Below are 72,089 nucleotides of genomic sequence, written 5' to 3' on the forward strand. Positions count from 1 at the left end.
GCCAGAGACAGTGGGGATCCTCACGGGTTTCCATCCCCATCTCACAATATTCGTTGCGGTGCAGAAACAACGTTGTCGTTAAGGCACGGCCGAACAACTTCACGATCTTAGATGGAAGCTGTCGAGACAAGAAATAAAGCATATCTTGCACCGGCTCTCTCGTGAAAAGTGACTCAAAGTGCACCACACTTGCTAGGTGGTAGCCTTTAAATCGGCCGCGGTCCGTTAGTATACGTCGGACCCGCGTGTCACCACTATCAGTGATTGCAGACCGAGAGCCGCCACACGGCAGGCCTAGAGAGACTTCCTAGCACTCGCCCCAGTTGTACAACCAACTTTGCTAGCGATGGTTCACTGACAAAATACGCTCTCATTTGCCGAGACGATAGTTAGCATAGCCTTCAGCTACGTCATTTGCTACGACCTAGCAAGGCGCCATTACCAGTTACTATTGATACTGAATCATGTACCGTCAAGAGCGACGTTCACCATTAATGGATTAAAGTTAAGTATTCCACCAGCTACGTCCTTTTTTTTCTAAATTCTGATTTCCTTGTCCTGTTCCAGACCTCACGCCAGTCTGCGTGAGCTAAAACGCGTGCCTTTCGGCTTCCTCTAGTAACACGGTGTTGGCTCTCCTGCCAACCACAACAACGTCCATACTAACCATCACCTGATTTTGGCCTATCTTTATTTTCTTGAGGGCCTCAGCGAATGACTGCGAGTTAACAACGAGCTAATAACCCTGCCAGATGTTTTGCCAATCTGTAGGTGGATGAACTGATTACACTGACTATAGGCTTCAGAGAAACGTTTTCCTTGTGTGTCGCAGGTAATCCATAAAGCCGGCGCGTCCGGTGGCACGTGGCATTAATTTCTTCGTCACTTCTTCTGGCATATCTGAGTCTTTCTTTAACTGTCTTATGATTCTGACGGTGGTCTGTGTGGGATGGAGACTAAGCTTCCGATATGTATGTACCATCCTCTAATAAATGCAGCACCTTCATCTGGCAGTCTTCGATGTCCAGACCATAGTGGAATTTCCTTTATCGCAGGGCTTAACAACTGGCCGGTTTTGAGCGCGAGTCCTCGCGTCTGCTCAGGCACGTGCTCGCGAGCAGGTGCAAGGTCGCGGAGTAGGGAGGGAGGGGAAATGCGCGCGCACGTTTGAATGTGATCTCGCGTTCTTAGCAGATTTAACTAGCCATCTGAATGCTTTGAACATTTCACTACAAGGTAAAGATCTGCTAATTACTCATTTCATAGATCGAATACGAGCTTTTAAAATGAAATTTACACTTTGGGTGAGTCAGCTGGAAACAGGAAACCTAGCTCATTTTCCTAAATTATCATCCATGCAAGATGTTCACAAAGACTGTGAACGTTATTCACATAGTTTAATTGATCAGCGCTTTCAAGATCTGACAGCACTAGACAGTGATTTTGATCTGTTCTCTCCATATTCAGCGAATATTTAAGAGATTCGTCCCGAGCTGCAGCAAGAAATTATTGACCTGCAGTGTGACAGAGAATACAGAGACAAATTTCAGAACAAGAAAAACATTTTGGAATTCTACAGACACTTCCCTCAGGATAGATTTCCTCGTTTGCACAAACTGGCGGCTACAATAATATCAATGTTCCGTTCCACGTATGTTTGTGAACAACTGTTCTCTGCAATGAAATGTAACAAGACGCGCCTGAGAAACGCATTGTCTGATCGAAATTTAAACTGCACGCTGCGCCTAAAATACACAAGAACAATTACTCTGAACATAGACGCAATTGTAAAGGGCAAAAAGTACAAGATAACCGAGAATCCCACACTTCAGTGACACCTTTTATTGTCTAACAGTTCACAAATTAATGCGAATGTAGAGGCATACACTAAGCTAATAAAATTATGTGGCATGTGTACATTCTCCTTTATTTGTTTCATTTGTCGCAGTAATAATTCGTGAGTGATATCCCTGCAGGTGGCCGCGGATTTACATTGACTGGCGGCAGCTGTTGTGTGCCCCACTTGACTTTGCCCACTCTCCGCTCTGGTCCGGTAGTGGGGGTAGCGTGCTCGCGCTGCTCCGTGCTCGCACCTTGCTGCTCACAGCTTGCTCCGCGAGCACGTATGTTGTGAAGCCCTGCTTTATCGGCTTCATTCTCACGTATTTTCAGCATGTCTTATGTGGTTTCTCCTGGCGACAGTCACGTTGGTATGTTACGGCAGCTTGGGGCGTTTCCAAACACGTCTTTGGCCTGGAATGTCATTCACTAGAGTGGAGTTATCTTAAGTGATGAGTCCCTCTTCGAACTGGGATCAGATGCCCAGTGGAGACGTATCTGGAGACGCTCCAATCAGCGATGAGATACCAACCTGAATGTCGCCCCCCACCATCATCATAAACTAAAGGCTATGCCTTGTTGATTCAGCCACGTCCGTCTCTCCATTGTCATCCTCTTCAATTCTTCATACGATTTTATCCCCATATCTTCTTTGATGTTAGTAAAATACGTTGCTCTTAGCCTGCCTCTTGATTTTTTTCTCTAAAACTTTTGCTTCAAATACATTCTTTAGTAACTGGTTGTGTCTCATTATGTGCCCAATCATTTTTGATTTTCTTCTTCCTATATAATTTAGCAGCGTTCTGTTCTCATTTTGTTCTCTTAAGACCTGTTCATTACTTTTTCTATCTACCCAGCTTGTTTTCGTCATTCTTATCCATATCCACACTTCCATTGCTTCCAGTCTCTTTTTCTCTGCCTTTCCCAGAATACACGCTTCGCACCGTATGTTAAGACACTCCAGACAAAAGTTTTGACAAACTTTTTCCTACTTCATAGGCTTATATGATTGTCTGTTAGTAAATTCCTTTTATTTTGGAAAGCTTGCTTTGCCAAGGCTATTCTTCTCTTTATATCTGTGATACATTTATTGTCGTCAGTGATTGTGCTCTCCAAATAACAGAAGTTCTCAACCTGCTCTAGAACATCATCTTCTAGTTTAATATTAACTTTAACATTTTCTTTTGTCTTCCCTACTACCATATTTTTTGTTTTATTCTTATTTATTTTTAGATTAAATTCTCGTAGGATTTTGGCAAATTTTCCTTTACTGAGTCAGCAAGTACTACTATATCATCTGCAAAACGGATACAGTGTATTCGTTCCCCGTTAATTTTAATTCCTATGGCTATACTTTTCAGTTTTTCAATGGTTTTTTCAATAAATAAGTTGAACAAATATGGTGATAATCAGCATCCTTGCCTTACTCCCCTCCTTATTTTTGCTTTCTTCTTCACACCATTCACTTCCATCTCTGCTTCCTGCCTTTTATACAGGTTCCACATTAATTTTCTGTCTCTCCAATCAAGATTTATTTCCTTCATTGTTCGGAATAAGAATTTCCAATTAACCATGTCAAATGATTTTTGTACATCTATAAAGGTCAAATAGGTTTTCTTATTAACTCCGATTCATCTTTCTAATACCATCCTCAGAGCTAGTATTGCCTCTAGTTCCTTTTCCGGATCTGAAACCAAATTGGTCTTCTCCTAGGTTTGCCTCAATTTCCTTTTTTTCGATTTTTTATTATGTTTAATATTATTTTGGACGTGTGGGATAGTAAGGAGATAGTTCTATAGTTCTTACAGTCCAGAGCATTTCCTTTTTTTTTTTGGATTATTACTGTTTTGCTGTTAAGCAAATCTGTAGGTGGTTCTTTTCCATCTTCATAGTACTCTTTAATAAGTTTATACAAGTACTCTTTTGCTGATTCTCCAATTTCCTTCAGTATTTCTGGTGGGATGTTATCTGTGCCCATCGCTTTGCCATTACTTAGATCATTCAAGGCACTGTTGAATTTCCCTTTAGATATAGGTGGCCCTATCATGTCGATATCTTCCAGAATTTCACCCTCATTGGCAATGTCTTCTCCTTCATATAGTTCCTCAATATACTCTTTCCATCTTTCGAATACATCCTCTAATTCGCCAGGTAGGTCACCGTTTTTATTCTTGACCGTATCTGTTTTTGTTTTTTGCTTTATCTGCATTGATTTAGTTTTAGAGTTGGCTCTCTCAATTTGCCGCTCCCCCTCCCCCCCCCCTACGGCCCTAAAACCAGGAGTTATGGTCTGGGTCGCCATTTCTTCTCGTAGCAGGACGCCTTTGGTTATCACATGCGACACTTTCACAGCACATCGCAACGTCGACGATATTCTATGGCCCGTTTTGTTGCCCTTCGTGCTAAGTCGTCCTGGGCTTCCACTCCAGCAAGATAATGTCCGCCCACACACGGCAGGTGTTTCCACTACTTGTCGTCGTGCTTGACAAAGCCTACCTCTGCCAGCAAGGTGCCGAATCCCTCCCCAATTGATGAAGTTCGGAGCATTATGGGCAGGGCCCTCCAACTATATCGCGAGTTTGACGATCTGGAGATAGTCTGGCATGATATCCCTTAGGATGACATCCAACGTGTCTGTCAATCAGTGTCAAGACGAATATCTTCTTGCATAAGGGCCAGAGACGGACAAATGTGTTATTAACTCGCTCCATTTCTGCAGCTCTTTCTCTTGAATAAATCATCCAATTTTCCTGAAATTGTAATCATTTGTTTGCAGCGACATGTACTTCACCTTCATATCTATCAATTTTTTTTTTTGAGTGTGCAAAAGGGCCATCCATGAGATAAAAATCAATTACTCTTATGCTGCAGTCTGATTGTTATATCGTATTTGCTAAATTTGTACTAACTGAGAACCTACAGTAATTGTACACTGATGAGCCAAAACAATATGGCCACTTGCTTAATAATTTTTTCATAATGCGGTGCCACAGTCATAACATATTTCTTTAAAGTCAGTACCGCCATTAGACTGTTTTTTATTTGCAGTGTTACATTTACACGATCATGATTTCGGCTTCAAAGTGCCATTATCAAGTGTTTTTTCAAGTGTTATACAGTGCCTAAGATGGCATACTGTCGTATTTAAATGTAACACCACAAATAAAAAACTGTCCAATGGTGGTACTGACTTTAAAGAGACTTGCTTAACACCTTGTTTGTCCCTCTTTGAAACTACATACATCCCTGATTCTGCGTATCAGGGATCCGACAGTTTGTAGTTGCGTTTGTGTAGGTAAGTGGTATTAGATGTCTATTCACAGATCATGTAATTGGTGTAAATAACGGGCCGCTGATTTGGCTACGCGGTGATGGCGCCCGATACCGACCCAGATGGGTTCTATAGGAATTACATCAGGCGAATCTGGTAGACGAGACATCAACACGATTTCACTATAATTCTCCTCAAACCACTGTAGCATGGTTCTGGCTCAGAGATACGGCCAGTTATACTGCGGAAAGATGACCTAACCGTCGGGAAAGACATTAAGCATGAGGAGATGCACGTGGCTCGCAGCTGTCAGCGTGTCTTCGATTACTACCACAGGTCCCAAGCGAGCACAGGAGAATATCTCCCATAACACAGTGCTGCTCCCACCAGACTGCTGCACATCTCGAGACGCCGTTCACCTCTATGATAGCTTTTGTGGAGACGACTATTGACCTAGTACAGCAAAAATGTAATTCACCCGAAGAGCCGACACGTTTGCATACATCGGCGGTCGAATCCCGATGGTCCCGTGCCCAATGTAATCGTAGTTGACAATGTCTTTGGATGAACACTTAGCGGTGGTCCGCTGCGGAACTCCATGTTCAACACTGTACGATGAACGGTGTGCTCCGAAACATTTGTGCGTGCTCCAGTGTTGTACCCTTTCGGCAGAGATGACACATATCACAATGTGGCCTACTTTACCGAGCAGACAAGCCTCCAAACCATACGTTCTGTGAAGATTCTTCGAAGTCCAACCACTGAGCGCATAGTGGCAGTTACACTGTCCTTCTACCTCTTTACCTTTGCCATTTTCGTTGACTTCCTGAAGGCGTTCGATACAGTTCCGCACTGCCGCCTGATAAACAAAGTAAGAGCCTACGGAATATCAGACCAGCTGCGTGGCTGGATTGAAGAGTTTTTAGCACACAGAACACAGCATGTTGTTCTCAATGGAGAGACGTCTACAGACGTTAAATTAACCTCTGGCGTGCCACAGGGGAGTGTTATGGGACCATTGCTTTTCACAATATATATAAATGACCTAGTAGATAGTGTCGGAAGTTCCGTGCGGCTTTTCGCGGATGATGCTGTAGTATACAGAGAAGTTGCAGCATTAGAAAACTGCAGCGAAATGCAGGAAGATCTGCAGCGGATAGGCACTTGGTGCAGGGAGTGGCAACTGACCCTTAGCATAGACAAATGTAATGTATTGCGAATACATAGAAAGAAGGCTCCTTTATTGTATGATTATATGATAGCGGAACAAACACTAGTAGCAGTTACTTCTGTAAAATATCTGGGAGTATGCGTACGGAACGATTTGAACTGGAATGATCACATAAAATTAATTGTTGGTAAGGCGGGTGCCAGGTTGAGATTCGTTGGGACAGTCCTTAGAAAATTATAGTCCATCAACAAAGGAGGTGGCTTACAAAACACTCGTTCGACCTATACTTGAGTATTGCTCATCAGTGTGGGATCCGTACCAGGTCGGGTTGACAGAGGAGATAGAGAAGATCCAAAGAAGAGCGGCGCGTTTCGTCACAGGGTTATTTGGTAAGCGTGATAGCGTTACGGAGATGTTTAGCAAACTCAAGTGGCAGACTCTGCAAGAGAGGCGCTCTGCACCGCGGTGTAGATTGCTGTCCAGGTTTCGAGAGGGTGCGTTTCTGGATGAGGTATCGAATATATTGCTTTCCCCTACTTATACCTCCCGAGGAGATCACGAATGTAAAATTAGAGAGATTCGAGCGCGCACGGAGGCTTTCCGGCAGTCGTTCTTCCCGCGAACCATATGCGACTGGAACAGGAAAGGGACGTAAAGTGCCCTCCGCCACACACCTTTGGGTGGCTTGCCGAGTATAAATGTAGATGAAATGTAGATGTACCTCGATGCTCACGACAGTAGCACGTGAACATTCCAACATTTTCGCTGTTTTCGAGATACTCGTTCACAGGCTTTGCATAATAATTACCTGCCCTTTGTCAAAGTCGCTTACTTCAATGGATTTCCCCATCTGCAGCCAATATCTTTGCTAAGGTGATCCCCCTTCCGTGTCTGCTCCGCTTATATTCTTTTGCTAGCACGTCACGTGCCCGCAACGCCACTACGCGGCATCCAACGTAGCCGTGGGCAGTGGTCATATGTTTTGGCTTGCAATGCATATTTACCTGTTGGAATGTGTTAGGTGTGTAGATGGTTGAATGGTGTCACCCAAAAGCTAATTTAAAAAAAAAAAAGTGTTGTTTCGCTGTTAGTCTGGGCTTGGAAAATACGCTGCTGACAGGCAGACAAGTGAGGTAGGGGTGCGTGTCTTGCCACGTACTAAAGCTCTGTCTGATTCAGTCCTTTGGCTTGTTCTCAAGCAACAACAGCAGGAGTATCAAGAGACCTTTCTTTCTGGTAGGCATATCCCCACAGGAATGCTAAGTACCTCCAGCATCTGCCCGAACTATGCACTGTGCCATGCACCCTTTGTAATCCCTGTGTAGTGTGACGTACGAGTCGGCAAGTGGCTACTAAATTAAGTAACAATATTCATATCACGTTTTCCTGATCTCTCTCTGTCGGCCCACGGAGCTCGTTTACTAACGTCACACATCAAACATTTTCTTGCAATTCACTGCTCCGCCTCAGGAGTTAGTAGCAGTAATCCAGGAATTATATTCAGAAAGCTCTTTTGTGTAATATCTCTCGCTATTGTTAGTGAAAACTTGAGTTAATCACGCACAGACGCGTTATTTCTGTACGCTATTTACATTTATTACTTTTTCATCTTTGTGTAGTTTTTGCTAATCATGTTCACATGACAGATATTCTGGTATCACACAGATAATGATTTGTTGAACACTCACAAATTTCCACGCTATAGAAAAAGTTGCTACTATTGCACCTATGAAGCGATCATCGGCGGTAAATCAGGCTCTTGATGGGAAGAAGTTCCGCACTGGTGAGGTAACAGACAGACCTAGAATTGTACTGCTTAGCCAGTAGTCGGTGCCTTGCAGTAGGTACACCAACTAAACCCTTGAGCTACGGGTGTACTGGAGCTTGTTACCATCTCTCATCACTTTGAAACAATCCAGAAACTGCTTCCAACTCGTGCAGCAATGCAACAAAGAGGACTAACAGAGACAAATGCGCGGAGGACAAGCATTAAATGAAAGTAAATAAGTCATAACATTTACCTATGTGGAAGTAGCATTAAGAGCCATAAAAATAGCAACACTTCTATTCTTACACGCATTCTACTAAGACAATCAAGTAAAAGAAATAAAAACTGAAATTTTTGTGAGAGCAGTGAAAATCGTATATGCGAGGAGTCAGATAGGAAAAACTGCAACCATTATAAAGGAGCTGTGTCATCCACTCAGCTGGGAATCTGTATTACCTCAGTTTAAAGCCGAGAATTAAGACTGAATGGCAATATGTAGAACAATAGGCTGGCTTTAGAGCTGACAAGTCTTGTACAGGTACTACAGTTTGCTTAAAATACCTTGTAGGAGAAGCGCACCCAAAAAATATAAAACTTCATCTAATGTTTATATACATAAGCAAGGGTTCTGAAACCACATAGGAATGATGTTCAACTTGAAGTAGACCGCTGCAAACAACTTTTACTTAATCTCTGAAAAAGCATCTCTGTTATGTCTTTGGTAAAAATTTAAAATTTTATTTTGGGTTAGTTCGAAATAGCGATAGCCCGGTCGTGGCAACTGCATTTAAGATATTTGTATCAGTCACTCTTAGTAACGGGGCAAGAGGATGCCTTTGAATGGCGTTACAGATTTTTAGTTCATTTCACTATACACTGCTGCTTGCAAACGTCCGAGCGGCAGTTACCACTTCTAAGCTTCTCGTCTTCAGTTAAATTCATCGAGGACGTAGTATTTTCTTGGAGAATCTGATGAAAAAGACTTCAGTGTTGTGACATGGGGAGACTTGAGATATCTTGTATCTGCGTCTAATAACCATCCCGAATGGGAAAAGAAATACGAGGCTAAAAAATGCCACCCCATATTCTTGAAGGAGACATTACTGGTTAAAACCAGGGAGAAGCTGTTACTGTACGTACATGAACAGAAGCGAATACTTTTTGAGATATGAGCCATACATACTACATATGCCGAGCACGGCCAGCGTTCAGTGAGTACTGAGTTTGACAATAAATTATGATAATAAGCATGTGTGGATAGGACGAAATTCTCAAACGGTCATGGAAACAACGCATCAGGCTTGCTTTATTATCAATGAGCGGCAGGTATTGTTGGTGACAGACTTAAAGTGTTGTAACCATATGGATAAGCTTCTTTTTATATATTGAAATATTATTAAGAACTTATTTTTATTGCCAAATTATATGTTTGTAATTAACAATTCCAGTCGCGAGGACAAAAATGTTGCGTCTCTGATACTAGCCCACGTCCCGGCACCAGTTTTAAGGGGAGCCGGAGGTGCCTATGCTGCCCATGTTAAAATCACTAAGTTTGAGGAACATTTATGAATAAACCACCAAATAGAAAAATTTGAATTTATTTTACATATAGAGTGGTTTAGTATTGCAGATATGACAGAGGGATTTTGGAGTATCTTTTCTAGTTTCCTTCCAATTATTTTTTTTATTAATGACCCAATTTTTTTACAAATAATTGCTTTATAATTAAACTGAAATGAAACTACTGAACATATTGCCAAATGGCTGTGTTACAATGTAAGTTTGACCACTAGGAGTGCAGTATAAAAATTTCATCTCTCTAGCTTGAGTGGATTTTGAGAAAATGTTCCTTATATTCGAAAAATTCTAATTTACGGGAAATGGCTATCAAAGTTTCTCAATACATTCCTGCACTATAGGATGGATTATCAGGGTCTTCTTCTTCATCCTCCAAAACCTTCCTCTTCTGTCTTCTTTTTTGGCCTGTTGTTCCATCATACTCCATATGCCTCTCTCTTCTTTCTGTTCCCATTATCCTTTCTCTGTCAATATTTCTTAGTGCTCGTACAGTGTTCACCCCAGCTGTAAATCCTAATGCCTTCAGAACTTCACACTTCACACTGTTCCCTTGGTTGTAGGTTGCTATTGCATCATAAATGCCAAAGTGCAGTGTTTCTATGCTTACAAACACCCTTTTAGGAATCACTTTCCAAATCAAATTGTTTACGCTCTCATTAGGATTCTGCGTCTTTCCGTGTAGACATTTGTGTAACAATTCTGGCTGTGCTAAGTCATGAGAAATTGGTTTTATTGCATATATTTCTTAGTGCTCGTACAGTGTCACTAACATATTCACGAAATCTGTCACTTCCACCAGTCAGCTTCTTGCTAGATGATATCACAGGGCTATGGCTGGCCATGAGTTGCTTAGCAGAAGAACGCACTGTTTTAGTAATTGTAGTATCGCAACTTGGTATTAGTGTTAATTTTCTTTTCCCTACGTTCTTCCTCTTCTTATATACACGGTTACTAAAACGTGGCATCGTAACAAGAAGTATAATACTACCATCAATAGGCGCAACACTGAACTAATTCGAAACGGTAAAGAGCAAAGAGACGATGTTCCGCGCTCTTAGCGCTTCATTTGTCACAGAAAACAATGTAGCCAACCCTTGCACACTCGCTGTATGCGTAACATAAGGCGCTGTATGAGTAACAGGCCGAGAAAATCCCAAGCAGTTCGCCAGGAAGTCACGAGACGGTGTTAGATGCATTCAGCGGCCGCCCATTTCCTCTGCAGGCGTGGGGGAAAATGGTAATCACTCCACTTCTAGGGCGAGTAGAACAATAATTCAAAGTTTACATTAAAGAGGAATGTTACAATTAATTTTCGGTAGCATAAAAAACAAAATCGTAATTTTTTGGATTTGACCACCTCCGGCTCCCCTTAAAATCATTATTCAGTTACCAATCTGACTGCTAAGTCTCAAACTGCTGTTTCATTACAAGGAAGAGTTTCATACAGGGTGATTTTTCCCACTAATATACAATCTTTAGGGAATGATCGGTGAGAGGACTCGGAACAAAAACGGTCTAATGAACTTATGTCCGGAAATGCATGGTTCACATGCTAGAGACGATTTATTCATTCATACTTTGTTACAGAGACTCCGGTGTAATACGAGCTGTATCGTGCGGCCACACCTTCAGTACGCATGGTTTCCTCCTAGAGGGTGGTACTGTTCCTCGTACGTCATGCCCACGCGCCCGCTCCTGCCATAGTAATTGGTAATGTTGTGTTCGATTCACTTGTCTTACTGACTCACCTTGTAGTGGCTGAGATACGGCGTTGCACACAATGGTTCCGTATTCGAGTCGAGAGATTGCTGACATGGTGTTTACTTACAGAAAGGCAAGTGACAGCAGACGGCGGGCAGAAAGATTGTATGAAGAGAACCGTCCCCGCCGACAAAAACCGCAGCATTAATGTTAGCAACAGTGTATCGCCGTTTGCCTGAGACAGGATCATTTGGAAGCAGGGAATCATGAAGGATGTACCAGACCTGGAGGACTGTGGAAGGCGACCGCCATGTCAGTACGAGGCAGTTGGCACGCAGTAAGCCAGACACATTGTGGAACATTCTCCATGACAACTGTTACTACCTCTATCACTTACGGCATGTGCAAACTTCCTAGCGACAGACTTTCCACATTGGGTGCAGGTTTGTCACTCCTTTCTTCGCCAGGCAAATACAATGCCGGTTTTTATGTCATCCATCCTATTCATAGATGAGGCCATCTTTACGTGTTCCCGCCATCATCTTCAGTTTTCATAACAATCATTTGTGGGATAGTACGCAGAACCCCCATGGTATGGCGACAGCGAATTATCAGCATCGCTGCAGCCGAAGTGTGTGTAGCGGAATAATTGTCGACCGTATTTTAGGACCATCTTTCTTCCACGTCGCCTAACAGGACGCAACTATCGGCGTTTCTTGCGGGAGACTTTGCCTGCCCTGCTGGAAGAAGTGGCATTGACGAATCGAAGGGTTATGTGGCTGCTACATGATGGTGCTCCAGCCCACTTTGCCGTTAACGTCCGGGCGCATCTCAAACGTTTCTTCCCTGGACAATGGATCGGACGAGGGTGTCAAGTTGCATGGTCTGCTCGTTCACGGATCTCAACCCGTGCAATTTGTGGTTATGGGGTCATCTCAGAAGTATCGTGCATGAGGAGCACATTCCAGATGTGGAGACACTGGAGCAGTGTATTCATGCTGCCTTTGTTCAGATGCAGCCTGGCTGATATGAACTTGTGAGACAGAACGTGATACGACGGGCACACGCATGCGTTGAGGCACATGCAAAGCACTTTCAACTCATACACTAACCGTCACTGCATGACACAGCGCATATTAGACCGCAGTCTCTGTAACACCGCATGATTGAATAAATGGTCTCCAGCATGCGAACGATGCATTTTCGTACATAAGAGCATTATACCTATTTTTTTCAGTAGCTTCTCATCGATCAGTCCATAGAGTTTTTATACGGTGGAAAAAAATTACCCTGTATATTGGGTCATTGGCTCAGCACATGAGCTCTCAAACATACACTCCTGGAAATGGAAAAAAGAACACATTGACACCGGTGTGTCAGACCCACCATACTTGCTCCGGACACTGCGAGAGGGCTGTACAAGCAATGATCACACGCACGGCACAGCGGACACACCAGGAACCGCGGTGTTGGCCGTCGAATGGCGCTAGCTGCGCAGCATTTGTGCACCGCCGCCGTCAGTGTCAGCCAGTTTGCCGTGGCATACGGAGCTCCATCGCAGTCTTTAACACTGGTAGCATGCCGCGACAGCGTGGACGTGAACCGTATGTGCAGTTGACGGACTTTGAGCGAGGGCGTATAGTGGGCATGCGGGAGGCCGGGTGGACGTACCGCCGAATTGCTCAACACGTGGGGCGTGAGGTCTCCACAGTACATCGATGTTGTCGCCAGTGGTCGGCGGAAGGTGCACGTGCCCGTCGACCCGGGACCGGACCGCAGCGACGCACGGATGCACGCCAAGACCGTAGGATCCTACGCAGTGCCGTAGGGGACCGCACCGCCACTTCCCAGCAAATTAGGGACACTGTTGCTCCTGGGGTATCGGCGAGGACCATTCGCAACCGTCTCCATGAAGCTGGGCTACGGTCCCGCACACCGTTAGGCCGTCTTCCGCTCACGCCCCAACATCGTGCAGCCCGCCTCCAGTGGTGTCGCGACAGGCGTGAATGGAGGGACGAATGGAGACGTGTCGTCTTCAGCGATGAGAGTCGCTTCTGCCTTGGTGCCAATGATGGTCGTATGCGTGTTTGGCGCCGTGCAGGTGAGCGCCACAATCAGGACTGCATACGACCGAGGCACACAGGGCCAACACCCGGCATCATGGTGTGGGGAGCGATCTCCTACACTGGCCGTACACCACTGGTGATCGTCGAGGGGACACTGAATAGTGCACGGTACATCCAAACCGTCATCGAACCCATCGTTCTACCATTCCTAGAGCGGCAAGGGAACTTGCTGTTCCAACAGGACAATGCACGTCCGCATGTATCCCGTGCCACCCAACGTGCTCTAGAAGGTGTAAGTCAACTACCCTGGCCAGCAAGATCTCCGGATCTGTCCACCATTGAGCATGTTTGGGACTGGATGAAGCGTCGTCTCACGCGGTCTGCACGTCCAGCACGAACGCTGGTCCAACTGAGGCGCCAGGTGGAAATGGCATGGCAAGCCGTTCCACAGGACTACATCCAGCATCTCTACGATCGTCTCCATGGGAGAATAGCAGCCTGCATTGCTGCGAAAGGTGGATATACACTGTACTAGTGCCGACATTGTGCTTGCTCTGTTGCCTGTGTCTATGTGCCTGTGGTTCTGTCAGTGAGATCTTGTGATGTATCTGACCTCAGGGATGTGTCAATAAAGTTTCCCCTTCCTGGGACAACGAATTCACGGTGTTCTTATTTCAATTTCCAGGAGTATATATATATATATAGGGTGTCCCAGCTATCCTATCTTGAGGCTCAGGCGTGAACCCCATGCTGCCCGTAATCGCGATATGATTGACATGCGTAATCATACTTCCACACTTATCAAGAGGTCCGAAACGAATAATACGGTCTGCTGCGCGATTACGGGCAGCATGGGGTTCACGCCTGAGCCTCAGGACGTGCGCTAGCAGCGCATGTCGGGTGTTTCAAGCGTCAACTTCGCGTCTTAATATCTCGGGATGTAATGGGAATATTACGATGCAACCAAAGCCATTGTGTATGTGCTTTGTCATGCTATGGATTGCTGAAGAAAAAATATAGGAGGTCCATTTAAAAAAACATAAGTTTGTGTTAAAAACACATATGCTTTCGTTTTAGAATGTTTCCAAATATGTGCCTTCATGGGCCCCAGCCCTACAAGGGGTGGACAAGATAGCTGGGACACCCTATATATATATATATATATATATATATATATATATATATATATATATATATATATTACAATAGAGAGTTAAAGATTAATATTTCTATTATTTCTCCAGTCCCTTAAATGGCACAAAATGCATTTGCTATATTTATAGAGTTATTTATTGCTATTCAAGAATTCATATGTGGTTTAGAAGGAGTAGTCAAGGAGATATGATTTCAGTTTATTTTTGGAGCTATTACTGCTTTCTGTCAGACATTTTATTTCATTTGGTAATTTGACGAAAATTTTTATAGCAGCATATTCTACCCCTTTCTGTGCCAAATATAGGTTGAGTAAAGGATAGTGTAAGTCTTTCTTTTTTCTGGTATTATAATCATGAGTGTCTTTGTTGTTTTTAAACTGGTCCATCTTGTTGAGAACAAATTTCGTTAGTGAGTAAATGTACTGTGAGGCTGTTGTAAGAACTCCCAATCTTTTAAAAAGATGCCGACAAGATGTGCGACTATGAACCCCAAAAATTATTCTAACCACTTTATTTGAACAGTAAATACTTTTCGTCTAAATGTTGTGTTACCCCATAATATTATTCCATATGACATCAGAGAGTGAAAGTATGCAAAGTATGTCAGCTTACTAATTTCTGTATCCTCGAAATTGGCAGTTATTCTTATTCCAAAAGTTGCTGAACCTAGTCGCTTTAGAAGATCCAAAATATGAATTTTCCAATTAAGATTCTCATCTATATGTACACCTAAAAACTTAGTATGCTCTACCGTGTCTACTGCCTTCTGTTGATGTGTTTATTGAAGGAACTGTACTTTTTGCAGCAGAAAATCGGATGTACTGTGTTTTCAAAGTTTAGACCAAGCCCATTTGCAGAAAACCAATAAATGACTTTTCCAAAGACCTTATTTGTATTATTTTCAATTGGAATTGTTGTGGAGCACAGAGCATAGTTCGGGCAGGTGCTGGGGGCATTCTTGTGTGGAAATGCCTAGCAGGAAAAAAAAATTGGCTGAAAAGAACTATGACTCAGTAACGGGCTGGATGTAGAACAGCCCTTCTGCTCATCGGTGTGGAGAAATAAAACTGTAGAAAAAAATAGACAAATAAAACATGGAACAATGGGGAATGATGAAATGAAAACAGGATTAGAGTTTTACCTTTGTTTAAGTTAAGCACCTAGAAGGGAACGAGAAAAAGAAATGACACTTCACTGGTTGAGAAGGTACGTGATCTCGTTTCTGCGATTACAAAGTAGTGATAAATTTTGCAAACAACTTGGCAGTATGAAGCCATTTATCAGTACGACCTTGCACCCCTTCTGGTCTGGATGCATGCACTAATTCTATTGAGAAGGGTGCCATAAAGCCTTGCATCCTCTCCCGAGGAAGGTTGGTCGACAACTGTTTTACCTGGTTCTCGTTATCCCGGATACCAGCACTGCTACGGGGTTGACGTCTGCAGCTGGTCCTACACGTGTTCCTCTGGGAACCCATCTGGGGAATTTTGCTGGACGTGGGAGTACTTCACCATCACGCAGACAGTTGAGAGAAACATGTACCATCTGTGGGCGAGCATTGTCCTGCTGAAATATGGCACCATGATATTCTACATCTACATCCATACCCCGTAAGCCAACTGATGGTGTGTGGCGGAGGGTACCTTGCGTACCTCTATCGGTTCTCCCTTCTACTCCAGTCACGTATTGTTCGGGGAAAGAAAGATTGTCGGTATGCGTCTGTGTGGGCTCTAATCTCTCCGATTTTATCCTCATGGTCTCTTCGCAAGATATACGTAGGAGGGAGCAACATTCTGCTTGACTCCTCGGTGAGGGTATGTTCTCGAAACTTCAACAAAAGCCCGTACCGAGATACTAAGCGTCTCTATTGCAGAGTCTTCCACTGGAGTTCAACTATCACCCGCGTAACGCTTTCGCGATTACTAAACGATCCTGTAACGAAGCGCGCTGCTCCCCGTTGGATCTTCTCTATCTCTTCTATCAACCCTATCTAGTATCGATCCCACATCGGTGAGAAGTATTCGAGCAGTGGGCTAACAAATGTACTGTAACCTACTTCCTTTATTTCGGATTGCATTTCCTCAGGATTCTTCCAGTGAGTCTCAGTCTGGCATGTGCTTTACCGACGATTAATTTTATATGGTCATTCAATTTCAAATCACTCCTAATGCCTACTCCCAGATAATTTATGGAATTAACTGCTTCCAGTTGATGACCTGCTATATTGTATCTAAATGATAAAGGATCTTTCTTTCCATGTATTCGCAGCACATTACACTTGTCTACATTGAGATTCAGTTGCCATTACCTGCACCATGCGTCAATTCGCTGCAGATCCTCCTGCATTTCAGTACAATTTTCCATTGTTACAACCTCTCGATACACCACAGCATCATCCGCAAAAATCCTCAGTGAACTACCGATGTTATCCACCAGGTCATTTATATATGTTGTCAATAGAAACGGTCCTACGACACTCCCCTGCGGCACACCTGAAATCACTCTTACTTCGGAAGACTTCTCTCCACTGAGAATGACATGCTGCGTTCTGTTATCTAGGAACTCTTCAATGCATTCACACAATTGGTCTGATAGTCCACATGTTCTTACTTTGCTCATTAATCGACTGTGGGGAACTGTATCAAACGCCTTGCGGAAGTCAAGAAACACGGCATCTACCTGGGAACCCTCTGAGTCTCGTGGACGAATAGCGCCAGCTGGGTTTCACACGACCGTCTTTTTCGAAACTCATTCTGATTCCTACAGAATAGATTTCTAGTGTCTATAAAATTCATTATACTCGAACATAATACGTGTTCCAAATTCTACAACTGATCGACGTTAGACATATAGGTCTATAGTTCTGCACATCTGTTCGACGTCCCTTGTTGAAAATGCGGATGACCTGTGCCCTTTTCCAATGTTTTGGAACGCTACGCTCTTCTAGAGACCTACGGTACGCCGCTGCAAGAAGGGGGGTAAGTTCCTTCGCGTACTCTGTGTAAAATCGAACTGGTATCCCATCAGGTCCAGCGGCCTTCCCTCTTTTGAGCGATTTTAATTGTTTTTCTATCCCTTTGTCATCTATTACGATATCTACCATGTTGTCATCAGTACGACAATCTATGCTATTGTTGCATGAGAGGCAACTCATTAGGACGCTGAATGTCCACGATATACCGTTATGCAGTCAGAGATCCCTCAGTCACTACCAGCCGTGACCTCAAGCTATATACTCTGCATCTACAATGACTTTCGCTTTTCCTCGCACAAAATCGTTTGTATGAACACCTGGGGCGCAAGGATTTCTTCCACCGTCTTTACATCCTGGGCGTCTTGCTCTCCCGTTCGCTGAAACTACGATATTCCTGCGACTCATGCTCGATAGGAAACTTTCTTGGTCCTTCCACGTGTTGCCCAGCTTCATGGAGACGGTTGCGAATGGTCCTCGCCGATACCCCAGGAGCAACAGTGTCCCTAATTTGCTGGGAAGTGGCGGTGCGGTCCCCTACGGCACTGCGTAGGATCCTACGGTCTTGGCGTGCATCCGTGCGTCGCTGCGGTCCGGTCCCAGGTCGACGGGCACGTGCACCTTCCGCCGACCACTGGCGACAACATCGATGTACTGTGGAGACCTCACGCCCCACGTGTTGAGCAATTCGGCGGTATGTCCACCCGGCCTCCCGCATGCCCACTATACGCCCTCGCTCAAAGTCCGTCAACTGCACATACGGTTCACGTCCACGCTGTCGCGGCATGCTACCAGTGTTAAAGACTGCGATGGAGCTCCGTATGCCACGGCAAACTGGCTGACACTGACGGCGGCGGTGCACAAATGCTGCGCAGCTAGCGCCATTCGACGACCAACACCGCGGTTCCTGGTGTGTCCGCTGTGCCGTGCGTGTGATCATTGCTTGTACAGCCCTCTCGCAGTGTCCGGAGCAAGTATGGTGGGTCTGACACACCGGTGTCAATGTGTTCTTTTTTCCATTTCCATATATATATATATATATATATATATATATATATATATATATATATATATATATATATATATATATATATATATATTAAAAAAATCTTGTTTCATACATGCATTTCTTGTGCACTTGACACGTTTCACGTAATAACGTCTACCGTACCGCACGACTGGTCAATGGAACACGCAACTAACTAACTAACTAACTAATGCCTGTGTAGTGGGACGTATGAGCTGGCAGGCGGCTACTACATCCTACACCTGTTATACCATTTTCTGCTGCTGTTGATATTACCCGATACTCATCTGACCAGAAATCCTTGTCTTCCTTCCACTTCACTTCACTAACCCTTACTATATCTAGATTGAGCCTTTGCATTTCCCTTTTCAGATTTTCTAGTTTCCCTACCACGTTCAAGCTTCTGACATTAAACGCCCCGACTCGTAGAACGTTATCCTTTCGTTGATTATTCAATCTTTTTCTCATGGTAACCTCCCCCTTGGCAGTCCCCTCCCGGAGATCCGAATGGGGGACTATTCCGGAATCTTTTGCCAATGGAGAGATCATCATGACACTTCTTCAATTACAGACCACATGTCCTGCGGATACACGTTACGTGTCTTTAATGCAGTGGTTTCCATTGCCTTCTGCATCCTCATGTCGTTGATCATTGCTGATTCTTCCGCCTTTAGGGGCAATTTCCCATCCCTAGGGCGTCTATAAACGATAAAACCGTCGGCAAATTTAGCAAATGGTCCGCTATAACTGAAGAAACCCGCACCTCGATATATTTCTTCATTCTGGGTATATTTAAGGTAGACTGTCTAAGCTGCATCATCTTGTATATAAATTATTTCTGAGAGTTCAAAGAAATTCAACAAGAAAATTTTTGCTAGAAAGAGTGAATTGGCGGCTTTCATAAGACGGTGGAGTCAAGATATCTACGACTCAAGACCAGCACGAAAGGTACGAAAGGGACGGACCGAAAAGCTTCAGATGGCAAAAAATCGACGAATACATTCTACTACGGACCATATTCAGCAGTGATATGGTCTAGCAATTAGACAGAATGCAACAATACAGAGTTTATGAGAAAATCAGTGTGGGCTCTGTTTTTCCACCCTGCTTCAAGCAACGAATGAGGTCCAAAATTAGAACATTCTGAGACCTTGAAGGGTGTATAGAAATACGACGTTGGTTTGAAATGTTCTCGGAACAGAACAGAAAAAAGTACTTACATCACTTAAACGTTTTTATTTTCCATTGTAGTCTCCTTGTGGATTAATGCACTTGGTCTAACGATGTTCCAGTGCTTTGATCTCATCTCGAAAATGGGTTTCCTCCAGGCCGGCAAAATAGTTGTCGACTCCCGCTATCAATTCTTCGTTTCGCGTGAATCTTCGTCCATCAAGAAAATTTATCAGTTTTGGGAAGAGATGGAAGTCTGACGGAGACATATCAGGTGAATAAGGCGGGTGTGGCAACAATTCATACCTTAGTTCGTGTAATTTTGCCATGGCGACGGCACATGTGTGCGGGTGCGCATTGTCTTCATGGAAGATCATTTTGTTCCTTGCTAAAGCTGGCCTTTTTTCATGTATCTTTTGTTGCAATTTGTCCAGGAGGCTAGCATAGTATTCTACAGTAATTGTTTGCCCAGTGGGGAGGTAATCTACAAACAGAATCCCCTTCGCATCCCAGAACACTGATGCCATGATCTTTCCCGCCGAAGAAATTGTTTTTGCTTACTTTGGTGGCGAAGAATCAGCATGTTTCCACTGCTTTGACTGTTATTTTGTCTCTGGGGTATAGTAGTGCACCCACGTTTCATCTGTGGTCACAAACCGGCTCAAAAAAAAATGTTCAAATGTGTGTGAAATCTTATAGGACTTAACCGCTAAGGTCATCAGTCCCTAAGCTTACACACTACTTAATCTAAATTATCCCAAGGACAAACACACACACCCATGCCGGATGGTGGACTCGAACCTCCGCCGGGACCAGCCGCACAGTCAATGACTGCAGCGCCTTAGACCGCTCGGCTAATCCCGCGCGGCAAACCGGCTCAAAAAATCTTGTTCGTTTCTCCTAAAACGGGCCAAACATTGTTCCAACACGTCCATTCTCATACGTTTTTGATCTAGCGTCAAGAGTCGCGGCATCCATGTTGCAGATAATTTTTTCATTTCTAATTCTTCACTTAAAATGTGATGTACCCTTTCAGATGACATCTGGCAAGCGTGAGCAATTTCACGCACTTTGCATGGGGGCTTTATTATAATAAAGATATAAGAATGCAATGCAAATACTTTTTAATTTTCTGTCGCTGTATGTCCGATTACGCTGTTTCGTAAACGGCTGGCCCTGTCTAGTTTTAGTACGCAATCTGACTGCTTAGAATGACAACAAAGAATGTAAGGAAATTTCTGTTAGCACAATTAATTAATTAAGTCCCCAGCAATTATAAAACCTACGAAACAACAAACACAAGTGTAGCTGTTCTGTATGTGGTAGTATGACTCAACGCACATCTGGCACGGTTCTTCTTCAACAAGACAAGAATTTTTAAATACCAATTATACTGACGTAATAAAAGAAAATTAGAAATACTATAATTGCGCAAGAAAATCAGAATTACACTCTAATACAAGAACACACTCCAGATGCTTTGTTGACTGAACCTGTAATGACACATTATTCAGGTCACTGAAAGACTAAAAGAATAAAAGAAAATACCTCCATATATATTGACGAAATGCACTCTGACCATTACAATATCTCCATTAGAACAACATCTGCTATCTCTCCCATCAAACCACTGCATAAAACATGGAACAACACTCTCCACTACCACATCTCACTCTGTCTTCACGACAAGCAGTGTCCACCACAACTTCTCGGTAAGAACTGCCTGCCGCTACGTCTCAATAAGCACTGCCAGTGGAGGCGGCGGAACAATACTCTCTGGCGCGATCTTTGGCGCTGTGGCTCAGTGTAGCCACCTTTCAACTTTCAATCGGAGATCCTCCATGATCATTTTGTGCACTTTTGCAATGATTTCTGGAGAAGTGACAGATCTTGGCTGACCACTGCGCAGATCATCATCTAAGCTGTCCCGACCAAATTTTAATTCATTTGTCCACTTGGAAACAGTTGAATATAGAGGAGCAGAGTCCCCCCATTATATTCTGGAAATCGGAATGAATGTACTTTGTTTCACACCTTTCTTTACGAAGTACTTAATCACTGCTCGAACCACGATTTTTTTCATAATCGCAAATCACTACGCGGGAACAAAAGAGCCACGTCAGCGTCACAGCTCTCTTCCAAGAGCACTGACGTGGCACGTGTTTATAGGCAAGAGTCCAATGAATGTCACGAGAACAACTCGTTGCGCTAGCGCTGATCTCTCGTGGTGATTCCGAGAACTTTTCAAACCACCGACGGATATTTACAGCCGGACTCAAAATCCAAACGAGTGAGGGAAACACGTGATATGGAACAGACTGTATAAAACTGTGTGTGTGCGTGCGTGTGTGTGTGTGTGTGTGTGTGTGTGTGTGTGTGGATACAAAAATTCTTCACATTGAAGTTTATGCTGCTGTTTACCCATTCAATCAGGACAGTATGAAACAATGCGAAGTTTTGGAGAAAGTAGAGATGTTTGGCTGTTTGCATTATCATAAACTGCAGAAGCTATGATTTGTTTCTGACAACGTGTGCCTCAGGTCTTCGGCGCATGCAGTACAAATCTGTTCAAAGATGGCTAGACACATATACAGAGAGCCATCAAGAGGAAGCTGCTGAACAATTCTGATGGTGCTATTCGTGGTGCAGGCAAGCATTGAGTTATACACTTCAATGGTTATTTCCGACAACGTCCCTTTTTAAGTATGAAGGGTACGGCTCACAGTCTATTCATAGTTGACCAGTTGTCTAAAACCGTATTTTTCTTTTTCTTTTTTCTTTTTTTTTGTAACACTTAACGTAGCATACCATAGTGCTTGCCACAAAATCGGGTGTAAATTCCAAAAGGCAGACATTTCATTGATATCTCTCGTTGTAAAGACATGCGACATTTTATTCTCTGTTTTATATGTGAATTTTTCGCTATATACCTGTAAGATTCAACTTTGCTGTACGTAACTTGTGATTTATTTTTGTGCTACCTTACTTGACGTATTAGTAACCCGTCTGTCGTTAATATTGGTTTGCCGTTTTTTTACTGCGCGCATGTTAGATGTGACACTACTGATTTTTCTGTCTAGTTTACTGAATATGTATATCTTTCTGTTTTTTTTCAGTTGCGCTTTGTGCTTTGATAATTATCGTTGCCACAACAGTGTCATGATCATTGCTATTAGTTTTGATATGGACATACTCAAATATGTCAGGTATATTTGTTGCCATTAGAGCCAACATATTTCCATTATGAGTGGGTTTCCGAACTATCTGTGGTTTCAGAGAAGGCACTTAGTAATGGTTCACAAGCAATCTTATCACGTCGATCACTAACAAAACTGTACATGATTGAGCCGTGGCTGGCTCATGCTATGCGCCGGATTAAACCTTCGTTGCGAATCTGTGTTTTGTCTCCTGCAGTTATCGCGATTATGCTGCTATCCTCTCCTTCCGCGGGTGACAGCAGCGGTGTGTATCGATCATGGAGGTAAGAATAAGGGGAGATGGCGCTACATATCCCAGCCGTACTACGTTTTGAAGCCATGGGGGCGTGGCTCGCTGCCATGACACTCTGACCAAAACATTGCCAGTGTGCTATAGCGCTGCGTGTATTACAGTCGCTAATTGCACCATATAAGCATGTAACGTCATCAGATTGGTTGTTTCAAAGTTTTTGTTTACAATAAAATCTCGTAAAGGCGAAATTCCGCATTTCTTATGATTAAAAGTAGTTTTTAATGTAATATTACGAATAGCTAGCCTTCAATGTAAACGATACAATTTTGTTAATTCAGTAATAAACGTGTATCACAAATTAAATAATAGAAACTGAAAACTAAGTTAGCTGTACCCTCCCTGCAAAGCCCCATAAATACATCTTGTTTGTAATACGTACTGGGACATTTCAGTTACGTTACACTACTGGGAAACACTGTTCATTACCACCAATATTTACTGAAATACGGTACATAGGATGGCAAATCTACACAGTGTCCTGTTTAGGCCTATACTTTACGCCAGTTAATGTAGTGTTAGCTTTTAATTTGGTACATGATGAAGACAAAGTGAGTTACTCAACACTTCGATTATCGTCGATACGTACGTATTATACTGAAACGTGAACTTGAAAACTAAGAATTTAACTCTTTGAATTAACATACCTTTTGCAAATGTTTTGGGTGTGTAGGGAAAACTGATGGTACAGCATTTTCTCGGAGCCTTACTGTTGAAAGGGAAGTTCGGTCTATGTCCTCTTCTCGGAAATGCTGATAACATATAGTGCTCCATTTAGACGCACGCCAATTTTTCCTCCTCACGGCATTCTCCCACAGAGCTTTCCGACTTTCATTTTTAGGAAATCTAAAATCATACAGGAGAAAAGCACGCTATAGTACAAGTACCGATGTAGCACACGTTCATTCACAATGAAGTTGTAAAATCACACTTAACGAGACAACTTACACATGAAATGTTATTCCCTTCGATTTCGCATCACAATCAGAACGATTCGTACATCCGAACACCACACAAGTCACCATAATAGCGCAAAATCCTTCCAAAAGCGAGCGACAAGCCTATGCACACAAGCTTACAGCAGCAATGTTTTGGTCGGATTGAGATGGCTACCCTCGGCTTCACATAGCTTCACAGCTGTGACGTCACGGCGTCTTCCTCTATTCTTACCTCCATGGTATCGATATTCGCACCTTGGACTATATTTGACCTGGCGCTTATACACTCCTGGAAATTGAAATAAGAACACCGTGAATTCATTGTCCCAGAAAGGGGAAACTTTATTGACACATTCCTGGGGTCAGATACATCACATGATCACACTGACAGAACCACAGGCACATAGATACAGGCAACAGAGCATGCACAATGTCGGCACTAGTACAGTGTATATCCACCTTTCGCAGCAATGCAGGCTGCTATTCTCCCATGGAGACGATCGTAGAGATGCTGGATGTAGTCCTGTGGAACGACTTGCCATGCCATTTCCACCTGGCGCCTCAGTTGGACCAGCGTTCGTGCTGGACGTGCAGACCGCGTGAGACGACGCTTCATCCAGTCCCAAACATGCTCAATGGGGGACAGATCCGGAGATCTTGCTGGCCAGGGTAGTTGACTTACACCTTCTAGAGCACGTTGGGTGGCACGGGATACATGCGGACGTGCATTGTCCTGTTGGAACAGCAAGTTCCCTTGCCGGTCTAAGAATGGTAGAACGATGGGTTCGATGACGGTTTGGATGTACCGTGCACTATTCAGTGTCCCCTCGACGATCACCAGTGGTGTACGGCCAGTGTAGGAGATCGCTCCCCACACCATGATGCCGGGTGTTGGCCCTGTGTGCCTCGGTCGTATGCAGTCCTGGTTGTGGCGCTCACCTGCACGGCGCCAAACACGCATACGACCATCATTGGCACCAAGGCAGAAGCGACTCTCATCGCTGAAGACGACACGTCTCCATTCGTCCCTCCATTCACGCCTGTCCCGACACCACTGGAGGCGGGCTGCACGATGTTGGGGCGTGAGCGGAAGACGGCCTAACGGTGTGCGGGACCGTAGCCCAGCTTCATGGAGACGGTTGCGAATGGTCCTCGCCGATACCCCAGGAGCAACAGTGTCCCTAATTTGCTGGGACGTGGCGGTGCGGTCCCCTACGGCACTGCGTAGGATCCTACGGTCTTGGCGTGCATCCGTGCGTCGCTGCGGTCCGGTCCCAGGTCGACGGGCACGTGCACCTTCCGCCGATCACTGGCGACAACATAGATGTACTGTGGAGACCTCACGCCCCACGTGTTGAGCAATTCGGCGGTACGTCCACCCGGCCTCCCGCATGCCCACTATACGCCCTCGCTCAAAGTCCGTCAACTGCACATACGTTTCACGTCCACGCTGTCGCGGCATGCTAACAGTGTTAAAACTGCGATGGAGCTCCGTATGCCACGGCAAACTGGCTGACACTGACGGCGGCGGTGCACAAATGCTGCGCAGCTAGCGCCATTCGACGGCCAACACCGCGGTTCCTGGTGTGTCCGCTGTGCCGTGCGTGTGATCATTGCTTGTACAGCCCTCTCGCAGTGTCCGGAGCAAGTATGGTGGGTCTGACACACCGGTGTCACTGTGTTCTTTTTTCCATTTCCAGGAGTGTAGTTTCCGGCTGGGCGGTTTGCGACGAGTCGGTCGGTTGGCGTGGAACAGCGAGGAATTATCTGCAGGACGTAGTTTGGCCGGGACCGCTGGCGGCCCCTACGCAGTGTCGGAGTGTGTGGCGCCGTTCCCCCTGCTACGAGGTCCGTGGCTCACCGACCCTGGACACGAAAGTTGTGTTTTGATTTAACCTACCTGCAAGTCGAAACTGTTCACATTGTGTCGTTTGGAGTTCGTTGTCGGCTGTTGGGATATTCCCGCGAGCAACAACATGGTTTTCAAGTTGGAAAATTCTAGCCGCACTCCAGTGCAGTTTCACTGTATTTGGTTATTTGAACTGAAGTGCACCAGCGGAATTTTCTGCCTTGTGGCCGTTGACGTTCCGGTTACCTGCCCTGGTCGTTGACATAAATTTCAGGCAGTGTGGTTTCCTCATCGTGTTGTTGCTGTCCAGCACGGTGTGTAGTTTGACAGCTAAGTATATGATTGATTGTGGGCGCCAATATCTTCTACGTTGTTCCGTTATCCGTGGGTCCGTTGACTGTTGGTCGGTTGGGTTGTCGTCGGATCGTAAATGGTTGGCCGGATTGTCTGTCCACAACTAAGCGAGCGTTAGTGTTTGAATTCCAGGCCAATCTTCGAACATCTGAGCGCCCTTGGGTGTAATGCCTGCTTTTTTTGTTTTTTTAATTTGTTCTTGTTGTTTGTACTTGTATGGCTTCTATCCGACTTTTTTAATTAGCACTGTTTTGCTCTTAGGGCCTTCAGCCTAGTTTAAAGAACTGTTTCACGTAAGACCTTGCCTTTTTAAAGGTTTTAATGTTGTTGAATTTTAAGAGTTGGCCTTCAGACGATTATGAGTTTGAGTTGTTTTGCTCTTAAGGCCTGCAGCCTAGTTTAAAGAACTGTTTCACGTAAGGTGTTTCGCATTTTAAGATATTTTAACGTTGTTGAATTTTAAGCCTTGGGCCATCAGCCGATTTTGAGTTTGAGTTGTTTCTAAGGCCTTCAGCGTAAATTACAGAACTGTTTCACGTAGGGCCTTTGGTATTTAAAAAAAAATTATGGAGTTTTAAGTGTTAAGCCTTCAGCCGATTTGAATGGTTCAAATGGCTCTGAGCACTGTGGGACTCAACATCTTAGGTCATAAGTCCCCTAGAACTTAGAACTACTTAAACCTAACTAATCTAAGGACATCACACACACCCATGCCCGAGGCAGGATTCGAACCTGCGACCGTAGCAGTCCCGCGGTTCCGGACTGCAGCGCCAGAACCGCACGGCCACCGCGGCCGGCTCAGCCGATTTGAATTTAATTTGTTACTTTAGCCTAACTAAAGAACTGTTTTAAGATAAGGCTTGCTTTTTAAATTTCTGATTATGCTTGCGTTTTAAGTAATTGGCCTTCAGCCGTTTTTAAATTAAATCTGCTTTCAGCCGGTAATTAAGTCCCAAAGATTAAAGCTGTATATTTAAATTTTTTTTTGGGATCTTGTAAGTTTTGATCAAATAATAAAATTGTATGTACGAATGTAATTGACAGCCCCTTTTTTTGGCCCCTTGCCACAATTTATACTACCTGTCCTGTCCTGCGGGTTAAGCAGGGCGCATCAATGATTACAGTGTAAATGGGGAAATTACGCACAAGTGAACTGAGGTTTCCTCTACAGTTTTCGGTTGTATTAGGAGATAACTCTGGTGGGCGATAGGAGGCTGCAATTACGATTTTATTCCTGCCTCTAATACGTAGTTTTGTAGCTTCAGTTTCTACCTCGGTGGATTTGAGTTTCTAGTCTACTGCGAAAAATGCACCACCTCCATTTCCCATTAGCTTATCCTTTCGATATACTCTTAAATTTTCTCCAAAGACCTCACTGTTGTCAGTTTCAGGTTTCAACCAGCTTTCTGTACCTGGTATTACGTGCACTTCGCTGTCTTTCAGGAACACTTCGAACTCTGCCATTTTGTTGCGAATGTTTCGGCAGTTAACAAGTAGAAGTGAGAAGCATTTGGTTCGATTTTACGCTAATACTCCTGCGTTTTCTACTGCTATCGTTATCTGAATTGGATTCAGATTCACCTAATCTAAAAAAAAAAAGCTTTGCGTCCACCCCATACACAGTCATCTACCTGGGTATCAGCCTCTGCTTTGCAGTGTACAACTCTACGGTTCTCCATGCTGTGGCGCAAGTCCAGGAAGTTGCAGCCTACCGTCTCACTGAAATTCCAAAGTCCATGGATCAGTCCTTCCACTAGACTCAGTACCAAGGCCCACGGTCTGTTCTGGGGACAATGCTGCACATTGCAAGCTTCGTTGAAACTCTTTGCACAAAGCAAGTCTCAACATTATCTGCAATGAGCCAAGTATGACCTCGGAGCTAACACGACAGGCATCATTTGTTCCTACGTCATCCACGATCTGCTGTTGCTTGCACCCTGTTGCGCCAGTGACTGCCGAAATAGCCTCTCCGACGTGTTGGACGAGACTCCCAGGCGTACGTACTGAGTGGACCTGAAGTCCTTTCCTGTCCCTTGCTGCCATTTTCCTAAGGGGTACTATTATTCGCTGTACTTTTTAATTACCAACGATTAATAGACACTTACTCTTTCGTGTTTGGTTCAAATGGCTCTAAGCACTGTGGGACTTAACATCTGAGGTCATCAGTCCCCTAGACTTAGAACTATTTAAACCTAACTAACCCAATGACATCACACACATCTATGCCCGAGGCAGGATTCTAACCTGCGACCGTAGCAGCAGCGCGGTTCCTTTTCGTGTTTGCCCCCACCTGACACCGGTCAAAGCAGGTTTTCCAAAACGCGAGAAATGAGCACCTCTGTTTCTGTTTGAGTTTATGTGAAAGGCAGCACGTCGGACTTGTTGGTTAGAGGGATCGGTACCACACCCTGAGACCTCCCTGGTCCGCGACCACGCTGTACAGGACGCCTAGATTTACCACTGGTACGCCACTCGCAGTCAAGTGGACGAGTTACGACAAATCCTGTAGTTTCTGCAGAGAAGACAGGATCCACCGGACAGAACAGTACTTGAGGTAGCTTTGATACAGCTACCAGAGGTACACGAGTCTCCGGAACTCTTTGAAGAAACCGATTCGCAGCAGTTGCCACTCGTTTGGCAAAAGTCAGGGCAATTTCCTCCTGCTTACGAACGTCGATCGTCTCATACCGTGTTCGAGAACTGCATTCACAATGGGGCTGTATTGTGGCCGGTACAGTATATTACTGGACAGTGAATAAATATCTTTAAACTAAGCCTGCTGTTTATCTTTTAAAATTTTTGAGCTAAAAATTACTAATTCCTTATAAGAATTGTAGCAAATACACAAAACGAGTTTTCTGTTGAGGCAACAGAAAAACCTATGGTAAAAATTACTAGTTTTCTAAAACTTTTTTAGTTTCATTATGGTTATAAACAAACTCGAAAATAGAGTTCTTTTACGATATGTGTAGATAATATATACTCCAACTTAAGGGAAAACTAGATGTAATACAATGTGTTAGTTAAAAATCTGATACAGAAGCTAAACCACAAACGCCGATTTACAACAAATTACTCTATGGACAAAACAATGGTAACTTCCAAAAATTCTCAAAACTGCACGTTTATTTGTGTTGATACATAAAGAAATTCGGGGTGATGTATTTTTGGCAGTAACTGTGAATCACAAACTCTGATTAACTACGAAATATGATACCGAAAAGCACTCGTGCCAGTAATTTAGAAAATATGGTCTTGCAAGCGTCAGAAAATTCTCAGAAAAAACCTATTTCTCATGTAATTTAGCAGTGAAACTAAAGAGCGACTGTTTCGAACGATGATGGGCCTACTGTTCCCAAAACTTTTAATGGAGCATTTCTAAATGTAAGCCTACAATCCACGATAACAGTAGGAATTTATCGCGTCACTCGCGAATGTTCGAAATTTCACATTTCATGACACTGTAAACAAGTATTGATACAATAAATGAAGGATTATGCCGAAGCGGCGCGAACAGTAAAATTTTGGAATCTAAAATTTCAAATTCACGCTAATCTTGCAAACGCTGTCTCAGAAAAAGGAAAATTAGGAATTCGGCTTTTACGTGTAAGTGAAAATGCGAATTGCTCGGAATTCTTGCTAAACTGTTTCTGTACTAGTTACGCAGCACGTCTCTGCCTGTTGCAGTTGGTCTAATCGAAAAGGTTACCAGCGATTTCGTTGAAATGTGTCAAATGCTTTTTGATTAACAGCGCTAGGAAATCTATTCTTCTTAGAAGGCTTACTTTCGAGTTTGTTCCAGAACTGTGTCGTACTGCTCTAGGAAGTGGATGTCCGAGCAATGGTGTCGAAATCCTGTAAGTCTGAAGGAAGCAGAAAAGGGGAAGAAGTCCGTGACGTCCGCTGCTGAGACCGAGACCTGTTGTAATAAAGTATATACACAAGCGTACATCGTACAATCGTTGTTTATATACTTTGTTACAGCAGGTTTCGGTCTCAGAAACTGACGTCACGGACTGCTTGCACTTTCTTGCTTCCTTCAGATTTACAGGATTTCGACACCACTGCCTGGACATCCACTTCCTAGAGCAGCAACACTTGGCAGGAATGTAGCCACTGCACATGATAGCTGTCAGCGATGTTCACGAGAATGTACGGTGATAAGAAGACCGCGCTCCGGACGGCCACGTGGCGTTGCCGAGAGGGAAGACCTTCGTCTTCGGCAGATGTCTCTGGCCAATCGCACTGTATCTGCAACAGCAGTCTGAGTAGCAGTTAGCTGCAAAGTAGCGCAAAGAACTTTTACAAGTCGGTTACTACAAGGACAGCTCGGAGCCAGGCGCCCTGTAGCGTGCATTCCACTGACCCCTTTGCGACTTTTTTGGTCTCAGGCGAGAGCTCATTGGAGGACAGGGCGGAAGTCTGTTATGTTTTTGTAACGAAAACTGGATTTGCCTTGGTGCCAGTGATGGCCGTTTGTTGGTTATAAGAAGGCCAGTCGAGAGTCTGCAACCAACCTGTCTGCGTGTTAGACACACTGACCTTACACCTGGAGTTATGGCCAGGGACAGAGATTTCGTACGGCAGCAGGAGCATTTTCGTGGTTACCTTACTGAAAATTTATACGTCAGTCTGGTGATGCGACCTGTTGTGCTACCATTCATGTACAGCAATCTAGGGGGTATTTTCCAACAGGATAACGCTCGCCCATGTACTGCTGTTGTAACGCAACATGCTATACAGAGTGTAGGCATTGGCTCTTGACCTGATAGATCACCAGAAATGTCTGCAATAGACCACGTATGGACGACAGAACTACAACGTCATCCACAATCAGCATTAAACGTCTCTGTGTTGACCGATCAACTGTAACAGGTACGAAAGTTCATCCCATAAACTGACATCTGGCACCTGTGCAACACAAAGCAAGTACGTTTACATGCTCGCATTCAACATTCTAGCGGTTACACTTGTTATTAACGTACCACCATGTCTCATTTGCAATAGCTTATCTAGCGTTTACATTGTTAACTTGTGATATGTCAATATTAATCAGTTACATAAGGTACCTAAACAAATGTATTCCCGAAATTTCATTACCTTACATTAAATTTTTTTGGGTTGTTATTATTTTGTCAGTGTATTTCTATGAACACCAAACATACATGATCTCTCGCGTCCTTGCACTGGCCGGCTACCTTGCAAAGAGGCGTGGCACTAGAAGTGCTGAAACGCAGTTGGAAATGTCCTGTCTACAGACAGCAGCCACACCGCGACATCTTCGACTGACAGTGTGCCCTGAATGAAGAATGGGCCAACAATATGAGAAATGTTTTGAAAAGATTAACAGTCTCAGTTGCAAAAATAGCTTTATTATTTTATATTTTGCCAAAAAAATTGCCGGCCGCTGTGACCGAGTGGTTCTACTCGCTTCAGTCCGGAACCGCGCTGCTGCAAGTGTCGCAGGTTCGAATCCTGCCTCGGGCATTGGCGTGTGTGATGTCATTAGGATAGTTTGGTTTAGGTATTTCTAAGTCTAGGGGACTGATGACCCGAGCTATTAAGAGCCATAGTCCTTAGAGCCATTTGAACCAATTGAACCAAAAAAGTGTTCCTCATTGTTTAAGGCGTCTTCAGATTGTCCTACAAAGAAATTACAAAATTTTCTTAAAAATGGCATGGCCCCGACTTAGTAAAGCTTTGGAATATCAAGGACAACATTAAAACTAACTTACTGTCCCGACAGGTGTTAAACACATAGGCTCCTGTCCATGCCCATGTCATAGTAGGCAAGCACCGTTGTCAATATTTTAAGAACATTGCGTGCCGCTCCTTTAATCTCTTCAAAACAGTTATTACTAGTTTCTGTGTCACCCCGTCATGAATTGGAACAAGTTCTAATAGGAGGAATCGCTATTCCACCGTACAGCAAGACGTTCGATGCGACAGCAATCTTCGGTGGATCCGTCCACTGACGGTTCACATCTGACCAGTAATTGTAGTAATTTTTTTTACCTGTCCGCACACACAGTAATTAGTTTTGCCCATAAATAGTATATCATATGAGAAACGACGCTTTTCGTCCTGTTTGCGTCTCACCCATTCTGACAATTGAATCCGACAATCTGGGTAGTCGTCGGTGAGAAGTTGTAACATTTCCAGCGGCGTCGTTTTACGTACAGTTAAAAATTCTCACTGTTGATGTACATCTGAGCACAGTTTCCTATAATATGCGGCGAATACAGCTCTCGCAACTCGTACTGATCGATGCCAGAACAGCTGCCGACGCTGCTTCATCTGTAGCCATTTTCGGTGGTCCAGCTTCCGGTTTGTCTGCGACATCTACATCTACATCCATACTCCGTAAGCCACCTGACGGTGTGGCGGAGGGTACCTTGAGTACCTCTATCGGTTCTCCCTTCTATTCCAGTCTCGTATTGTTCGTGGAAAGAAAGATTGTCGGTATGCCCCTGTGTGGGCTCTAATCTCTCTGATTTTATCTTCGTGGTCTCTTCGCGAGGTATACGTAGGAGGGAGCTATATACTGCTTGACTCCTCGGTGAAGGTATGTTCTCGGAACTTCAACAAAAGCCCGTACCGAGATACTGAGCGTCTCCCTTGCAGAGTCTTCCATTGGAGTTTATGTATCATCTCCGTAACGCTTTCTCGATTGCTAAATGATCCTGTAACGAAGCGCGCTGCTCTCCGTTGGATCTTCTCTATCTCTTCTATCAACCCTATCTGGTACGGATCCCACACTGCTGAGCAGTATTCAAGCAGTGGGCGAACAGGCGTACTATAACATACTTCCTTTGTTTTCGAATTGCATTTCCTTAGGATTCTTCCAATGAATCTGTCTGTGCATCTGCTTTACCGACGATTAATTTTATACGGTCGTTCCATTTTAAATCACTCCTAATGCCTACTCCCAGATAATTTATGGAATTAACTGCTTACAGTTGATGACCTGCTATATTGTAGCTCAATGATAAACTATCTTTTTTTCTATATATTCGCAGCGCATTACACTTGTCTACATTGAAATTCAATTGCCATTCCCTGCACCATGCGTCAATTCGTTGCAGGTCCTCCTGCATTTCAGTACAATCTACCATTGTTACAACCTCTCGATAAACTGCAGCATTATCCGCAAAAAGCCTCAGTGAACTTTCGATGATATCCACAAAGTCATTTATATATATCGTGAATAGCAACGGTCCTACGACACTCCCTTGTGGCACACTTGGAATCACTCTTACTTCGGAATACTTCTCTCCATTGAGAATTATATCCCGCGTTCTGTTATCTAGGAACTATTCAATCCAATCACACAATTGATCACATAGTCCATATGCTCTTACTTTGTTCATTAAGCGACTGTGGGTAACTGTATCAAACGCCTTGCGGAAGTCAAGAAACACGGCATCTTCGGGGAACTCGTGCCTGTGGCCCTCTGAGTCTCGTGGACGAATAGCGCGAGCTGGGTTTCACGCGATCGTCTTTTTCGAAACCCATGCTGATTCCTACAGAGTAGATGTCTCCAGAAAAGTCATTATACTCGAATATAATACGTGTTCCAAAATTCTACAGTTGATCGACGTTATAGATATAGATCTATAGTTCTGCACATCTGTTCGACGTCACTTCTTGAAAACGGGAATGACCTGTGACCTTTCCCAATCTTTTGGAACGCTACGCTCTTCTAGAGACCTACGGCACTCCGGTGCAAGAAGGGGGGCAAGTTCCTTCGCGTACTCTGTGGAAAATCGAACTGGTATCCCATCAGGTCCAGCGGCCTTCCCTCTTTTGAGCGATTTTAATTGTTTTTCTATCCCTCTGTCATCTATTTCGATATCGACTATTTTGTCATCTGTGCGAAAATCTGCAGAAGGAACTATAGTGCAGTCTTCCTCTGTGAAACAGCTTTGGAAAAAGACATTTAGTATTTCGGCATTTAGTCTGTCTCCTCTGTTTCAGTACCATTTTGGTCACAGAGTGTCTGGACATTTTGTTTTGATTCACCTACCGCTTTGACATAAGACCAAAATTGCGTGTAATTTTTGTTTGTCTGCAAGGCTTTGGCTACGTTTACGTTTGCTGTGAAGTTCCCTTTGCTTCCGCAGCAGTTTTCTAACACAGAACCAGTTTAACGGAATTTCGTGAGATGTTTCTCAAGGGTAATGGGTGGTCTGTTTCAGTGGGTTGGCTGAAATCGTCTCCGATAACACGTGTCCTCCTCTCACCTTGACACCAATACGATTTCTATGCACTCAACAAGTTTTCACGCAGTTAGCTTTCATGGTCTCTATAAGGGAGAAACATCAGTCATAACTTGTGAATGAATAAAGCTATGCTAAAAAAAAGACACTATTGTTTTCCTCGTATAGTTCCGTTTCTACTTATGTCATGTGAACCCCTTTTCATCTGAAAATTACGAGCTGCATCCGATATGGCGCCGTATCGGTAACACCCTCATAGGTTTACCCCGTCTCCCAGTTCATACCACTTGACTTTGAGTTTCTGTTCACCCACCTGTTTAGATGGGTGGTCCACGTCGTTGTACCACCCTGTTAGTTGCAAGTATTGGCATATATTTCGATATCGGCGTGAGAGCATGAGAGAGATTAAAACACACGTCGCCAGCAAGTTGCCTGTGTCATGGCAGGTCACAGTAGTGCAGCGTCATTTGGACAGCCCTGTCAGAAGATTAGACAGGAACTTGATACACCACCGTTCTATCGGGAAGGACGGATAAGGCGCATGCAATAAATCTCGGATTACTGCCCGGCGATAAGGCAGAGGTGAAGTTTACACAGCGCCGCTGTCGAGGAATGTAACGCCCTCTTATCTGGAACTGGCAGAGAAGGAAAGAAACGTCAGAGGGGGCCAGAGAGAGCTGCGCACCCAAATGTTGGCGATGTCCGGATCCTCTCATCGATCATCGCCATCTGCCATCCGACTGGCATCGCCGCAAGCAAGCAACAGTCGCACAGAACCAGCAAAGTCCTGAGATTACGCCACACGGCTAATAGTGTATAATGCGAATTGCTTTGTTCACTGTATTACATGTACTCTTAAATAAAGGCCTCATGAGATAGCAAGTTTTTTACTGTCCAGCCGGAGATTTTCTCACAATATTTCGACGCATTGTCTAGATGGTTTCATCACGAGTTTCAATCAATCGCCCTGTGTGTTCTCGTTGCATATGTTCCAACCGCCTACATTTCGATACTTATCACCTATTAGTCGCGAATAGATACTCTGAAAAATCTCAGATGTGAAGTTGTTACTTGAGCACCTCTTCTTTGCATGTTCTATGTGTCCTTCACTTCACTCCCTGCCGAATACATATCATTTGCAGTTGTAATTCTTCCCCACAACGAAACTATTCCAAATACAGAATTCGCATCGCACTCCAAATACAGACTTATGTATTCAGTATCGGCCTGGAAGTAGGCCGGCACATGTGATGGATACTGACTGACTGTATCTGGGTCAGAATAACAAGGTGACTGATGGTTGAGAATGGGAGTGGGTGATGTTCTCGATTGTCCTTTTACGCCCAAGCACAACATGATTCTGCTTTCAGCAGGTGCTCAGTTCTATACTACGTTCGTATCTCTTCTGCTAACGCGGAATATCGAGTTCGCTTCGGAGGGTGTTAACGCTCTTATCAGTTTCTTCAGCCAATTCTCAGTTAGCTTAACACATACTGGCAGAGAGGAGCAAAGCATGTAAGAGGAAACCACAACAATTATGTTACATGCCACAACTGTCATCTACAGCTGATTGGTGAAAGTCACCTGAGGTATGTAACTTTTCTAAATATAACTCTGCTTATTTTTTGTGAGCTAAACCTGGACAGGACTGGTTTCGCATCTTTAACTTCGTATATCTATGCTGATGTCCTGAACAATGCAAGTGGTATAATTACGGAACGCTATCTGATAAAGATGAGTTGCCAGATTATTTGAAATTGTACAACTGTATTTTAATCAATCTCTAGGAAAACGTAAAACTGTGTAATAAAAAGTCTGTCCTGTGAAATTCTGTATGGTAGTGCAGATGACTGTGCTAGAATGCGTGACGTCGAATACGTGATTTGCAGATTCAACGCACAAAATTTTACAGAATAAAAAAATGTTATATAAAATCACCAAGCAAACTTTGAAATAATGACTGAAAAGGAACCAACTTTCAAAAAAACTATATTTTGAATACTGAAACTCTTTCTTCGCCATCTACACTCCTGGAAATGGAAAAAAGAACACATTGACACCGGTGTGTCAGACCCACCATACTTGCTCCGGACACTGCGAGAGGGCTGTACAAGCAATGATCACACGCACGGCACAGCGGACACACCAGGAACCGCGGTGTTGGCCGTCGAACGGCGCTAGCTGCGCAGCATTTGTGCACCGCCGCCTTCAGTGTCAGCCAGTTTGCCGTGGCATACGGAGCTCCATCGCAGTCTTTAACACTGGTAGCATGCCGCGACAGCGTGGACGTGAACCGTATGTGCAGTTGACGGACTTTGAGCGAGGGCGTATAGTGGGCATGCGGGAGGCCGGGTGGACGTACCGCCGAATTGCTCAACACGTGGGGCGTGAGGTCTCCACAGTACATCGATGTTGTCGCCAGTGGTCGGCGGAAGGTGCACGTGCCCGTCGACCTGGGACCGGACTGCAGCGACGCACGGATGCACGCCAAGACCGTAGGATCCTACGCACCGCCACTTCGCAGCAAATTAGGGACACTGTTGCTCCTGGGGTATCGGCGAGGACCATTCGCAACCGTCTCCATGAAGCAGGGATACGGTCCCGCACACCGTTAGGCCGTCTTCCGCTCACGCCCCAACATCGTGCAGCCCGCCTCCAGTGGTGTCGCGACAGGCGTGAATGGAGGGACGAATGGAGACGTGTCGTCTTTAGCGACGAGAGTCGCTTCTGCCTTGGTGCCAATGATGGTCGTATGCGTGTTTGGCGCCGTGCAGGACTGCATACGACCGAGGCACACAGGGCCAACACCCGGCATCATGGTGTGGGGAGCGATCTCCTACACTGGCCGTACACCAGTGGTGATCGTCGAGGGGACACTGAATAGTGCACGGTACATCCAAACCGTCATCGAACCCATCGTTCTACCATTCCTAGACTGGCAAGGGAACTTGCTGTTCCAACAGGACAATGCACGTTCGCATGTATCCCGTGCCACCCAACGTGCTCTAGAAGGTGTAAGTCAACTACCCTGGCCAGCAAGATCTCCGGATCTGTTCCCCATTGAGCATGTTTGGGACTGGATGAAGCGTCGTCTCACGCGGTCTGCACGTCCAGCACGAACGCTGGTCCAACTGAGGCGCCAGGTGGAAATGGATGGCAAGCCGTTCCAGCATCTCTACGATCGTCTCCATGGGAGAATAGCAGCCTGCATTGCTGCGAAAGGTGGATATACACTGTACTAGTGCCGACATTGTGCATGGTCTGTTGCCTGTGTCTATGTGCCTGTGGTTCTGTCAGTGTGATCATGTGATGTATCTGACCCCAGGAATGTGTCAATAAAGTTTCCCCTTCCTGGGACAATGAATTCACGGTGTTCTTATTTCAATTTCCAGGAGTGTATATGCCTCCGTGTGAGCCCTAATTTCTCGTATCTTATCTTCATGGTCATTACGCACAATGTACGTTCGCGGCTGTAGAATCGTTCGGCAGTCAGCTTCAAATGCCGGTTCTCTAAATTCTCTCAATAGCGTTTCTCGAAAAGAACGTTGCCTTCCTCCCAGGGATTACCATTTGGGTTCCCGGAGCATCTACGTAAGATTTACCTATCGGTAACTAATCTAGCAGCTCGACTCTGAACTGCTTTGATGTCATTCTTCAATCCGACCTGGTAAAACAGAGCTTACATAACTTTTATTGAATACCTAAAATAAGTTAGAAACCCTACAGGTAGCACATCGATATGAAAACTATGTACGGAACATGAGGTGCCGCCAAACTCATGCTATGATTGGTTGCTGCTGTGGTAGCTGTCCATTCACTTTGCTTTCTGATCCATGTACTATAGGATGTGCACCGAGAGCCATTTATCGTGAATAGTCACAACTATTCAGTTTACGATGTTTTAATTTGCTTTACCAACCAGTTTCAGAAACAACTAAAAATGAAAAGCATGTATCTGAAAGTAGCAAGCATGACACCACGTGTAAACTGTTCTATCCCTCTTAAAAGTACACGGAAGGTAGTGGGTTCCTACTATGAAGTGGTAGCATTCGTCTGTCTGATGATTAATAAATACACCATTCAAAAAGTTTAGAGTTTATTTTATAGGAAACTGAGCTTCGTTTCCTCCAACCCTCGCACACCCATTTAATTAATATGAGCTTCTCCACCCTCACACCAGCTTACATCTTGTATAAGCTGTTGGGGACTTTCCCACAGTATACGAATGACGTAAACCTGTCGTGCTAAGTGTTTCATATCAGCTCCAGATGATAAGAGACTAAGAACTTTTTAAGCACCTTACTCCATTCAGTAATGGAAAATCATTACAAAAGTTAACTTAAAGTGTACAGTGGGAATAATTGAGCTGTGCAATGCGCTCAACTTCTAATCCTACGCTCTAATGTTTGTGGTAGAGAATCAAAAGATGAAAAAAAAGCAGTGAAAAATTAATATGAAATGTGCATGTATAGTTTCAAGCTACGCTTCAGCACGTGTCGAGAAAAGTACCGTGTTTAAACAAAAATACACATGAACAACTCCACCCACGCACAGTTTGCCAACATCATTTTGACACATCTTCCCCTCTCCCTCCCCCCCTCTCACTCCTTTTTTTCTCTCTCTCTCTCCCCATTCTCTCTCTCCTCTCTCTCTCTCTCTCTCTCTCTCTCTCTCTCTCTCTCTCTCTCTCTCCCTCTCCCTCTCCCTCTCCCTCTCTCTCTAGTCCAAAGTGCAGCAGCGATTCTCCTTGGCAAGGATTCGTCAAGCTCTTGCTAGTTTTCCGAAGATACAAGGTACCAAATGCCTTCGCTCAGGGCACGCAATTCTCGTTAATTACGGGCAGGTGATTTGTGAACGTGAACCTACGCCCAAGATGTGTTTCATCGAGTTCATATCAGGTGAATTTGGTGGATAACACATCAACTTGGATTCCCAGTCATCGACCTCAAGCTACTCTGCTACTATAGTAAGCACACGTATTTAACAGACGAACTAACAGATATTGTCATCACCTGCCCTACCTGGTAGCACACGGCAAACACGCAAAACAGTTCTTTCGTAAATTCTTGCCAAAATAGATAATATATGAATCGAATAACAAGGTTGCAGGTTCGTCTTTATACCGTGCTTAATCTGAGTATACAGGGTGGTCCATCGATAGTGACCGGGCCAAATATCTCACGAAATAAGCATCAAACGAAAAAAACTACAAAGAACGAAGCTTCTCTAGCTTGAAAGGGGAAACCAGATGGCGCTATGGTTGGCCCGCTAGATGGCGCTGCCATAGGTCAAACGGATATCAACTGCTTTTTTAAAAATAGGAACCCACAATTTTTATTACATATTCGTGTAGTACGTAAAGAAATATGAATGTTTTAGTTGGACCACTTTTTTCGCTTTGTGATAGATGGCGCTGTAATAGTCAAAAACATATAAGTACCTGGTATCACGTAACATTCCGCCATTGCGGACGGTATTTGTTTCGTGAAACGTTACCCGTGTTAAAATAGACCGTTTACCAATTGCGGAAAAGGTCGATATCATGTTGATGTATGGCTATTGTGATCAAAATGCCAAAGGAGCATGTGGTGTGTATGTTGCTCGGTATCCTGGACGACATCATCCAAGTGTCCGGACCGTACGACAGATAGTTACGGTATTTAAGGAAACAGGAAGTGTTCAGCCACATGTGAAACGTCAACCACGACCTGCAACAAGTGATGATGCCAAAGTAGGTGTTTTAGCTTCTGTCGCGCCTAATCCGCACATCAATAGCAGACAAATTGCGCGAGAATCGTGAATCTCAAAAGCGTCGGTGTTGAGAATGCTACATCAACATCAATTGCACCCGTACCATATTTATATGCACCAGGAATTGCATGGCGACGACTTTGAACGTCGTGTACAGTTCTGCCACCGGGCACAAGAGAAATTACGGGACGATGACAGAGTTTCTGCATGCGTTCTACTTAGCGATGAAGCGTCATTCACCAACAACGGTAACGTAAACCGACATAATATGCACTATTGGTCAACAGAAAATCCACGATGGCTGCGACAAGTGGAACATCAGCGACCTTGGCGGGTTAATGATGGTGCGCCATTATGGGAGGAAGGATAATTGGCCCCATTTTATCGATGGCAATCTAAATGGTGCAATGTATGCTATTTTCCTACGTAATATTCCACGGATGTTACTACAAAACGTTTCACTGCATGAGAGAATGGCGATGTACTTCCAATATGATGGATGTCCGGCACATAGCTAGCGTACGGTTGTAGCGGTATTGAACAGCATATTTCATGACAGGTGGATTGGTCGTCGAAGCACCATACCACGGCCCACACGTTCACCGGATCTGTCGTGCCCGGATTTCTTTCTGTGGGGAAAGTTGAAGGATATTTGCTATCGTGATCCACCGACAACGCCTGACAACATGCGTCAGCGCATTGTCAATGCATGTGCGAACATTACGGAAGGCGAACTACTCGCTGTTGAGAGGAATGTCTTTACACGTATTGCCAAATGCGTTGCGGTTGACGGACATTATTTTGAGCATTCATTGCATTAATGCGCTATTTACAGGTAATCACGCTGTAACAGCATGCGTTCTCAGAACTGATAAGTTCACAAAGGTACACACGTCTCACAATGGAACAATCGAAATAAAATGTTCAAACGCACCTACGTTCCGTATTTTAATTTAAAAAACATCCCTGTTACCAACTGTTCGTCTAAAATTGTGAGCCATATTTTTGTGTTTATTGCAGTGCCATCTATCACAAAGCGAAAAAAGTGGTCCAACTAAAACATTCATATTTCTTTACATACTACACGAATATGTAATAAAAAAATGGGGGTTCCTATTAAAAAAAGGCAGTTTATATCCGTTTGACCTACGGCAGCGCCATCTAGCGCGTCAATCATAGCGCCATCTGGTTTCCTCTTCAAGCTAGATGAGTTTCGTTCTTTGAAGTTTTTTCGTTTGACGCTTATTTCGTGTGATATTTGGCACCGTCACGATCAATGGACCACCCTGTATATCGTCTCAAGTAAATGCTGTTTCAGATAAAAGACAACATATAACATACTATAAATTGCTTATAAATCTTTTCCATTTTTTAATACGCAAACTCTTTTGCTTTATTTGATAAATATTCCGACGCGTGAACGACTGTTATGCGTGCGCAGTAAGCGCATATAACCTGTAACACAATTATGGTTTATTAATTTAAACGTTCCTGTATCTTTTCTTCTCAGTTAGACCTGTGAGCTACCAAAAAAAGAAGCGAAGTGGGAAGTTAAAATGTCTATAATTATTTTTATAATTGTTTTCAGTGACCAGATGTCCGAACGTGACAGAGTTTCATAGCTCGCGGCTCAAGCCCATATGCACGGTTATGTTACCTCAGAACAAAACCAGAGGCAACTCAAGTTACTATCATTTCGTAACATATTATGCATTACACAGCCCCTAATGGCAGAGGACTTTATTTATGGAATATACAAGGCTGACGCAATTCTGGTCTATGAAATGATTGCTATCGTGGCCAAGTTCAAGCTTTTCACTTTTGACTGGAAACTCTGATTATTTTTGGCTGAGAGAGGGCTGTGATAATAGATTCTCTTTTAAGGGTACAGTTTTGATTACAGTTTGCTTAAATATTGCGTTGTTGAGTTATCTTTTGCAGAATTTTTTCAGACATTGATTAGATTTTACATTCTTGTTCACAATGCTTTGCATCGTACATCTTTGTCTACATGTTATACAGATCATAAGGTCTGATTCATAATTAGTCTTGGGTCAGTTTTAACTGTGCCTTGCCATTTTATTTACTTTACATAGAAAAACAGACAAAACTACGAGCTAGGTTCAGATGGTTCAGATGGCTTTAAGCACTATGGGACTTAACATCTAAGATCATCAGTCCCCTAGACTTAGACCTACTTAAACCTAACTAACCTAAGGATATCACACACCTCCATGCCCGAGGCAGGATTCGAACCTGGGACCGTAGCAGTCGCGCGGCTCCGGACTGAAGCGCCTAGAACCGCTCGGCCACCGTGGCCGGCTACGAGCTAGGTCTTTGGTCTTACATAACAAATTGTGGTGTCACCGCCAGACACCACACTTGCTAGATGGTAGCCTTTAAATCGGCCGCTGTCCGTTAGTATACGTCGGACCCGCGTGTCGCCACTATCAGTGATTGCAGACCGAGCGCCGCCACACGGCAGGTCTAGAGAGACTTCAAAGCACTCGCCCAGTTGTACAGCCGACTTTGCTAGCGATGGTTCACTGACAAAATACGCTCTCATTTGCCGAGACGATAGTTAGCATAGCCTTCAGCTACGTCATTGCTACGACCTAGCAAGGCGCCATTACCAGTTACTATTGATTCTGTAAAACATGTACCGTCAAGAGCGATGTTCACCAATTATGAATTAAAGTTAAGTATTCCAGTAGTTACGTACGTTCTTTGCTACTATAAATACTGTTGTGACTTGGCAAGACAGCCAAGCCACTATTAGAGGAAGCCGAAAGGCACGCGTTTAAGCTCACGCAGGCTGGCGTGAGGTCTGGAACAGTAATAGGAGTTGAGTCTAGTAAAAAAGGTACGTAGCTTATGGAATACTTAACTTTAATCCATAATTGGTGAACATCGGTCTGACGGTACATGCATCACAAGATAAATAGCAAACGATAATGGCGCCTTGCTAGGGCGTAGCAAATGACGTAGCTGAAGGCTATGCCAACTATCATCTCGGCAAATGAGAGCGTAATTTGTCAGTGAACCATCGCTAGCAAAGTCGGCTGTACAACTGAGGCGACTGCAAGGAAGTGGCTCTAGACCTGCCGTGTGGCGGCGCTCGGTCTGCAATCACTGACAGTGGCGACACGCGGGTCCGTCGTATACTAACGGACCGCGGCCGATTTAAAGGCTACCACCTAGCAAGTGTGGTGTCTGGCGGTGACACCACAAATACCTTGCCCTGTTCCAGACCTCACGCCAGCCTGCGTGAGCTTAAACGCGTGCCTTTCGGCTTCCTCCTAGTGGATTGGCTGTCTTGCCAGTCAACAACACAAATACTGTTACAACACGAAGCGTTTTTGCATTGATTTTAAATACATCAAATAATTATTGCTTTGTAATTAGGAGACTTCATTGATTTCCGTTATAGATGTTATATCAAGAGTTTTCAAATTGGGGCTGTTTTGTTCACAGACGAATGTTCATAATTAGCATTAAATTTCTGGTTGGATGATTATTATATTTTGTAAAGAGCCCGATGAACTGCCTCTTGAATTTGTTATTATTTTAATAATTTTGCATAGAGAAATGGTGGGCTTTACAAAATGGTTTCGTTAGTAGCTCGAATTACGTGCACTGAAGAGCCTAAATATTATAACCACTGCTTATCGTGGCTTTGCGGGCACGTGAAGCGGTAAGGAAAGTATGTAACGGGAACAGAGGTGGATGGGGATCACCCTATTGGCTACAGATGGGGAAATCCATTGAGTTAAACGACTCCGAAAAATGACAGATTATTATTACGTAGAGCCTGTGAACGAGTATCTCGAAAACGGCTTAGCTGGTCTATTGTTCACGTGCTACTGCCGTGCGCATCTACGCCAAAGTGGTAACTGAACAATGAAACTACCACTAGGCGCTAAGTAGCTGGTGGTCCAGGACTCTTTACAGAACATGGTGATCGGAGGCTTGTCTGATCCGTAAATTAGTTGGTGATCTGTGGTATCTCTGTCGAAAGAGCACAATACTGGGAACACACAAGTGTTTCACAGCACACCGCTCATCTTACACTGCTGAACTTGGAGCTCTGCAGCGTACCAGCACTATATGTTCACATGTTGATTGTAGTGGGCGCGGGACCATCGATTCGACTGTCGATCAATGAGAACGTGTGGACACTTCGGATGAATCAAGTTTCTCGCTACACCAGGTCGCTGGTCGTCTGCACAAACGCCGTCATCGAGGCGAACGGCTGCTTGAAACATGCAGCGCGGCACTGACGCAGGCTGGTTCGAGCGGTATTTTGCTATGAGAGACATTCTACTGCACTTGCTTGGGACCTGTGGTAGAAATCGATGACATACTGACAGTTGCGAACCACCTGCATCCCTCATGCTTGATGTCTTCCTTTACGGCGATGTCATCTTCCAGGAGTTAAACTGTTCGTGTCTCGAAGCCAGAACCGTGCTGAAGTGGTTTGAAGATCATGACAGTGGAATCTTGTGATGCCTGAGTCACCAAATTCGCCTGATATGAATCCGATGGAATCCATATGGTTCACTATCGGGAGCTGCCACCGCGTACACAAATCAGCGGCCCGTTATTTACGAATTGTGTGTAGACATTTGATGCCATATAGCTCCAAAAGTCTACCAACAAATTGTAGAAACGATGGTACGCAGAATCGGTGCTATATTGCGTTCCAAAGATGGACCAAATGGCTCGTATGGCTCTAAGCTTTATGAGACTTAACATCTGAGGTCATCAGTCCCCTGGACTTAGAACTACTTAAACCTAACTAACCTTAGGACATCACACACATCCATGCCCGAGGCAAGATTCGAACCTGCGATCGTACCAGCTGCGCGCTTCCGGACTGAAGCGCCTAGAACTGCTCGGCCACAAAGGCCGCCAAAGATGGACCAGCAAGCTATCAAGCAGGTGGTCATACCGTTTTCGGTCCTGAGTGTATGTTAAGTTGAAGTCATTCTTGTTGTTGGCCTCTTGATTCGTCAGTAAGCCTACATTCCGTTCTTCCACTCAACAGCGTATATTGTGATGCGTCAAAGCGCTCTCTCACCAAGACTGCAGATGGTACAGCTTGTAGGAACACCAACCCTCAATTAGTGGCAGTTACACATGAAGCAACTATATACAAGTATCAAGAACAAATAAATAATAATAACAACAATAATAACAATAATAACCTGGACTTATAACCACTCAGTTCAGTCCCTTTCACCCAAAAACAAAGCAGTCAATAAAAAATAATTATAAACTACTAATAGTAATAGCTTTCTGGTGAGAAAAAACGGTAATAATCAATTATTCTATCAGAGGTGTGCTCTATTATGAAAACATCCTAATCCATAACAATCTACAAACTTGTGGACTAGGAAGGAACAGTATACATTATAGTTTATCACCTTTTGCAGCAGAAGTTGTCTTCTCATTAAAGAGTTATTGTCTGTCACCTTTTGACTTATTGCATACACTACAACTACAATTTCTCATTTTTCACGACTGCTACACAGGCACACATATGTTGCCCATGTAGTTAGCCACTTTCACTCTTAGTACCACAGGTACGTTTTATGACCACTGAAATTGACAGACACACACAGTTGTCTGTTTAACAGTGTCTTCAGGTAGCCCTGCAACAGTTACTCAGTCTCAGTGAAACCTCACTCCAGTTCGCGTGTGGAACGCAAAGCATCTCTTCTCGACACATATGCTGAGTGGTGGTGGGTTGCAGTAGTTCCCTCATTTATATACCACCGAAGTTTTCCCTTCAGCATCGAGGTCGATGCTTACAATTAAATTCTATTCACAGTTTTATTTCTCGGATGCACACCACTCTTTTCCTTTCGTGTTTGTGGCGCATTGTCAACTCACAGGGGCGTGGTTAATCTACCTTACACTTTAGCGTTTATATTGTCAATCTGTGTATACAAATCTATCGAACTTAAATTGCGTCCTCACAATATAAGTCTCTATTAATCTGCCATTACAAATTTCAAATGACTGCAAACTATCCTATCAATAATGAAATTATTTTACCAATGTAAGTATTTCTTCTAAACTAAACACATATACTTTCTTTAAGCGCATCTGCTCTAGTGTAGTTTGAATACATCCTTAGCCAGTCCTTAGTATGCAAACGGTTAGTGTCTAAATGCAGAACATGTAGGTTGCTATTCGTTTCTTACCTATGCATTTACTATTGCACTTACTTACGTCAAGCTCGGTAAGAAAAAAGCTCATCAGCAAGACTAAGCAAGAAATCAAAATTACTAGTCCATCTTAATCCACAGAAAACTTCTGATCCCAACCTCAGGTTCTTTAGATTCATGATGATTTCCTAGTAGAACTTTTTCCTCAAACTTATACAGTTGCACTTTTCCTACTTTTTTTTTCAAAAACTCTCTTTCTTTTAGCAGCTTTCTAAGTTATGTTCACAAACTTTTGCCTTACGTTTTCCATCCAGGAAATCTCTTCTCTAGAAAGTTTAGGTAACGGATTTACCATTCATTATTCTCACGTATTTGCAGCAATACTTCATTAGGTGTATATTTAGTTGACGTATGAAGCAAGTTGTTATCTATATCTTCAAACTGACCAATATAGTTTATCCAAGCTGTTTGTTTATTAGAACAGTACGTTCTTATGAATCTATTGAATTTCTGGAAAGACCTTCCACGGGGTTCGATTTGGGATGGTACCTTGAAATTAATATTTTCTTTATGCCCTTTTCTTACAAGAAGTTTCGTCAGCATATACTAGTGAAAATTCTCACATTATCCGACAAGATCGCTGCAGTCTTGCCAAACTTTGGGATACATCCTCGGCTAACCTCCATAAAATGAGAGTGTTTGTAGCAGTTTTTAATGCGTACAGCTTCAGACGTTTTATGAAAAGTTCATATAGTGCCCCCACTATATATCATGCACCACTAAGTGCACGCAATCAGCTGTGAAGGTTTTTGCGTTATTACAGCATGTAATTTGCCTTTACAGTATTTAAGCATTTATTAGACGTCTTCGCCTTCTGGGAGACCAAACATTTTCTTACAGCTTGCTGTACTTTCTTTCTCACAGTCAGAAAATGACAGTAAGAATTAATTTTTTTCTGTGCCTCCACCCTGATGCATATACCATATTAGTTTTTCTTGGCATACCAGCGCCTTGTTAACCCACGTCAATGCCCGCGGCTATAAAAATGCCTGGCCCCTGTGTACTTCATATAGGCCTAATACATTTCTGTGAAAGAACAATAGGAAAGGTAAGGGAATGCACATACTTGTACAACATCCACCATATCATGCGTTAGATGATGTTATACCTAGTGGACCTTCCCAATTTCATTTAAAAAACACACAAAGCTATCCTGTTCTACAAAATAAATAAATAAAAAGTGAGTATCATAACAATTTCTTTGTCTCACTTTCATGCAACGAAGTCCTCTAAGCCGGCCAGTGTGGCCGAGCGGTTCTAGGCGCTTCAGTCTGGAACAGCGCGACCGCTACGGTCGCAGGTTCGAATCCTGCCTCGGGAATGGATGTGTGTGATGTCCTTAGGTTAGTTAGGTTTAAGTAGTTCTAAGTTCTAGGGGACTGATGACCTCATATGTTAAGTCCCATAGTGCTCAGAGCCATTTGAACCATTTGAAGTCCTCTAACATATCCCGGAAGCCAAGACAACTGGGCACCTCATGTTTAATTGTTAACAAAGCGAGAGCGGAAATACGTTGTTCTTGCATTGTAGGACATAATTTGTTCTTGATATGGGCCAGTTTGGAGAATACCGTCAGCTTCACAATTCGCAAGTAGTATTGAGAGGAAAATTTGGTAAGCAATCATCACATTTGGAAAACACCACCAAGATCATTTTCATTCACTGATTCACATAATTTGACTGGTGAAGTGTTTAGCAGCCTTTATTTGAGGGAACACTTCAAATATTAATTAAAATGAAGAATTTCACAACGAAAATTTTCTTCATAGTGATCAACACGATAATTTTCGTAAAGTTTTGACGTTTCTGTTCAGGTTCTGTAGGTTCTTGCTTTACTGTATTGTTGTTTAAAGGGAGGAAAGGATCCACTACTTCACAGTACTTCTCTTTTCTCTTTTTTAATTCTGCATGTAGTTGATCAACAACTGTAATAAGTGCCACACATAATTTATCACGTCCACTCAATTCTTCTGATTTTTCTCCATCAGGGATTCTTATTTCACGTTTCCTTTCATCGCTATATTCTTGATACACATGCTCAATTAAGCTCCTAGTTTGGTTTTCATATTCATCAAAATCTTTCCTAGCACGGCTGGAAAACCAAATCAATGATCGCAACGCTTGACACCCGCTAATTAAGTCCAGTGCAGGCTTTTACAAATATTTGTTCGTTTTGTCCATTCGAGACAACACGTCATCCCAGAAAACAACCAATATTGGTATCTCCAGTTTTTTTAGTTTTTCCCGTAGCGATTCAGCCTTGTTTCTTGTCGGTGCCTTTCCTTCATTGTTCTCGACAATTTCTTCGAGTGACTCGTAAATGGCATCGAAATTCTGTCGAACAGCTGATATTGCTTCCTCACATAACGACCATCTAGTATCGGACAATGTCTTTAAGTGGAACATTAATCTTCACAAGAGTGTGCCAACAATGAGTAACAGCTACTAAAACAAGTTATATAGTCGTTCTAAAACCCGAAATTTTTTTAACGATTCCTCTGCACTGTTTCGGACCACGAGGTTTAACGAGTGCGCAACATTGGGACACGTTAAAAGCTAGTGAATGCAATTCCTTTATCTTTGCAGTTAAACCTGAATACATCTCACTCAAGGCATTGTCATAGGTTTGAGAACGACAATCTTCTGTCCTAATTTCGTATTTTCCAACGAGAGATAAAATAACTTTCCTAAGGCTTCCGCCCTGTATGTCTGTTTATGGGAACGAAACAAAAAAATCTTTCGTGAACTCTTCCCTCGAAATAACAGCTTCCTACAACGCCTTGTTAGTCTTCATGTGCCATGTCTACCGCTGAATTTACAACTAGTCCGTAGCATTTTGCTGTTTGAATTTCGTCAACTATTTTACTCAATACCCTATATCCCATAGGGCCGATGAATAGTCTTGGACAAATATGACTGATAGCTTCGACCTAGAGTCATGCTTTTGAATGTGTTGTCTCAAATTTGGGTCAAAATGAGCAATTAGTTGAAGGGAACCTAAATAATTGTCATTATTAATGGTTCCAAAAATTTCGTGATGACCACGAAAAGCAAGTCTTCTTATTTCCAAATATTTAACTACTTATACCACACGACGAAGCACTTCTTGTTAGAAATTTTCCTCTGTTTTAATCATATGTTTTAATCATATGCTGCAGTTCACTACCGATATGTCCCTCGTTCCCCGATCGCAGAAGCCGCGACATTGAAATTTTGCGATAATTAGCGCTGTTTTCATGAGACGTCACTTTTTCTTCACCTTTCTTCCAGCCAGAAAATCCATAGGTGGAAAATGGAGTAAGCATGTTGGCAAAGTCCATGTTGTCACTGAATAATTTACAGAAAATACAAAATACATTTTCTGTAGATTCAGAATACAACAGCCATTTCCTATCACTTGTCTCTCCATTTATCAGTTTTCCAAAGAACAAGTTTTCAGATGCGTACCTTTTTCGTGGTTTGTAGAGATATTCAGATCTGCTTAGAAGGAAGCGGCGAGGGTTGAGTATACCTCACAGAGCACAGATGGTTTGAAGTAACTCGACTATGGATGTGATCAAAAAAATCTACCCTTCCACGCATAGGGAGTTTATAAATAGATGGAACTTCTTAACATGAAAGGAATACAGGGTGTATCGAAAAGAATAATGAGATTTGGCACGTCTATATTTCTGAAACTAATAAACATATACAATGAATTTTATTTTTCGATGAACGAGAAGCTTTTTCATACCTTTTTATAGGTGTTCAGTATTCCCCCCTTGAAATGCACGGCAAATGTCAACGCGGTATGCAAATCGTTCCGACACTACAGCGAGCACGTCTTGAGTTACAGCTTCTACAGCTTCTGATATGCGATGTTTTATTTATTTATTTATTTATTGTTCCGTGGGATCAAATTAAGGAGAAGTCTCCATGGTCATGGAACGAGTCATTACATGAAATTATAACAAGATAGTAGAAACAGATAAAATGAAATATAAGATACATATTCAGGCGACAAGTCGTAAGTTTAAATGAAGAAAATCAACAATGTAACACTGGAATTTGCTTAACTTTTCAGCTCTTCGAGGAGCTCCTCGACAGAATAGAAGGACTGAGCCATGAGGAAACTCTTCAGTTTGGACTTAAATGTGTTTGGGCTACTGCTAAGATTTTTGAGTTCTTGTGGTAGATCACTGAAAATGGATGCAGCAGAATACTGCACTCCTTTCTGCACAAGAGTCAAGGAAGTGCATTCCACACGCAGATTTGATTTCTGCCTAGCATTCACTGTTGTTGGTAACGGAGGCACATAAACAGTGTCTTTTATAAACCCCCACGAGAAATAATCACATACAGTCAGGTCCGGTGAGCTTGGAATACAGTAATATAAGGCTGCATCATTTGGTCGAGGGCGACCGATCCATCGTTCAGTACTTCTTTGATTTAAAAGTTCCCGCACCTCCAGATGCCAGTGTGACGGTGCCCCATCCTGTTCGTAAATGAATTCGTTCGAATCAGTCTCCAACTGAGGGAAAAGAAAGTTCTCAAGCATATTTAGATATGTGATTCCTGTAACCGTGTTATCGGCAAAGAAAAGTGGAGTATAATCCTTCTACTGTGCAACTGCACAAAACACATTAAATTTTGGAGTGTCCCTCTCATGTTGTACAACTTCATGTGGTTGTTCCAAACCCTATATTCTCACTTTTTGACGGTTCACCTTTCCACTTAAATGGAATGTTGCCTCGTCACTAAACACTAAGCGTGGAAGAAAACTGTCATGTGCTCCCTGCCGCCGTTGGATAAGCAGCTGCAGCAGCAAGTCGTATACTCCTAGCTCACTCTAGTCCGCCGCTCGTGGTCTCGCGGTAGCGTTCTCGCTTCCCGAGCACGGGGTCCCGGGTTCGATTCCCGGCGGGGTCAGGGATTTTCACCTGCCTCGAGATGACTGGGTGTTTGTGTTGTCCTCATCATTTCATCATCATCCAGGAAAGTGGCGAAATTGGACTGAGCAAAGGTTGGGAAATTGTACGGGCGCTGATAACCACGCAGTTGAGCGCCCCACAAAACCAAACATCATCATCATCTCCTAGCTCACTCATTTGTTACATAGTTTAATTCTTAATTTCTTTGCGTGATTTTGGTACTTGCATTGTTTAATTCATAAATTTCTGGCGTATTACAGTATTTGAGAGTTGTAGCATCGCGTTTTAGTACCTGAATAGTGTAAATTCGCGTAGTCGTCTGTCATCTGTTTTTGTTTTGAACGGCCAGTGTCGGTTGGTCACAGTCAGTGTGCTCCCTGCCGCCGTTGGATAAGCAGCTGCAGCAGCAAGTCGTATACTCCTAGCTCACTCATTTGTTACATAGTTTAATTCTTAATTTCTTTGCGTGTTTTTGGTACTTGCATTGTTTAATTCATAAATTTCGGGCGTATTATAGTATTTAAGAGTTGTAGCATCGCGTTTTAGTACTCGAATAGTGTTAAATCGCGTAGTCTCCTTCCGCCGCCGAGCAGTGTGTCAGCAGTGCACAAGTGGCAGCATTACTGCATTTACTAGGCAATCTTGTATTTTAATAACCGTTTCAATTTTGTGTCGTTTTGTTTGCGCTCTCTGTAGATTAGTTCAGACGTTCTTTGCACAGCAGTTTTTATTTTTAGCATGGATAGGGACTGCAACTGCTGTGTTCGGATGCAGGCTGAGTTGGCATCCCTTCGCTCCCAGCTTCAGGCAGTGTTGGCTTCGGTCACACAGCTTGAGGCTGTTGCCAATGGGCATCACTGTGGGGGTCCAGATGGGGGTTTGTCGGGGACGGCCAGCTCGTCCCACGCATCCCCCGATCGGACTAAGACTGTGGTTGCCCGGGATACTGCCCACATTGAGACTGATCCCTCACCTGTGGTAGAGTGGGAGGTCGTCTCAAGGTGTGGCAGGGGGCGAAAGACATTCCGGAGGGCTGAACGGAAGGCCTCTCCAGTTTGTCTGACGAACCGGTTTCAGGCTCTGTCTCAGGCTGATACTGATCTTCGGCCTGACATGGCTGCTTGTCCTGTTCCAGAGGTTGCCCCTCAGTCTGCAAGATCCGGGCAGTCGCAGAGGGTGGGCTTACGGGTAGTTGGGAGCTCCAACGTCAGGCGCGTAATGGGGTCCCTTAGGGATATGGCAGCAGGGGAGGGGAAGAAAACCAAAGTGCACTCCGTGTGCATACCGGGGGGAGTCATTCCAGATGTGGAAAGGGTCCTTCCGGATGCCATGAAGGGTACAGGGTGCACCCATCTGCAGGTGGTCGCTCATGTCGGCACCAATGATGTGTGTCGCTATGGGTCGGAGAAAATCCTCTCTGACTTCCGGCGGCTATCTGATTTGGTGAAGACTGCCAGTCTCGCTAGCGGGATGAAAGCAGAGCTCACCATCTGCAGCATCGTCGACAGGACTGACTGCGGACCTTTGGTACAGAGCCGAGTGGAGGGTCTGAATCAGAGGCTAAGACGGTTCTGCGACCGTGTGGGCTGCAGATTCCTCGACTTGCGCCATAGGGTGGTGGGTTTTCGGGTTCCGCTGGATAGGTCAGGAGTCCACTGCACGCAACAAGCGGCTACACGGGTAGCAGGGGTTGTGTGGCGTGGGCTGGGCGGTTTTTTAGGTTAGATGGCCTCAGGCAAGTGCAGAAAGGGCAACATCCTCAACGGGTGCGGGGCAAAGTCAGGACATGCGGGGACCAAGCAGCAATCGGTATTGTAATTGTAAACTGTCGAAGCTGCGTTGGTAAAGTACCGGAACTTCAAGCGCTGATAGAAAGCACTGAAGCTGAAATCGTTATAGGTACAGAAAGCTGGCTGAAGCCAGAGATAAATTCTGCCGAAATTTTTACAAAGGCACAGACGGTGTTTAGAAAGGACAGATTGCATGCAACCGGTGGTGGAGTGTTCGTCGCTGTTAGTAGTAGTTTATCCTGTAGTGAAGTAGAAGTGGATAGTTCCTGTGAATTATTATGGGTGGAGGTTACACTCGACAACCGAGCTAGGTTAATAATTGGCCCCTTTTACCGACCCCCCGACTCAGCAGCATTAGTGGCAGAACAACTGAGAGAAAATTTGGAATACATTTCACATAAATTTTCTCAGCATGTTATGGTCTTAGGTGGAGATTTCAATTTACCAGATATAGACTGGGACACTCAGATGTTTAGGACGGGTGGTAGGGACAGAGCATCGAGTGACATTATACTGAGTGCACTATCCGAAAATTACCTCGAGCAATTAAACAGAGAACCGACTCGTGGAGATAACATCTTGGACCTACTGATAACAAACAGACCCGAACTTTTCGACTCTGTAAGTGCAGAACAGGGAATCAGTGATCATAAGGCCGTTGCAGCATCCCTGAATATGGAAGTTAATAGGAATATAAAAAAAGGGAGGAAGGTTTATCTGTTTAGCAAGAGTAATAGAAGGCAGATTTCAGACTACCTGACAGATCAAAACGAAAATTTCTGTTCCGACACTGACAATGTTGAGTGTTTATGGAAAAAGTTCAAGGCAATCGTAAAATGCGTTTTAGACAGGTACGTGCCGAGTAAAACTGTGAGGGACGGGAAAAACCCACCGTGGTACAACAACAAAGTTAGGAAACTACTGCGAAAGCAAAGAGAGCTTCACTCCAAGTTTAAACGCACCCAAAACCTCTCAGACAAACAGAAGCTAAACGATGTCAAAGTTAGCGTAAGGAGGGCTATGCGTGAAGCGTTCAGTGAATTCGAAAGTAAAATACTAGGTACCGACTTGACAGAAAATCCTAGGAAGTTCTGGTCTTACGTTAAATCAGTAAGTGGCTCGAAACAGCATGTCCAGACACTCCGGGATGATGATGGCATTGAAACAGAGGATGACAAGCGTAAAGCTTAAATACTAAACACCTTTTTCCAAAGCTGTTTCACAGAGGAAGACCGCACTGCAGTTCCTTCTCTAAATCCTCGCACAAACGAAAAAATGGCTGACATCGAAATAAGTGTCCAAGGAATAGAAAAGCAACTGGAATCACTCAACAGAGGAAAGTCCACTGGACCTGACGGGATACCAATTCGATTCTATACAGAGTACGCGAAAGAACTTGCCCCCCTTCTAACAGCCGTGTACCGCAAGTCTTTAGAGGAACAGAAGGTTCCAAATGATTGGAAAAGAGCACAGGTAGTCCCAGTCTTCAAGAAGGGTCGTCGAGCAGATGCGCGAAACTATAGACCTATATCTCTGACGTCGATCTGTTGTAGAATTTTGGAACATGTGTTTTGCTCGAGTATCATGTCGTTTTTGGAAACTCAGAATCCACTATGTAGGAATCAACATGGATTCCGGAAACAGCGATCGTGTGAAACCCAACTCGCTTTATTTGTTCATGAGAGCGTTCGATACAGTTCCGCACTGTCGCCTGATAAACAAAGTAAGAGCCTACGGAATATCAGACCAGCTGTGTGGCTGGATTGAAGAGTTTTTAGCAAACAGAACACAGCATGTTGTTATCAACGGAGAGACGTCTACAGACATTAAAGTAACCTCTGGCGTGCCACAGGGGAGTGTTATGGGACCATTGCTTTTCACAATATATATAAATGACCTAGTAGATAGTGTCGGAAGTTCCATGCGGCTTTTCGCGGATGATGCTGTAGTATACAGAGAAGTTGTAGCATTAGAAAATTGTAGCGAAATGCAGGAAGATCTGCAGCGGGTAGGCACTTGGTGCAGGGAGTGGCAACTGACCCTTAACATAGACAAATGTAATGTATTGCGAATACATAGAAAGAAGGATCCTTTATTGTATGATTATATGATAGCGGAACAAACACTGGTAGCAGTTACTTCTGTAAAATATCTGGGAGTATGCGTGCGGAACGATTTGAAGTGGAATGATCATATAAAATTAATTGTTGGTAAGGCGGGTACCAGGTTGAGATTCATTGGGAGAGTCCTTAGAAAATGTAGTCCATCAACAAAGGAGGTGGCTTACAAAACACTCGTTCGACCTATACTTGAGTATTGCTCATCAGTGTGGGATCCGTACCAGATCGGGTTGACGGAGGAGATAGAGAAGATCCAAAGAAGAGCGGCGCGTTTCGTCACAGGGTTATTTGGTAACCGTGATAGCGTTACGGAGATGTTTAACAAACTCAAGTGGCAGACTCTGCAAGAGAGGCGCTCTGCATCGCGGTGTAGCTTGCTCGCCAGGTTTCGAGAGGGTGCGTTTCTGGATGAGGTATCGAATATATTGCTTCCCCCTACTTATACCTCCCGAGGAGATCACGAATGTAAAATTAGAGAGATTAGAGCGCGCACAGAGGCTTTCAGACAGTCGTTCTTCCCGCGAACCATACGCGACTGGAACAGGAACGGGAGATAATGACAGTGGCACGTAAAGTGCCCTCCGCCACACACCGTTGGGTGGCTTGCGGAGTATAAATGTAGATGTAGATGTAGATCATGCCAAGAACGAAATTACAGAACTTCACGCGTGTTTATTTGTCACCTTCACGAAGAGCTTGCAGTAGCTGAATTTTCTACCGCTTCGTGTTTCAACGTCGACGCAACACGCGCCAGACATAGGGGGCATTTTGAGCTGTGGAACTGCACGGCGAACGGATTTCTACGAACTGCTTGTGAAACTATGGCGGATGCTTTCGACTTCTGTGTCAAATACTCGAGGACGGCCCTGCGATTTGTCTTTACACAAACAACCAGTTTCTCGGAATTGTTCGTGCCATCGTCATATGCTCTGTGCTGTAGGAGGATCCACACCATACCTAGTAAGTAGTCACGCTGAACGGCTGTTACTGATCCGCAAAACGTAGAATACAAAACGCTTTCTGTCGTCCCGACACCATTTTTACTAGAACTGAAGTGGGCGCACGCTGCTGCTACCTAGCGGAAACCATGTAAAACTCGAGAATTTGCTCTTTCCAATAGTACGTTGTTCACGCATCTATCTCAAATAACGTAATAGTTATGATTCTTTTGAATTGGATTATTCATTTTGACACACCCTGATCCTATTGCGCAACTATGCACTGACTTAAGTTTTTGCTGGGTTGGGACTGAGTATTCTATAGCTACATGAGATGGCCACTTCTTTTCATAGAGAAAATATGAATCATTATTATCATCCACTACGTTTGATCTTATTTTTTAATACTGATTTATGTTAATTTATTAAGATCGTGCATGTAACAAACAAAGAAATTTGTTTCATATATTTGGTCAAATTTTATGCTATAATGATGACTGTACCTTGAATGATTCTTTTTAGACAGACATTTGAAAACTCGATCAGAGTGGAGGGTCCCCATCCACCTGGAAGCCTTCCTTTAAATCAACCCCGTGGCACACACACACACACACACACACACACACACACACACACTCACACCACCTGCTACACTATGGATCGTGTCGATAAATTAATACCCCATTATATACCACATAATGATTTGACAAATTATCTATTGGATTAGTTAAAAATTTATGATCACTTGATTCCACATAGATTTCTGTTCTTTCATTTTGTCATGATTTTACACAAGTCTATGTAGTGCTTCCTGCTATGGTATGATGCATCAGCAAGTCCTTACATCCAATGATTGCTCGTCGCAAGTTAGTGTTTTCTGCTAGCCTTCTGGTAGATAAGACAATGTATCTGGCATCACGTTATCCTTGCCTTTCATGTAAATCATTTTCAAACTATATTTATCCACGACCAGCGACCATCTAACTAACTAAGCGTATAACAACTTGCAGCTCTACAAAAATGTTGAATTCTTGGTGGTAGTAATACACCCTCGTGTGGCTACCAATTTCCAGACAGATAAAAATGAAACTTCTTGAATGCCGAAACAGCTGTGCGGGCCTCTAATTCTGTTGTGGAGCATTCTCACTTGCAGTCCGACGTACTTCGACTAGCGAATTTTATAGTACAAATAATAGGTTAATTCTCTTTTCCCATTTTTGAATAGCTGTTAGTAGATCACCCACGAAGTAGGTGACATCACCAAGTAACTCTGAGCCACAAACCAGTCTAATGTGGCTATTAACACGCCTGCACTAACGTTTAGGCCGAAAGGTAGAACCCTGGACCAATAGCTTCAGCCTGCATATAGAAAATCAGTATATTTCTATGATTCCTACGCCAAGAGAATCTGCCAGTATGTTGCACATAAGTCGACGTTTATTAAGTACTTTACTCCATGAGACCTCTGAATTTGTATTTTTGTATTTTCAGGTTGCATACAGACTGGTACTACGGTCTTATTATTTGCCCTGGCGTCAATTACTAGCTGGACATTGCCCCTGACTTCGCTACTGCAAGGAGGAGACGGCCGTATGGGCTTGAGGATGGTTCAATAATCTCCCATTCTAATTTTTTTCTTATTTCCCTAGCGACGGCAGGCCTCTTTGGCCAGAAAATGGATTAGGAGGTGTAGCAAAATGTGTCGCGTTGCTTAACATTCAGGTGGGATTTGTAATATTGGATAGTGCCCAGTGTTTTGTCAAACGCCACTGCATATTTCAATAAGACACTCATCAAATCGTTGCATAGTTCACTGTTTAAGTATGTAGACTCTTTTATTTTGTGGACTAATCTGTTCCTTGATTTCTGTCAGCAACTGACGCAAGTAAGCCCATCCATAATACATATCCTGTTACCAATAAAACTACCTCCAAGAACTTGCATAACAGCCCTATTTTATTAGGGGAAACTGAATCTGGAACTGTTACTTGACATTCTGAGATGTGATGCCATTCCCAGAATCTTGCAACCATTAATGGAAAAACTGGGTAAATGCATATTTTTGGACATCCTTTTGTGTAAGCTCGTGGAGATAACGCTGATGGCAGCGCTTGTCTCCAATACCAGTGTAGTTAAGACGTGGCCTGCACACATATTAAAAGCGGACTGTGATATCATAATATGCTGACTATCACACTTAGCACCTTTAGAATGTAGTTCGTCCCTAATGTCACGTCCAACCATGCTTCGTACAAACTGGTCTAATTGCTATTGCCCCTAATCCATGCATCGATCATCGTTTTAGGTCTCAACACTGTTGACATTAGTACAGTAAACTCGATGTGGATGGACAATGTCTGTCACCATCCATTTCTTGCATCTGAAGTAACCTGCACCAGTTCTGGTTATTTTGTGCTCTCTGTGGCGTGTGCTGCTACTGATTGTGGTTGTTACTGTTCACATATCCCACATTGTACCGGTTATCATGTCTTTTTTCTCACTTTAACCAATTGAAACTGTTACCCTAATTCTGCCTGTGATCAGCATTTGCATTGCACTGCTCTTGTGTTACGTTATTTTGCCTTCTTTCATGACCTACGCAATTATTCTGTTCAAATGGTTCAAATGGCTCTGAGCACTATGAGGCTTAACTTCGAAGGTCATCAGTCTCCTAGAACATAGAACTACTTAAACCTAACTAACCTAAGGACATCACACACATCCATGCCCGAGGCAGGATTCTAACCTGCGACCGTAGCGGTCACGCGGTTCCAGACTGTAGCACCTAGAACCGCTCGGCCACTCCGGCCGGCAATTATTCTGTCCTGAACCATTTTTGTCGTTGCCATTTACATTAAATTCTCCGTTGTTGGAAATGATCTTCAAGGCTTCTTGTATTAAGTCTATCAAGTCTAATTCCAAAAGAATTTTTTTCCAAATTCGTCTATGACACAGTAATTTTTTTCCCGTATGTGCACTGGCAGTTTCGCTTTTAACATGCGGAGCACATCTCTCTGAGATATGGGAGTATGGCAGTATCTTGTTTTATTAATGTAATTTTCAAAATATTTACGCAAACTACATTGCAAGGGCTGAAATGGTTCTAGGTTGAATACTTCTTCATGTAGTTTATCTTTTACTCTGTTGCACCCATACTTCACCAGAAAAGCTTCTTCGGACTTATCGTATGTTCTGCAGTCTTCTGCAGATTCCGTGGCTAACGTCGCGGTTGTGTTTCTCTGTCACTTCGCTCTAAACTTTTACAGTGGCTTCTTGTACCCTAGTACCTAATAAGTGTACAATTTGGGAGTCGTTTTCGGACACGCAAGCCATAACCTGATGCACGAAGAGGTTACCTTATACCTCAAATTACTCTCGCAATGTCATTTCCTGCTCTTCAGCAGCATTATCCACTCGACTGGAAAGCTGTTTGATATTTTCATAGAGATCCATATTTGTTCGTTTTACTTCTACAACCGCACTGGTTAGTTCCTGCATGTCTCCAGTATAGTGGGATATGCCCTTTTAATTCTGACATTTCAGCGGGTAACACTTTCGCTAAGTTACTTTGTCTCTCTGAAAGTTAGGCAAGTTTTTACGCGGTTGTGCCCCTTTTATCCACCATCTCAGAAATTTTCGAAATGTCCTTAGACCAATCTCCCTGTCTTTTTGAGTTCTGTGCAGTTTCGATAGCCATAGCTTCCTGCCTTTTCAAGAGCTCCAAAATTTCAGTAGCCATAGCTTCCTGTATTTTTGGGTTCTCCAAAATTTCAATGGCCATAGCTTCTTATCATTTTTGCTATTTCGGTCACCTTTGAAAACATTAACTCTGTCACGGGATCTGCCAGTCGTAATTCCTCAGTTCTAGTTTGTCCCACTTCAGGATTGCACACAACATCGCAGGCCATAGCTATCTGCTTGCCAACCTGTACCATAAAATGGAAGTTGCCAAAAATTCTAAAATTAAACTGGTTTAATTTCAAAATAATTAATATCACGATCTATTACTCTATTCCCAATTCTCTATATTGTAACTGTGGTAGTTGCGTCATAGTAAGTTCATGACTAAACAACTTAGCTGCACCAGGCCAATTGTTGTGTTGGCGTTCTAATTTCACTCACAAACTACATATAGATTATCACATGGAATTACTTTGAGCTCTCGTACAACACTAATAGCTGAACTTTGAGCTATTCCAAGAATGCAATTTTGGCGCAATTAATCCAACAAGAAAATACGCAAAACTTTTTTAACTTGCATGTCCTACTTCGCAGACGATCGGTCCCCCACCCTCTGTGTTCCAGTTTTTTGTATTTCAATTTTGTCTCTCCACTCAGCAGAACATGAAACACAGAAACACACAAATTGACTACAACATTGCATCAACGAATACAAAATTCCATTAATGTATCTTTTTCCTTGTTTCATAATTTTTTAATGTCCTGCCGATGCAAGCCAGTTTATAATGTCGTGAGCTACAAACACCTCTGTAACTTATAACATGTCCAGTCACAGTCGCCAGTTTATAACATGCATATGTATTTAATAGACGAAATAAAAGGTATTGTCATCGCCTACTCTATCTGGTGGCACACGGCAAACAGGGAAAACAATTCTTATGTAAATTCCTGTAAAAATAAATAATCTCTGAATCAGTTTCCTTTAATTTAGGTCTATGGTCACAAACGTTTTGTTAACAGATTACCGGTTTCGGTCTATAATGACCATCATCAGGTCTGTTTTATGAAAACAATGTCCTAATGCACTGTTTTTATGAAACAGATCTGATGATGGTCATTGTAGACCGAAAACGGTAATCTGTTAACAAAAAGTTTGTGACCATAGACGTAAATTAAAGGAAATTTATTGTATATACGGATTACTGTTTTCTTCGCGAAAATGTAGCAGCTTGTGAATCTCTGAATTGAATAATAAGGCTGCGGATTTGTCTTTCTATCGTAGTTAATCTGAGCATACATCGTCTGACGCAACTGCCGTTCCAGATTAGACGCATAGCTGAAGCACTCATTAAATTGTTTAAAAACCCTTTCAGTTATTTAATAGTAAATCTCTTTTACTTTGTTTTATAAAGATTACGAGGCATGAAGGAATGTAATGAGAACGCAGTCGTGCATGCAAGTTTCAACATAATTATGATTTATTATTTTAAATATATATGTATCTTTTTTCATCACTGAGAACTGTGAGTTACCAAGAACAGAAATGAAGTGGGAATTTAAAATGGCTGTAATTACTTTTATATTTTTCAGTAACCAACGAGCCATGTCCGAACATGACACAGTTGCATAATTCACGACTAAATCTCCTACGTATGGTTATTTTTTTCTGAGCAAAACTGAAGGCAATTCAAATTACTACCAGTCTGGTAACACTTTTTACAACACCATTCTGACCACGTGGCACAGATGATTATCCTGTTTGGAGATAACCATCGTTGGTGAGCAAAATATCAAGTATGAAGGGATGGAGCAGGTCTGCAATGACCATCACATTTCGTGCAGCGGTTATGGTACCTGCGATTACTACAAGTCCCGTGGAAGCCCAGCTGAATGTTTCCATAACATACTATACTGGTCCCACCGGCCTGCGTCCAGCACTCTGAGCAGCTGTTCGCTTAGATGACTGAGTATCCAGTCACAGCAATTAACATCACGTGACAAGAAAAGTGATTTGCCCAACCAGATAACATGATCCATGATCTAATATCGATTATCCACTACCTGCCGTAATTTATTAGGTCATCACAGGAATTTGCAGAGCGGGAGATCCTCTGACCTCCACGTTTTGTGATGAGGCATTTATGTCCAGCCCAAGCTGCATACCCATGGTTGCACTGCCCGTCAACCACTTTCTATCTTTACTCATCGTAGTATGCAGTCAGCCGAGCAGCTTCGCTGTTTCCAAGATGCTCGTTTCCAGGTGCTGGGCCATAAAAATCCTTGTTTGTCAAAGTCGCTTATCTCAGTGGATTTCCCCATCTGCAGTCCGTATCACCGCTACAACGATTTCCCATTCGTCCCTGCTCCGCTTCAATACTTTCCTTACCACATCATGCGCTCGCATTGCTACCAGGCGACATTCAGTCTCGCGGTGAGTTGCGGTTACAACGTCGCCTGTGTACGTAGACCTCTGCCGTTCTCTTAAGCTATTCACAAAGGACACATCTGTGTTAATAGGAGGTAATGTCCTAAAAAAATAATTATGATGCACAGCAATAAATGTAAATCTGAATCGTTCGGTGGCAAAGTTCCCCAATGTAGCTAAACGTGAACTGATGTCTGAAGGAGACGAAAATAGAAGATAGCTTAAGGAAAAACAAAGAAAGTCTTTCACAATGTTGTATGAAATACTCTGAAATTATGAGGGCAGCGAGGGTAAAATACACGAAGCGAACAGCTATTTACGATTCATATGAAAACCATATGGCAGTTATGAATCAAGGGGCGTGGAACAAAGCAGTGGATGAGAAGGGAGTGACACAGGGGTGTAGGCTATCTTACATGTTATTCAATCCATACACTGAGCAAGCAGAGAAAAATTTGGAGTAGAAATTAAAGTGCACTCGGAAGAAATAGACACTTTGAAGTTTGCCGATGACATTGTAATTCTGTCAGAGACAGAAAAGGATTTGGAAAAGCAGCTGAACGGAGTAGACAACGTCTTGAAAGGAGGATATAAGACGAATATCAATAAAAGCAAAAAACAATAATTGAATGCAGTCGAATAAAATCAGGTGACGCTGAGGGAATTATTGGTAGATGAGTTTGGTCAGCAAAATAACTGATGGTGGTCAAAGTAGAGAGGATACAAAATGTAGACTGGCAATGTCAAGAAAAGCGTTTCTGAAGAAGAGAAATTCGTTAACATCTAATATACACGCAAGTGTTAGAAAGTCTTTTCCGAAATAATTTGTACAGAGTGACAGAGTGTAGGCACGTATGGAAGTGAAACATGGATGATAAACAGCGTACACAGGAAGAGACTACAAGACTTTGAAATGTGGTGCTACAGACGAATGCTGAAGATTACATGGGTAGATCACGTATGTAATGAGGAGGTACTCAAAGAAATTGTGGAGAATACAAATTTGTGCCACAACCCCGCTAGAAGAAGGGATCGGGTGTAGTACACATTTTGAGACATCAAGGGATCACTGGAGTGAAGTGTGGGAGGCAAAAATTGTATAGGGCGATCTGAAGATGAATACATTAAGCAGATTCAGGAGTCTCAATAGAGATGAAGGGACTTGCACAGCACAGACTAGCATGAAGAACTGCACCAAACCGATCTTTGAACAGAGAACGAGAACAATAGACGAAAATATCCGAAAATATTGCTTGGCTACTTGGTGAATAGTTTTTGAGAAGTTCTCCTCTAATAGACTTTCTGTGTCACTCTGTGTAAGGAATTTATCTAGTCTGCTACAAAGTGATTCAAAGTCCTGCGATGTTAGAGACTCATATCATGTTGCACCAGCTGTTACTTGCTTTGTTGAAGGAAAAGCGATTCGAACAACGTATCCACTATTACGTAAATGATAGAAATTTACATTTATCCATGGTATATAGATGTTGTTTGAGGTCTGCGACTGTATTATAAGATTATATGGAATAATTTATACTGCTGCAGTCACTTTTTACTAATATTTTATAGGACAATACATTTCGACAGCATGCTGCTGTCTCCAGGTGCATTATACATCAGCTGATAGGTAATATACATTAGCTATGTGTGACAGTGGAATTAAGGATAGAAAAACGGACCTGTGTGGAAGGATAAATCTGTTACAGCGTGTACATTATGTGAATAGCATGACTAGGTAATATATTAATATGTTTACTTAAATTTCTGTTGGCGTTTTCATTTTCTGGCACACAGAGCACAGTAACAGGTAAATTACAACTTAGCATTTTCACAAACATCTGTTTAAATCTTTCCAAAGAGTTTTAAAATCTAAGAAGAACTACTTACAATTTGAAAGGCTGTTAACATCTTTCCATAGAGTTGTAAAATCTGAGCTAAACTACTTACAATTTCAAACACAGTAATATAAACCTGTAGTGAAGATGAGGCCTTTTATCTAGATGTAGTGCCAATATGGAGAATGTTACATGGATACTTAATGAAAACTATTCTGTCAATGAAATAAACATTTAATGTTGGAGACGTTTTTGAAGAAGTTAACATTATTACTTTCAAGCTATCCGGGTTATTGCGAATGATCTTCATATATTACATAAAAAGAATAAGGGACACCAAATGGTGTTATATGAAGAACTGGAAATCTTCATTCATGGCACAGCACATGGAGATGTATATTAGATGATAAGCTTGAAGTAATAATGTTACATTCTTCAAAAACTTCTCCAACATTAAATGTTTATTTCATTGACAGAATAGTTTTCATTAAGTATCCATGTAACACTCTCCATATTGCCTTGCCAGTACATCTAGATAAAAGTCCTGTATATATATTACTGTGTTTGAAATCGTAAGTAATTTAGCTCACATCTTACAACTCTCTGGAAAGATTTTAACAGTCTTTGAAAATGTAAGTAGTTCATCTTAGATTTTAAAAATCTTTGGAAAGATGTAAACAGATGTTTGTGAAAATGCTAAGTTGTGATTTACCTATTTCTATGCTCTGTGTGCCAGAAAATGAAATCGCCAACAGAAATGTAAGTAAACGTATTAATATATTATCTAATGATGCTGTTCACATAGTGTACACACTGTAACAGGTTGATCCTTCCACACAGGTTTATTTTTCGATTCTTAACCCCATGGCACACATAGCTAATGTACATAACCAATCAGCCGATGTATAAGTAACTGTATAAAGCACCTGATGATGGCAGCATGCTGCCAAAATGCATTGTGCTAGTAAAATATTAGTAAAAAGTGACTGCAGCAGTGTAAATTATTCCACATAAAAATGATAGAAATGGTTATAATAATGGAAAATAGTCAGCTACCGTTACATGATGAATCTCCGGCAGTGCTTCTTTTATAATTATACTCGCGCCCCACTGTCACGTCAGGCATTCACTGCAGAGAGAGGAGGTTAGCTGGACGTGTGGCTTAAATTGTATGTCAAACAGGAGGAGCAGGATGTTTGGAGAGACAAGATTAAATGGCTCCTTAATGGGCGCAGAACGGAACGACAGACGAGGGGGTGGCAAGTCGCTACTTGAGTGCAGTGCTTGTTGGCTGAGGTACAGAAGGCGTCTGCGTGCTAAGTTTCCCTGACTCCAGAGTACTGGTGGATGCATGAGCGCTAAAAGTGAAGGTCTGTGGCAGGGCGGGGGGGGGGGGGGGGGTTGTGATGTGTTCATTAGGTCTCATTCCCGTCAGCCATGATATTACAATAAACATACTGTAGTTTCAGATGTCATATCAGATGAAGTGAGAAGTAGTCCTTAACAAAAAAAGATTGTTTTGAAGGCGGCAGTGCTATAGAAGGCATCTTACAATTTTTTGTGGTATGTTATTGGTTTCTTTGACTTTTTGAACTGACTTCCCAGCCAGTTATAGGTACATCAACGCACTTTAAAGTAAATTGCAACCCTCAGTTGCAATTTCACGTGAACTTGTTACTTCCAGAGGTAAAACAAGCGACAAGTAATAAGAGAGTATCCGTGACCAAACTGGGGATTGAATCCCAGACCTTTCTCTAGAACATAACTCCAAATTAAAAGGGAATTAAGTAGACTACGTAATAAGAACACCTAAAAGAGAATTTCTGGTGCTTTCACCAGCAAAAATGGTATCAACTGCTCTGACTGAGTTCAGAACAGGCAAAGAGCTGGTATTGACGGAATACACTTTCAGTTTAGTGTTCGATGCTACAAAATAACCAAAAGTGGGGTAGCAAGTGTGAACGAAATACCTTTTCAACAGAAGTACCTCAAAAACAATTTTAAACCTGCAGATATAGTTGACATATTAAAACCAAAAAGTCACGCTACAGGTTAGAGCACTACACGCCAACAGCTCTCGTAAGCTGTTACTACAAACTGCAGGAGGAACCACTCCCCACTGAAACTGGTCCAAAAATCCTAATCATTACTCCTCGAGAGCAAGCTGGGCTTTAGCCCAATTAGAAGCTGCACGGGAACAAATGTTAGATCTTACAACACATATAGAGACCGGAATCAAAAAAATGTTTCAAATGGCTCTGAGCACTATGGAACTTAACATCTGAGGTCATCAGTCCCCTAGAACTTAGAACTACTTAAACCTAACAAACCTGAGGACATCACACGCATCCATGCCGATGCAGGATTCGAACCTGCGACCGTAGCGGTCGCACGGTTCCAGACTGAAGCGTCTAGAACCGCTCGGCCACACCGGCCAGCAGACAGGAATCTAAAAGCGAGAAAGGAACATCAACATGTTATGCAAACCTAACTGCTGATTATGACACAGTTTGAAAGGAGGGCCGTCGGTACGAGCTGATTAAGACAGTTCCATGGTGCACGATATTGAGACTGTTCGGTAACATGTTGTCAGACAAACAATTTCGTGTTGTACAACGCATCAGTATAATTTAACAGAGAAATCTGAACAACTAAGTACCTATCTTAGGCCTGCCTAACATTGCTGGAACGAAATTTAGGTGTGCTGATGCCTAGTCAATGAAATGTTGCTTTTTGAATAAAGAATAATACATGCCTCAAACGTTCAATTAATACTGAAATACATTAAGGATAAATTTTGTTTGTGTAAAGAAATCTGTAACGTAAGGAGAAAAGGTCGTAATTTAATATAAAAATGTATTTTTGTACTGTTGATGTAAAGAAATTTCCAGAGAAATGTTTATGTATCGAAACTTGATAAAAGACGCTCGTTAAACGAAGTTGAAGGCAGTCGTCGTAATTTGTTTTGACTGCATATAAGGAGGAGGTGTGTTCCTTCTCTCTCTCTCTCTCTCTCTCGACTGTTTTCGATGACCGTTTCATAAAATGTGAGTGTCGCTCTTGCATCTATAATTTTTGGTTAAATAATTACGTTAATTTAATTATAATAGCCTTGTTTGTAATAAAGAATCCAACTTTCCTCTTCCATTAGTGTCACATCTTAATTTCTTATTTTTAGAACTTTTTCAGACTGCAGTGAAGGAGAGTTGCCGATGAATTGTCTGGTGGTGTGATATTCGCTATTTTTGACTTCATTAAAACAGCAAATGCGAGTAGTTAATACTTTCAGCCAGAAGGCAAATACTTGTTTATAAATAATGATTAATGTATAATGAGGCGTTGCATGGCGACGGTGGAATTTTCTAAATAATGTAATTCGTCGTCTTTGGGCGGCAATATAAACAGAAAAATACGGATAGACATGCGATCCTTCACTATTTTGTTCGCTGGAGAACAAATGAAGCCTTGAGCGCTAAAGACTTGTACTGTTTTTCTCAAGTAAGACGGACGCAGATTTGTGGCAGTCTGATCTAATTTTTTACTAAATGTATAAAAACGTGTTATGTCTAAGTTTGAGTGAAGTGTAAAGAACTGTTATAACTTACCGTGACGACGCACGAGCGACTCAAAGAAGACAATGGCTATATAAAAGAGCGCTCTTTTATATGATACGGACATAAAAATCTACCGTCATTGTAGTACTAAGCTTAAGGTACGATATATGTTTTAGTTATAATAAATATTTGTTCTGGGAATACTGAATCATTTAGCAGTGCTCATTCCTATTATCTCCTCAGTACTATTTTCATTTTAATTATGCATTTTGCTAATATTACAGACACCAAGATCAGCAGTCCAATGTGCGTGTTACATTGATAAAAAGAAAACTGTTTTATCGTCTTCTTGCATCAGCTTTAATATTGAATTTCCCTTTTGTGTGATGTTACAGTTGTTTTTGCGCCCTTGAGAACTTTCTGGTCCCTTAGGAAATTGTTTTGTCACAACAATAACTTCACAACCGGGTATGATCGTATCCACGATCATGAAGTAATTAGAAAGACGATAACGCAATTTCTTAATCAATAGCACGCTAGTTGTGACTGCCTCAAGCCACGCGAAACTGCAAGTAAAAACTACTCACATCTCATAATGCAATATTTTATGACAATGGTCAATCCATGATTCTTACGCCAATTGTGATTGATAAAACAGTAAGCTAAATCTCAATTTCCAACTTTCCATTGAATAAGAACATCACTTTTATTTTGTAACATCACACTTGGGGCCCGAACAGGGACTTGACCAAAAATTAGTTGAAATTCTTCGAGAATTTTCTATGTGCTTGTGTTTATAAATGTTCTGTCGTCTCATGTACACATCATCTCTGTGAGAATGACGGAAAATATGCTGGTCAATAACGCAGTTTAATTATCGAGAGAAAGGAAAAGAAAAGAGACGCGAATTTGCTGAGACAACATAGTGCTAACCAAGCCATCAAAAAGTAAGTCAGAATTTTGCATACGCAGTGTAGTGCTTCAGTAGCAACGTTGCTTTTCCAAGTCGATCCACATACTTTCTATCTCCTTCCCGCTATAGAAAATCTGCTTTATTTTATCTTTCAAAGTAAAATTCTTCGTAGTCTGATAATAGAAATTATTTCTCTCCATTGTTAGTATAGCTGTATTACATTTTCAACATGGTGGATAGTGTGTGCAATTTGCAGTGAAGAGCATCTTCATTCATTTGTCTGAAACTTTTAGGTTCCATCTTGTCTTCTCGCCAGATAGAATTTCATTTGTTGCTCACGCGAGAGCGGTGCTCTTAGCGGACTCACCACGTCACTGACAAACGACGAAAGCCTTGCGTAGCATGTGATTTACTGACGAAAATGGCAGATAGTAAACAGAGACAGGTGACAACAGGAGACGGGAGTGAAGACGTTAATAGTATTCCATACCCTTTACTATCGCGAACGGTAGGTTCCCGTGTGGAAACTGAACTAACCATGTCTGTAACAGTGGAAAGTGACCCTAAAGTCCAAACTCTTCCCGCTGCAGCTACAAATGACCTCGGTGCGTTAATGGAAATGCTGAAACAACAGTTTGACGCAGTAAATGAGACTATAAAAACACAAAATGAGACTGTTAACGCCCGATTAGATGCTGTAAGCGAATCAGTAAAAACACAAAATGAGACTGTTAACGCCCGATTAGATGCTGTAAGCGAATCAGTAAAAACACAAAATGAGACTGTTAACGTCCGATTAGATGCTGTGAGCGAATCAGTAAAAACACAAATTGAGGCTGTTAACGTCCGATTAGATGCTGTAAGCGAATCATTAAAAACACAGCTAGGCACAATCAAAACAGATCTGCATAAAGAAATTACGGCTGAATTAAATACCCATTTGGGTGAGGTACTAACTAAGATCAATGATCAAATTCAGAAAATGCAGAAACAGGTGAAAAGTGAAATAGCTGAAGTATCTGGAACATTAAACACAAAAATTCAGGCAGCTACCAAAGAAATAAACTCAGTTAGAAATGCAGTATCTGACATTGAAGATGTAGTGGAGGATCTGTCGAGGCAGATAGACTCAATCAATATTGAAGAACAGGTTAAGAGCACCGTGAAAACACACGCGGAGGCATTGTCGGAACACTACGGTGAATGGATAAAGGGTAAAGATATTTTTATCGAAAAGAAGGTCAGGGAGGAGCTTAGGGAGACTGTCAAGGATGTAACTTATGAAATCTTAGCTGCTCCTGGTAAGTCGGGAGACACAGTGGTTTCTGAATTGGGACAGATTCGGAGGACACTTGCACGGGACCTTCCCGAGTGGAAGCAGCAAGTAGTGGACGAAGTCAGAATGCTGAGAAACTGGGTAGAAAATCCGCACACGCATACGCAAACTATAGGGAACAACTCTTTCGACGGTGACGAATGTCAGTCAACTCCTTATCGTTCACCGCCTGATTACATGCGAAACAACAGTCCTGTTGAGTCCCGAGTAGGGAAAATAAATGATCCGCCCACAATTGTGAGTTTAATGCAAGAGTAAAGTGTGATTAAGCATCGCACTTTTCCTGTTTTTCATCCGCAGAAGCGAGAAATACACCCCATCGTGTTCCTAAAGAATTTTTCCGTCATGTTTCCCAGGAGCTGGACATACAGACAGCGTATTCAGTTCGTCACTGGCTTTATTTCTGGTGATGCAGCATTATGGGGAACGGAAATGGTAGACACGTGTAGGAATTATGAAGAGTTTGAGAAAATGTTCTTGGCAAAATTTTGGAGTAATGGGGTACAGTAAAGATTAAGGAAGGAGGTGTATGGTGCGGAAATTTTCAATGAGAAGCATGGAAGTCTCCGGCGATACTTCGAGAAGTATCTAGCAAAAATTAAATTCTGGGATTCTCCGATTTCTTCCAAGGACGTAATTATGATTCTCAAAAGCAAACTCCCTGTGTCTATTAGAGAGTAACTAGTAAATGTGTCCGAAGAAGACACGAATATATTCCTTTCTGTGCTGGATTCCTTAGATTTAATTAGCGAGGATGTGCGCTCCAAGGTTGGCAGCGGCAAATTCTTCCCTGTCAGCCAGCAGAATGCAGCGCACGCGGACAACAATGCGCCGAAGGAGAGAGTGCGCTACTGTGATCGCGGGTACCAACCTGCCAGCCGTTATGAAAACGCAAACGGCAATAACTTTAAACGGAAGCAGAAAACCAATTACAGTAATCAGAAGAGATACCACCCAATTTACAACCACCAGGTACAACATCAGTACGGAAACCCACCCTTTAAATCTGCGCCTGAGCAGTATGGAAATTCTCCACAAACGATTGGTAATTTTTCAAATGGACCGGTGTACAATCGAAGTTATAGGTCAAAAAATAGCAAGTGGCATGGGCAAGGCGGAGGCCACCCAGCACAACATCAGAACAGCTTTTCACAGGATAGAGGACCGCGGAACAATTTTCAAACGGCACCAAATGCGAACTTTCCTTCACAAGGAAATGGTTTTGCCGGCAACCAAAAGATCGGGCAACAGCAGCCGTCTCAAGTATTCTATTCACAAGTGAATACACCCAGTGGATTTGTCCCCTTTACACCGGCATTTGTACCACATAACCAGCACCAATATGAAACGGAACAAACACTTAAGGCCATGGATGACAAACAGGCTAAGCATCCTGCGGAAAATTAGAGGCAGCGCCTTTCAGCCTCCTAGAGGTCGCTGCCGGTTCGAGTGGGGATACTAACGAATACTCTGATTCTGAGTATGTTAATGCGATACGGTACGACCATGAGACCGACTTACGAGATGACCTTGCACCTGACCTAGAAGCTCAAGACATTAATGACATTTATGATGAACAGGTCCAGGCTTCGATTAAGATTTCTATTGCCAACATTCCTGTCACAGCCATTGTTGATACAGGAGCAAACATCAATGTGATGTCATCATGTCTCTTCAGACAGGTGTCTTCTGTTTCAAAAGTTTTATCATTGCCGATTCAGGGTTGCTCCATGTCGGGATCGATTGGTCCATTGAAACAGAGAGTTAGTTTACAGACGCAGCTTCAACTGCAGATAGAATCTGTTTTGGTTTTTTGCCACTTCCTAATAGTAAACAACTTGTCAGTTCCATGTCTCTTGGGGATGGAGTTTCTTCGACAAACAAAAGCAGTGATAGATATTGAATCTGGAGTGTGTACCTTTATCGTAAATCAACAAGTTGTTGATTGGCGACTCCATGTTGTCTTGTGCACTACGACCAGGTAACAGGTATACTTGAAAAAAGAGACAGCATTGGTCGT

The sequence above is a fragment of the Schistocerca cancellata genome, chromosome 6 (genome assembly GCF_023864275.1).
Source record: "Schistocerca cancellata isolate TAMUIC-IGC-003103 chromosome 6, iqSchCanc2.1, whole genome shotgun sequence".
Classification (NCBI taxonomy): domain Eukaryota; kingdom Metazoa; phylum Arthropoda; class Insecta; order Orthoptera; family Acrididae; genus Schistocerca; species Schistocerca cancellata.